Raw genomic sequence first — 72,089 nt, 5'->3', positions numbered from 1 at the left:
ATACAAGCTCAATAAAAAGAATACAACAAAGGAATATAAGAGAGGTAAAAGTGACAGCTTTTATCAATCAATGATATATTTAAAATATGTTTTATTTCAGTTTATTGTCATGAAATAAATATTTCTAAGTCAAAAGGACTTTTTTTATGACCACTTACTGCACATTATGTATTTAAATCGTTAAACAAAAACACAAACGTCTCTTAAACAGAGGAATTTTTAAAAATATTTAGAATAAAGTTGCAAAAGGCATTTTTTCGCTTTGTAAGCGCAACTTCAGAAAAAAATGTGGACTATTCGAGTAAAAGTAGTTTTAAGAAAAAGGGCACTGATTATAAATGGTTACAAAATGTTTTCAGTAAAGAAAGGACAAAGATACATTCGGAAAACCTCAACCATTTTCCTTCTTAATGACTTAACTCTTGGAAATTATTTATGCAATAAAACACTTAACTGGTAATAAATCTAAACTTAGTAATACCAAATACACATACAAAACAATACAATTAATTGATAATATTTTTCAATTTTTACGAACTACTTCTACTGATGTTCGGCATACATACGAGGTTGTTTTTGTTGGCAAATGGCCGAGGAGTTCCGAGTGGAAACAGATGTTGACCTTAAAACTGCCGGCAAAGTTTGCAAAAGAATGTAGACCGCGAGATTGACCTTGAATCTTTTACTTCAAGTCATACAACTGAGGTTTCATTGTCCTCAGTCAAACCGCTCTGGCGGAGAAAGTTTTCATAAGCCTGTTGATCATAGCCTTGGTCATTAGAAATGGATAACTGTAAATTGAGTCCAGTTAGTATCGGACATCTCTTTCACTTATGTAAAAACTTTACAATGTTTTCTAGATAAAAAATGATCAAGTATTATAATGGAATAAAATGGCTTATTTTTGGGACACTTATTCGTTCGGAATTTACTTGCAGCAAAGAATTCATTACGCAGTAGTCATAGCAGTCATAGCATAAACTCTCGCAAGGACTTCTTTATAATATATTCGTGCAGTTGGTCAAAAAGAAGTTAATAATCCAATCATTCTGAAAGTATTGTAAAACTATGGTATAATGGTAGAGAAAACAATATTAAGGAAACAATATTCAAAGAACATAAAAAATAACGGAAACAATTTTTCATATCTTAATTTTAAACCTTTCGTTGCGCATGTGGTTGTGTTTTTGTCGCAAGTTTGTCGCAAGGAACAAGTCACAGACCCCTCTGATCCACATGGTAAGGTGTTCTGAAAATAATAAAATACATACAAGCATCTTTGAAAGAAACTTTTCTTTTATTTTTTGCTAAAATGTGTGTTAAATGCGTTTTTGTGGGAAAAAGAAAGTTTTTGGTTGGTTTCTGTGTGTTTTTATAGCAAATGTGAGTTTGAGGCAAATAAGTGGGCTAAAGTTGGTCTTTTTCTTCACAAGAGTGCCAGAAGCTGGTCCTTTACAAAGTAGCAGTCTTTATTTCTTTGAAGCAAGTCTTCATTCTCTGGAAGTAAGTTTCTAGACACAAAACTAAATATTTTGGATAGAAAAGTGACTGAAAGAAGTGGGTCTTTTCATTATAAGGGAATTTGTCACAGAAGGAAAATACTATAAAATGAATTAAACTAGCTTCTTCGTGTTATGTAATGCTTCCATTAAGCTTATTCAAAGATAACTATGTACTGCTGTTTAATGCATTGTAAAACAAGCTTGAGTGGTGATTTCTTTTTTTCTTAGTGTTTTAATAATAAGGAAACAAAATCAGAATAGCATATGGGTCCAGATTCTTGATAAGTCTTGAGTTCATTATTTAAGTCCTTATTTTGAATATAAAAGTCATAACAAATATGTCTGCTTATTCTAATTTCTGATTGCGTTAACACCTCTTGTTACAATTTATTTTTCATTTTGCATGTAATAGATTCAAAACATATTTGGATCAATGCCAGTAGATATGTTGTTAAATGTGTAGAACGAATACTGTAGTAAATTTTGAATTTGTATCCCGAGAAACTGCGACCAGGATTTTAATCGCATAACGAACTAAGCAAATAATTTTCGTCCAACTGATTTTACTGTGATCATTTCTTTTAAATGTATTACGTCATTTTGTTTAGAGTATTAGTTTTGTTGGTAAAAAGCACGGGTTTTCCACCAGTTCATAAATAACCACGATAAGTTCTTTTATACGCAACAAAAGCAACGACCATGCAGTTGATAAATTGATAAATCTGAGAGGTTGGCAGCTTCGTAGCCAATTAAAGATGCATCCTATCAATCTAAAGGTGTCCGCTATTTAGCCTGGCAGCATGATCGATGATGCAGACTTTCATTATGAAGATGTCCGCGATATAGCCTGGCAGCATACACGATGCAGCCGATCAGTATGAAGGTGTATGCGATATATCTTCGCAGTATACACGATGCAGCCTATCAGTATGAAGGTGTCAGCAATATAGCCTGGCAGCATACACGATGCAGCCTATCAGTATGAAGGTGTCCACGACATAGTTTGGCAGCATAAACGCTCTAGCCTATCAATATTAAGATGTCCGCGATATAGCTTGGCAGCATAAACGATTCAGCCGATCGGTATGAAGGTGTCCGCGATATAGCTTGGCGGCATAAACGATGCAGCCGATCAGTATGAAGGTGTCCGCGATATAGACTGGCAGCATAAATGATGCAGCCTATCAATATTAATGTGTCCGCGATGTAGTCTGGCAACAGGAACGATGCAGCCTATCAGTATGAAAGTGGCCGCGAAATAGCCTTGCAGCGTAAACGAAGCAGCCTATCAGTATGAAGGTGTCCGCGATATAGCTTGGTAGCATGAACGATGCAGCCTATCAGTATGAAAGTGTCCGCGAAATATCCTGTCAGTATAAATGATACAGCCTATCAGTACGAAGGTGTCCGCGATATAGCCTGGAAGCATGAAAGATGCAGCCTATCAGTATGACGGTGTCCGCGATGTAGCCTGGCAGCATACACGATGCAGCCTATCAGTATGAAGTTGGCTGCGAAATAGCCCGGCAGCATAAACGAAGCAGCCTATCAGTATTAAGATGTCCGCGATATAGCCTGGCAGCATACACGATGTAGCCTATCAGTATGAAGGTCTCCGCAATATAGCCTGGCAGCATAAACGATGAAGCCTATCAGTATGAAGTTGTCCGCGATATAGCCTGGCAGCATACACGATACAGCCTATCAGTATCAAGGTGTCCATGATATATCCTGACAGCATAAACGCTCTAGCCTATCAGTATGAAGGTGTCCGCGATATAGCTTGGCAGCATATACGATGCAGCCTATCAGTTTGAAGGTGTCCGCGATATAGACTGGCAGCATAAATGATGCAGACTATCAGTATTAATGTGTCCGCGGTATAGTCTGACAGCATACACGGTGCAGCCTATCAGTATGAAGGTGTCGATATAGCTTGGCAGTTTAAATGATGCAGCCTAACAGTATAAAGGTGTCGGTGATATAGTTTGGCATCATACATGTTGCAGCCTATCAGTAAGAAGGTGTCTGCGATATAGCTTGGCAACATGAACGATGCAGCCTATCAGTATGAAGGTGTCCGCGATAAAGCTTCGTAGAATACACGATGCAGCCTATCAGTATGGAGGTGTAAGCGATTTAGCCTGGCAGCATACACGATGCAGCCTATCAGTTTGAAGGTGTCCGCGATATAGCTTGGTAGCATGAACGATGCAGCCTATCAGTATGAAAGTGTCCGCGAAATATCCTGTCAGTATAAATGATACAGCATATCAGTACAAAGGTGTCCGCGATATAGCCTGGCAGCATGAAAGATGCAGCCTATCTGTATGACGGTGTCCGCGATGTAGCCTGGCAGCATGACAGATGCAGCCTATCTGTATGACTGTGTCCGCGATGTAGCCTGGCAGCATGACAGATGCAGCCTATTTGTATGACGGTGTCCGCGATATAGCTTGGCAGCATGACAGATGCAGCCTATCTGTATGACGGTGTCCGCGATGTAGCCTGGCAGCATACACGATGTAGCCTATCAGTATGAAGTTGTCCGCGATATAGCCTGGCAGCATAAACGATACAGCGTATCAGTATGAAGGGATCCACGATATATCCTGACAGCATAAACGCTCTAGCCTATCACTATGAAGGTGTCCCCGATATAGCTTGGCAGCATATACGATGTGCACAGCATATTAGTATGAAGGTGTCGATATAGCTTGGCAGTATAAATGATGCAGCCTATCAGTACAAAGGTGTCGGTGATATAGCTTGGCATCATTAATGTTGCAGCCTATCAATAAGGTGTCCGCGATATAGCTTGGCAACATGAACGATGCAGCCTATCAGTATGAAGGTGTCTGCGATATATCCTGGCAGCATGAAAGTTGCAGCCTATCAGTAAGAAGGTGTCCGCGATATATCCTGGCAGCATGAACGTTGCAGTCTATCAGTTTGAAGGTGTCCGCGATATAGCCTGGCAGCATGAACGAAAGTATAAAGGTGTTGGCTATATAGCTTGGCAGTCTAAAGGTGGCATGTATATAGCTTGGCAACATATTGACGTAAACAGAGCAGCGTGGCGTTAAACGGCCTGCTTTTGGTAGAAAATTGACCTTATGTCGTTAGTTTAAAAAGCTAACTCAAATAAGGCAACAAGGGGTGCAAACTAACACCGGTATGTAGTTAATCGTATTTTCCAGTCGAAAGCGGGCATAACTCAATAATTATGATATGGGTCCCTGTTTTATAAGTATACTAAGTTCCAGTTGAAGCTCTTGGACGACTTTTGATTCAAAGCAAAGGATGCGCACCGACGAAGCGATCAATGGAGGCTGAGACATCCGCGGAATTATGAAATGATCTTTTATAGTCAGGCCCCTATACCAACGATGTTAGGCTCCTAACTTTAGGACACCAACCTATTAGGCTGCTAAATACACGACACATGTCCGTTAGGCTACAAACTTTAAAACACCTTGTCTGTTATGCTACCAATTACACGACACCAGTTTGTCAGGCGTTGCTAACTACACGACATCAGTTTCTTAGGCTGCTAATTACACGACACCGGTCTGTAAGTTTGCTACCACAAGATTGTTAGGCTCCCAAATTTTAAACATAATTCTGTTAGGCTGCTACTTACACGACAACATTCTATTAGGATGCTAACTGTTCACCGCCAATCTGTTAGGCTGCTAACTTCACACTGTCAGTCTGTTAGGCTGCTTACTTCACGACACCACTCTGTAAGGCTGCTAACTTTACCTCGCCTGCCTGTTAGGCTGCTAACAACTACACGACACCAGTCTGTTAGGCTGCTTACTACAGGACACCAGTCTATTTGATTGTTTAAACTACACGACATCAGTCCGTTAGGCTGTTAACTTCACGCCGACAGTCGGTAAGGCTGCTAACTTTATGCCACAATTCTGTTATGGTGCCTAGCTGTATATTAGCCTTAAATTGCACACACCAGTCACCACGCTACGAGTTTGTTAAGTTTATTTTCAGGTCACCAGTCTGTGAGTCCACTATTTTCGCACCGCCATGTTGCCAATTGCAAGATACCTTATTGCAAACTTTCCAAACGAACAGGCGCATGTGCCACACATGTTTCACACCAACGTCCAACTAATGTCAGAGGTTACTGAAGAAGTTGCCTATGCATTTTCGATAAACATGCACAATGTGTGACCTTGTTACACGGATTGTTGTGTATTCGTTAGTTGTATAATGTGCGATGGCGCATCAGTCAACGCGATATGGTTTCGAGTTTACGTATGCAACTCAAAGTGATATAATCAAGGATATCAATTGACAAGACTGATCTTATCATACCCCATGTATAACTATTAATAATTGATTACATATTTCATTCGTCAACTTGACTTACCGGAAACTCTGTCTTGGCCCAGTGTACAACGCCGCTTTCAACAAATGGATCACTGGTAAATACATCTGTCAAATTCCCAAGAATGTCCAGCTCACAGAGTTTATAAAGATTGTAATAGTTAAATGCCCGACAAGCCACTCTTGCTGTACACTCTTCCCAACAGTGTTCGAGACTGAGCAGGGTAAAGAACACTGTCGGCTTGGTTACGTTAGATTTTGTACTTAACTGCAGTTCTGATGTTGGAAACCGTGTTGTCCCAACGTTTGAATTAATAAATAAAACAAACACTACCAAAAGTAAAATACCTTCCATCTTTCTGTTGCAGTTGAGATATGATAATGGTCAGTCAAAGTCAACGACAAATCACGAAGTGTCTGTTAATTTCCGAACACTGACAGAACAATATTTTGACGGAGACTATTACATTGCCGACAACCGCGCAACTGCTGTATTCCGTTTGGTTTCTGTATCTCGGAAATTATTATGTAAATAATCAATAATTAATCATTCGAAATGTGCTTTGTGCACGCATAACTATAGAGTAAGTCGTAATTGAGAAATGGCTTTTAAAAAATAGCTTCAAAATGTATGTATTCTATTCATTGCATTCGGAGTAGTGATTAGCTATGTTATTTTGAAATGAATAATTCGAATATCTTGCATAAAATATTTTTGTGACGGCAAACTTATATATTTTCTGTAGCTTTTCGCATAAATAATATAACCATTAGCGCAATGATGTATGAGTTTGCGATGAAACCATACATTAAATATTAATCTGCAACACAAGCCATTCCTGGCGTACACTGCCGTGCAAGAGAAGCCTCTTGTCAACCATTTTTTTCGAATCTAGCTGCGACGGCGGTATATGTTTTGTGTTTATTAACTGCTTTGTTTATTCAAGTGAACACATTCAATGATATAGGTCTGAGACTACTATATAAACTTCCTACGTATTCTATTTTCCAATTGACCAATAAGAACGCGAAATAACACTGATTTTCAGTGTTTCACGACCCCAACCCTATATAATGGAGGACAATAACACTTGTGCACAAAGCATTAAGGCCACAACAAATTGATCATTTATTCGTCGGACTTGCCGCGCCTAAAATTCGAAAAACGAAAAACAAAAACAAAAAAAAAACTTTTTTTGTTCCCGCACATACTATTTGGCCGTTCATATTGTTTTTTTGTTTACTTCTGAATTACCTCTATTTTCTGAAGTTCTTTTACTTAAAAATAAACCTGCAACTTCGTCTTCGCCTTTTTTGAAGGTATTTCCATGCTTTACATTTTTCGCGAGCAAACTTTCCTCGTGTCAGGACAAAATCAGGTCCGGGTAACCGCAAAACAGCCGATATTTGTTGGCAGCCTTTTTTGTCGGGAATATTTTGCAGGACGCCCGTTGTTATTTATTTCCGGTATTAATTTTCAGGTTACTTTCAGTTTTCGTAAATGTAAAATACACGTTTTAAATGAAAATCAGTGTCATAGTCAATGGAGTATAGTCTTCAGTAAACAACAACAGTTTCACCACGTTGAAGGCAATAATTATGTATTTGTGTAAGTAATTCATTGTTTTGTACTCAAAATTTAGTGTTAAATAATATAAACTAAATCAGATTTTGAGTGCAAAACTAATATTAAAATACACGGACACTCGACTTACAACAAATGGACATGTTTTCGTGAATTATTTTTTAAATTCTAAAATGCATTTCTCAGTTTTCATATACTCATAATCACAGTGATTTGGTGGAAATGAGCTGAATTTTGACCTTTACAAAATTTAGTGACATTTAACCTAAAATAACCTAAAATATATAGTTTTTTTCTTCAGATCCATCGAAGGGGTCACTCCTACCAACGATCTAGCATAAAATCACTATGAATTACTGCACTTTTACAAAATCAAAAAATCTCGAATTGTCTAAATAGAGTACTTTGTCAAAACTCTGAAGAAAACATATATATATTAGGTTGTTTAAGGTTAAATGTCACTAAATTTTCTAACATTTTTTTATTACATTTTCGATCTTTTGCAATGTCAAAGTCACTACAGTTTTATCATTTGCTTCAAGAGGTTCAAATATAGACCTGACCCAATATTTGGAAATGCTCAAATGATGAATTAGTCTTACTAGTCTAAAATGTTTTTTTGTGATAGTAAGTTAAGGAATGAATACAATAGTTTTCTTTTTGGTCTTCGAATAATTGCATGTTATTATGAGGAATGTTGTCTTTACAATATATCCACGTTTAAAATGAAGTTAATAGTAAAGCACTGGATCTTATTGCCATTTGTTAAATATTGAGACATATTTTCATATGATACAATCAAAACCTTTTCATTCATATCTAAACTAAGAACCTATGTTTAAAAAAGCATTTCTTGACATATTGCATGATGAATTTGGTAAGAAATTAATTAAATTTAATTTAATTTAATTCTTCGCCTTGCGCTGGCCTCTGAATTGCCTTAAATTTAAAAAAAGTATTTTTCTTTTTTTACGCTCGCTCGCTCCTACTTCTTTTGGGCAAAATCCGTAGAACAAATGATCAATTTGCTGCGGCCTAAACAACGTTAGAAATAATAACATTTCTTATAAGAAAAATAAAATGTGTTGAACGTAATCGCTGTGACCAGTCTGACATAGTAAACCATGTTTTGATTCAAAAACATAAAAAGGCATATAACTCGAAGTAGTCACTTTCTTAATTGGTGTATTATCTTCTATATAACTTTATATAGCATGAATCTAGAGTCAGTATCTGACTCCTAGTAATCTCTACATTTTTCATGCTGAATGAAATAAGGAGTTTTTTTCAGTGAAATAACAACATCGAAAATTCTTGATATTTTCACTGCAAAATAAAGGTAAATTTAGAACTACTTTAAAATTGCATTGTAGTCAAGTCCCATTGATTATAAAATAACACTTCACTTTGAACAAGAAAATGTTGCCAACAAAAACTTTTTTCTGAACTTTGAAGCTAAATGTTCGAACATTGTTTTCATTCCAAACAGATTACAGACGAAAGCAACTGCTGGAACATAAATAGAATGTTATATTATCGTTAAAATATATTTTGAACGGTATGTCGTTACTACATGTAATACAATTTCCCCGAAAAATTAACACACCCCACGGCTCAAAAAGTTGTCAACAACCTAGCGTGGTGTTCACTCCCTTTACCAAGAAAATAACCTTTCTTCAAGCGAAACAGACTGGTATCTGACAATGATATGACTGAATTCTCATGTATCATGAAAAACACTCTCAATCTAAGAAAAATGTATTATATTCAATGATTATCCGCAATTGTTTTGCCAACACGTTCGACCTTTCAAATGTTTACTCAATATATGGCGGTTTAGAAGTTTGGTTATGTATTCTTGCCTCCAAATGAGCAACTTAGAAATATGTACTTAAACAATTATTGTTGTTTGTGTTGAATTAAACGTCAGATATTATAAAGCAATATTCAAATATTAGGAGCGATTTATCATCAGACTATTTATTCTGTTTGACATTTTTTAGGCTGAAGAGTGTCCAATAATCGCAACTTTTTCGCCCGTGTGATTGTGAATTGTAAGTATTTAAACCTTACTGAACTCACAGTTTGTTTTAGTGCCATTTTATTGATTTTGCTTCATTTATTTAGGCTGTAAATTGTCCCTTGTGTAATTGTCTTTGTGATGTTTAGCGGCCCTGGCGAAAACTAAATAATTTGTAAGTGATTTGTTTTGGAATACGATGTTAAATTATTAATTTTGTCAAGTAGATTTCAGATGATATATATTGCGCTTTATTTACATATTTTAACTATAATTTACTACATAGCAGTTTATCATTGTTTATGTATAGTGAAGCCATGAATGATGAAATAATTTGTGATTTACATAGCTGTGTACTTCGTCAATAGCCGTGACCTTATGAGCACTTACAATAGAAACTTGCTTTTAAGTTAACATTGATCTAACGTGCACATACTAAAGTGTTGTTGGGAGTCCCCAGTTACCATATGTAAGAATGGAATGTGTTTGTTATTTGACAAGTATGTGGTTCATCCGGGGGTCACCCCTCACTTAGATGGAACCGGTCCAGGGTCTTCAATGAGAGCGTACGTGCAGAAAAGAGCGCATGAAAATGCCTTGCTGGGGTCAAGTTGCGCTTGGTAGCAATATATTCACTGGGTGTGTCTACTGACCACCAATGGTAGTTACAGTTGCCAATATCACAACATTTCTGCAGAGTCTTACTGCCGTTGTATCAAAAACGGCCAAGGAAGTATCAAAATAAACCTGGGAGGAAAAGTGACACCGGTGTTAATTAATGCAATGATAAATTATAATGGACATGTAATGAGTTAAAATTATCATAAATTATCAACATTATCATAAGAGTTGGTTTTCCCATTATCATTAGAGAGGGTTTCTTAACATTATCGTAAGAGTGTTTTTTCACATTATCATTACAGTGGGTTTAGTCACATTTTCATAAGGGTGGTATTCTTCACATTATGATAAGTGTAGGATTCTTCAAATTATCATAAAAGTGGGATTCCTCACGAAATCATACGATTGGGATTTTCCCATTTTCATTAGAGTGGGTTTCTTCACATTATAAGAATCGGATCCTTCTCATTATCATAAGAGTGGGATTCTTCGCATAATCATTATATTGGGATTCTTCACCTCGTCATCAGGTAGAGTTCCTTCACATTACCAGCAGATTGAGTATTTCCACATTATTATAATAGTGGAATTCTTTCCTTTTTGTTTACATTTCCGTAAGAGTGAAATCTTTCACATTAACATAAGAGTGAAATTCTTGACATAAACATACCAGTGATATTATTCGCATTAACATACGAGTGGGATTCTTCACAATTTCATTTAATTGGGATTACATAATCATCAGAGTGACGTTTTTCACTTGATTATAAGAGTGAAGTTTTTATTATACAAGATCATCAAAATTGGATACTTTGCATTCCGTTAATCGAACATTCATTCAACCATTCAATGCAGAGGTATATTTTTGATAGTTTACATGGCGTAAAACTAAGCTGCCTTTTTATTATAAATAGAACACTATAGAACAAGGAACAGACTATTTATTCACACTAAAGCAACATCTGTGGAAAAAAGTACAAAACTGTATAAAATCATGCAATATTAACATCTATCAATGATCTCCTTTATTATAAGGGAGTGGGGTAAGGGTGGTGATGCACCGTGTGCCCACTCCCGGATTCGCTAGTGATAATACAGTTTTTTTATTTAAATACACATAACGAATAAAGTTTACTGAAATATGTATCAAATGTTATAACATGTTAATTTAAGATTTAAAATTACTTAGTGTTGTAGATAATTACAAAATGCATTATTTTAAAGTCATGAACTATTTTAAGACAATTAAAAATATCAACTCGCATTTATGGCATGTGGAATAAGCGAGGCAAACAAACGTGTTCAAAAGAGCGAAAACTATACATATATATTCACCCATGAATTGAATATATTAAATAAAGGTAATCCATCCATCATTAAAATTATGCAATATCCTGATAATGGTAAAGTTTAATCTTAAAATTAAAAAATGTTATGTTTGAATATTTTGTTCAAGTTTTCAATTAGAGCTTTTTGATATAGACATTATATTATTCAAGAAACAACTTGATAATTCCTAAATACTCATGGTATTTTTTTAATTATTTTCCTTTAATATATCATATCATAATATTAGCGTCATTATGGTGCTATTCAAAAATATTTTCATTGCAAAATTAATATAATGGTCAATCAATATAAATAAGACATTGAAATAATTTCCAGGTTAATGTCTAAAATACACCAACAACTCTTTGCATCCTTATTATGGATGGTTTACCTTAAGAAGATATTTAAAGTATATAATGCGATGATCGGAATAACTCGTTATGCATACACAATTATTAAATAACGAATATAAATCACACGATAGCATTAACTGTTCCGCGACCCTGCAAATATGCTGTACATTCATACATTAGCAGATGAATAAACAAGTAACAGAACACGGTTTAGACAATAATTACGTCGCCACTGTTTTCGAAAACGTTCGTCTATTTTGTAATGCATTATAAATAACCAACACAAACACTTAAGCAAGGAATCCAACATTTAATCGATATTTAATTTCATTGAGCGGATACGACATGCCAGCCTCAAAGGGTTGATAGTTGTCTTTGTATACTCATACTACACACATGGCAGACGGCCATGATAAGGGACAGTCAAGAGTCTGAGATCAGAATCATGTGGCAGAACTGTTATATTTTGATGATTAAGTTTGCTGCATTTTATTCCTATCCGAAATTGAACGGTTATTCAGATTTTCTTATGTATAACGAATGGAAAAAGACGATTCTTTGTAGTTTTATAAAGCTATTTTTCTGGGTCTGAGTCTCGAAATATTGTAATAATGGCCCCTTCCTCTGACCAAATGCTGTCAACAATCGATAACTTGAAATGCTAATAAAATAATCATTAAAGTAATTGAATAAACAAGTATTCTATAAACTGTTTTACAAATTAATCATGTCGCTAACATTCACACTTTGAATCAGTTTAAGCTATACAGATGATTTAATTATAAACACAAGAAAAGCAAGTGATTGAAAATTATATCGATATCCGTCTGTGAATGTAACATATATAGAGTCTCAACCCTTTAACCCGAATGGGTGAGAATTGTCCGGTGGAATATGTGTCCTTGTGTTCGAGTCTTACTAAGGCGCGCGCAATAGTCTTTATAACGCTATTTAAACGCAGTATTTTGATTTAAGATTAAGATAGAATATCAAAATGATCAGAAGTATAAATATAGATTTTGATTATTTTAGAATTGCTGCTCATTTGTGTATGAAAACATTTGGTCAGTGCACGTAAAATCGTGAAGTGCTTTGAACCGCAATATTTCAACGTACAAAGTTTATTGGCAAATCGGGACACTGCCTTTGGTCATAGACACTGCAACCATATTACCATGATGATCAAAATATGAACTTATATCTTATTAGATGCATATTATACACACAAAACATATTTCAGAGAGTACAACATGTACGTGCTATAATATAAAACGACACAATATTATTTACATTCGAAATGATAAAAAACAATGCTGTTAAGAATCAGCTAAAATATGAGTTGTTTAACAATAATATCGTTTGATTATTATTTTTTCTACTATGATAAAAACATGAACAAATACAAAATGGAATTCGTCGTCTACTGGTACAGTAGTGTTGTTTTGTACATACTAATAAAAGATTGTACCAGTACAGTAGTGTAGTTTTGTACATACCAGAACGATAGTGTTTTGTTTGTATATACCATTTCAATAGTGTTTTTTGTACATTACAGTATAATTGTGTTGTTTGGTTTATACCAGCACAATAGTGTTGTTTTTTGTTTATACAATTACAACAGTGTTGTTTTGTTTATGCCAGTATAATGGTGTTGTTTAGTATTACCAGTACAAAAGTGTAGTTTTGTACATACCAGTACAATAGTGTTGCTTTATATACATATATACCAGTACAATAGTGTTGTTTTGTACGTACCCGTACAAAAGTGTTGTTTTGTATATATCAGTACCATAGTGTTGTTTAGTATATACCGGTGCAATATTGTTTTTTGTATACTGGTACACTTCTGGTTAAAAGCAGTCCCCTACAATTTGCTTATTCGCGCACTTTCTTCAGATCTTCTTAAAGAAGGTACTGCAGTTCAATAATATTTTACTAGTCAGTCAAAATTTGAAGTTTATACCGGACAAGTAAGTAATTAGTTTAACTATATTGTTTTACATGTTACTAGTGGGGAATCGTAACGTTAACCGAATTGCGCATGCGTGTGATCTAATTTGTATATCTTATACTAGCTACAAAGTTTTCCTAAAATGACTTTTACAAACGATGCTTATTGTGTACATATTTGCGAACAGTATTGTATTGATAGTTTCACGTCCACATTCACTAAAATGTATTCAAACGCAGATAAGTAAGTGTATAATAGTAGGCAAATGGCCTGAGAAGTTATGTTGAGATAAGTTCTTGCAAAACAGTAGGCCAAAAGCCTGATGAGATCAGGTTAGATAAGTAAACTTTTGAGCATATTCTAAGAAACGGGATATTTTATGTTGTAAAACTTTGAACAATAGAACCAATCAATGATGGGTTATAAATGAAAAATTAAAGCATTAGTTTTAGTGAATAAACAGAAATCAGGACTACAATTCAATTATTTGAGGCACAATTATATCTGACTGTAGTATACTATAGTGAAAACGAGAATCTTGAGATATAGTTTCAAATTGATGTATTACCATATCTGACTGTTGTATAATAGCGAGAAAAAAGGGAGTGTTGAGATATTGTTTGAATCCTAAGAATATCTGACTGTAGTAAACTAGAGTGGAAACGGGAGTGTTAAGATATTGTTTGATGCATATCATATCTGTTTCTCACATAGATAACCATTTTTATTATCGTTGCAAGGCAAAGCATACCACCAATTGTCATCTCCAACACAAAGGCAATTTTCTGTATCACTGCCTCTTGCCTCTCCTGTTACAAAACGCTCATACGCCCAGTCTTCTCCCGATATACATTTCCATGTCCCTTCATTTTCTATATCGCTTGCTCCAATCCAGACATTCACTTTGCCTGTTTCAAGCAATAATTTTGCATAAATGAAGTCGGTCTCCTCTTGACTTGTGATTGAAGCCAGGACGGCATTTGCCAGCTCACATCTGGTTTTTGCTTCGTCCCAGGAGACTCTTTGACGGAACAGCTTATAGCAAGAAGAATGAAACATTGTCCAACCCGTATCGCATATCTAAAAGCGAGAACATCAAATGTTTATATGAGTAAAATTGTTGGGGACAAACCTTACAGTTACAGTTTAAAATTCATGAAGATTTTACTCCCATGAAATGCGCGCAGTGCTTATTTAAGATATGATAATCTGTCCGAAGACCTCGGAAACAATGCAAAGGTTGATGACGTACTTCATTGTTTACACTCGGAGAAATTTGTGTATCATTATAAATCTGTAAATCAACATCTTGGGGTTTGCATTTGTGTATGAGTCAATGACGATCAATGTTTTTTTGTGTTTTTTTTCTGTTAATTAATTTTACGTAATTCGATTCCTCTCATTTAAATTGATAGATTTAGCGTTTTAGCTAAGGAGTAACTGATGGCTGGGAGATGGATCACATATGTATTATTGGTCCCAGTGTATTATTGGTTCCAGTTGATGATCCTGCACCCTTAAATTTTCGTAGCACCTTTCTTCCCTCCTGCTGATCAGTATGGTGCACCCTCCTGCCTTCATAAAATTCAAGGCTCAAAGCAAATATTTCTTAAGCCTTGATTTAATCTTCAAATATGATTAAAAATTCATAAAAAATATTTGACATTTGAAACCTTCAATTAAGTATAATTCATAATATTCCTTTTATTTTCTGTAAAATTTTCACAGCCTGACACAATGCGCCTCTTTCTTTCTAAGAAGCCCGTTACTTTTTCTGCAGCACCCTGCCCTTTTTAAACCTCGCTAAAACTTTAAGATGGAAATAAATCAAATATCAATCAAATTCAAGTTATTGGAACTTCAGAACCTTTTAGAAACTGTTAGTTCAAAGGTTTTTTTACCTTGCGGACGTTTTCAAACATCAAAGTCAACGAGGATCAGAAATTTGACTGTGTACAATTAAGTTGATGAATAATTTTCATTTCGATCACTTATGGCCGTAATATAAAGTATTGTGAATAATCATAACATACAAGATATAATCAGAGAATACATGTACCGTGCAAGTAACGTCGTTTACGGTCCACTGACCGTCAACGCCGCATTCGACAATGTTCGTTGTGAACGACGGCACGTAGCCTTCTTTACAGTCAAGACGAACCTTGCTGCCTATCCTGTTCATATTTCCACGAACGACAACCCCATCCGATACAATGAGCGGTCCACATTCTGAAATTCACATTTGGTCTATGTTTGTTGAATATTTCAGTTTTTATTACCAGTGTTACGTATAACTGTCAATTACGTTCGAAAATTAATTATTCAATTGTTTCACATTATTTTTCACTACATGATAAACAATTATACTAATGAAATCTTAATTGCATTGCAACTTTATGTTCTGATCAAACAAACGCGGTGGATGCGTTGATTAGATAGTCAAACCCCGTTTTTAGCTCCGTTTTTAATTTAAGTTCAGAATGGAAAATTAAGGTTTAATATCATTATGCATTCATAATGTATGTGGCAAAAGATATTATTTCACTCTGTATTTAATGAAATGTCATCGCTGCACTAAATGAAACAATAGATTATTGTACTAAGCACAGCTTTGTCCAAAACAGGTGGAATAATAGATAGAGGTTATTTAACGAAATGCTTTAATTATAAATGGTTGCACGAAGTTTTCAGGAAATTGAAGACACTGATTTTGATCTATGAACTGTGGAAAACGAATTCGTAAAAATGTTGACCGTGAGCTTGACCTATGTTATACATACATCAACCCAACCCAAAACACGAAACTACTGGTCATTAATTGGTAATTTATTTGACAACGGTCACTTGCCACTGACGTTTAATGGCCCTCAGTCATATCGTTCAGTAAAACAATTAAATTACATAAAACTGTACTTTATAACATTGAGCAATCAATATTTAATATTTCATTCATTATAGAAAGACCATTATAGAAAGACCTGCACAATGTTCTCTAAAACCAGTTACAATATTTTCTAGCAATAATTAGGTATAAATGATCGTTTAAAGTACTTTTTGTCCTGGATTTAGTAATAAAACGTTTAACAATTGATGGCTGTTTGTCCCAACACGAACTCTTATTAAAAGAGTTATGTGCATGTATTGTATGAAAGTATTGTACAAATTAGTTTATTTTGTATAAGAAAACATGATTAAGGACACAATATATATTGCACACCTTTCGTTTCGCACGTGCCTGAATTCTTGTCACAAGTTTGTCCATAAAGACAATGCTCATATATAGCAGGTCCACATGGTATGATCATCTGAAAACAATTTATATATAGAACAAAAATAAATGCATTAAAACATCTTTGGAACAAAAAAAATGTGAATTTCATAGTTAGTTCGGTATAACACTAATAGCAATACTTAGTTTACACAAAAGATATGGCTGGGATAGATACAAACTTATTGTTACTAAAATATACTGCCAGAAAAAGAAACTGTGCATTCAAAAAGTACACCAGTTCTAAAATAATCTCACAAAAATGACTTATTGCCGAAATTTGATTCAAGCTCTTTGGAAATATCTCCCTGCACCACAATTACATGTATGTTTCAAACTGTCTAATTTGTGTTTCCACGTTTAAAAAAAGTGTAAAATGGTCTCCCAGTTTTAATAATAAAAGTGTTTGAGTACAGATTAATATACCGACGCTTTTTAAAACTTACTTGGATTAACGAAATAGACAACACCAAGATGCCTATGTCGAAAGCGATGTGATATATCAGTAAATAAGATATCATGCATTGTACACAACGATGTCAATTTTATGTAATTAAGCAGTTATATTATCTGGTCCCTTTGAGTAAATGCATTGTAATTATCGCAAAAAAAAAGTTTTATATCATGATTAGGTCTTTATGTGATGAGTTTATTTATAATGGTATCTGATAATGTTATCAAGTAATTTAGCCTCAAAACAGATAGGGACTGAAAAGTATTTTTTTAAATGTACTTTATTGCCATAGGGATAACAGCGAGAGAGAAAAAGTTTTAATTGCTTATTAATTTATTATTCAGTTAAAAATAATGCGCTTTCAAATCTCGATATATTTGTAAAAGTGACTGTAAGAAACGGAGAACAATACTTTAAAATATGTTTAGCAGTCGTTTGTAATAATCACAAACATGATATATGAAGGAATTGAAGTCGTCTCAATATTGGTCTTAACTTAATCTTAGAACGATGTAGCTTATCGGATTACGTGATACAAATAACCGACCAATTTAGTGAGTGAAATCAACAATGTATGACAAAAAGATGGGCATAAGTTGTAAGAACGGCATGGGTACAAACCGAAACCAGTCTAACCTAATACGGCTGCTAACTACACGACACCAGTCTGTAAGGCTGCTTACTCCACACAGACAGTCTGTTAGACTGCCAACATCACGCCGCCAGTCTGTTTGGCTGCTAACATTACGCCGCCAGTCTGTTTAGCTGCTTACATCACATCGCCAGTCTGCTTGGCTGCTAACATCACGCCACCAGTCTGTTTGGCTGCTTACATCACATCGCCAGTCTGTTTAGCTGCTTACATCACATCGCCAGTCTGCTTGACTGCCAACATCACGCCGCCAGTCTGTTTAGCTGCTTACATCACATCGCCAGTCTGTTTGACAGCCAACATCACGCCGCCAGTCTGTTTAGCTGCTTACATCACATCGCCAGTCTGTTTGGCTGCTAACATCACGCCGCCAGTCTGTTTAGCTGCTTACATCACATCGCCAGTCTGTTTGACTGCCAACATCACGCCGCCAGTCTGTTTGGCTGCCAACATCACGCCGCCGGTCTGTTTGCCTGCTAACATTATACCGCCAGTCTGTTTGGCTGCTAACATTACGCCGCCAGTCTGTTTAGCTGCTTACATCACATCGCCAGTCTGCTTGGCTGCTAACATCACGCCGCAAGTCTGTTAGATTGCCATCATCACGCCGCCAATCTGTTTGGCTTTTAACATCACAACGCCAGTCTGATTGACTGCAATCACCACGCTGTCAGTCTGGTAAGCTGCTAATATCACATCGCCAGTCTGTTTGTCTGCCAACATCACGCCGCCACTCTGTTTGATTGCTTACATCACGCCGCCAGTCTGTTTGGCTGTTAACATCACGACTTCAGTCTGTTTGACTGTTAACATCACGCCGCCATTCTGTTTGACTGCAATCATCATACCGCCAGTCTGTTTGGCTGCTTACATCATGCCGCCAGTCTGTTTGACTGCTAACATCATGCCGCCAGTCTGTTTGACTGCAATCATCACACTGCCAGTCTGTTTGGCTGCTTACATCACACCGCCAGTCTGTTTGACTGCTTATATCACACCGCCAATCTGTTTGACTGATAATATCACACCGCCAATCTGTTTGACTGCTTACATCACACCGCCAGTCTGTTTGGCTGCTATCATCACGCCGCCAGTCTGTTTGACTGCTTACATCACACCGCCAGACTGTTTAGATGCCATCATCACGCCGCCAGTCTGTTTAGCTGCCAAATTCACGCTGCCAGTCTGTTTGACTGCCAACATCATACCGCCAGACTGTTTGGCTTCCAACATCACGCCGCCAGTCTATTTGGCTGCTTACCTCATATTGCCAGTCTGTTTGGCTGTCATCATCACGCCGCCAGTCTGTTTAGCTGCCAAAATCACGCTGCCAGTCTGTTTGACTGCCAACATCACACCGCCTGCCAACATCAAACCACCAGTCTGTTTGGCTGCCATCATATCACCGCCAGTCTGTTTGACTGCTAACATCAGGCCACCAGTCTTTTTGACTGCAGTCACCACACCGCCAGTCTCTTTGGCTACTTACATCACACCGCCAGTCTGTTTGACTGCTTATATTACACCGAAAGTATGTTTGACTGCTAACATCACACCGCCAGTCTGTTTTACTGCTAACATCACGCCGCCAGTCTGTTTGACTGCTTATATCACACTGCATGTCTGTTTTGCTGCTAACATCACGCCGCCAGTCTGTTTGACTGCTTACATCACACTGCCAGTCTGTTTAGCTGCCAACATCTCGCCGCCAGTCCGTTTGGCTGCTTACATCACACCGCCAGTCTGTTTGACTGCTAACATATCAACACCGCCAGTCTGTTTGGCTGTCATCATCATTCCGCCAGTCTGTTTAGCTGCCAATATCACGCTGCCTGTCTGTTTGACTGCCAACATCACACCGCCAGTCTGTTTGACTGCCAACATCACGCCGCCAGTCTGTTTGCCTGCTTACATCACACCGCCAGTCTATTTGGCTGCTTACATCACGCCGCCAGTCTGTTTGCCTGCCAACATAAAACCGCCAGTCTGTTTGTCTGCCAACATCACGCCGCCAGTCTGTTTGTGTGCCATAATCACGCCGCCAGTCTGTTTAGCTGCCAACATCACACTGACAGTCTGTTTGACTGCTAACATCACGACGCAAGTCTGTTTGGCTGCCAACATCACACCGCCATATATGTTATGCTGTTCACTTCAAGATAACAGTTTGAAAGTCTGCTTACTACACGACATCAGTCTGCTAGGCTGCTATTTATACGACACCAGTCCTTTAGGCTGCTCACATCACGCCGCAAGTCTGATAGGCTGCTTTCTTCTCGACAACAGTCTGTTAGACTGCTTACATCACGCCGCCAGTCTGTTATGCTACTTACTTCACGAAACCAGTCTGTTAGGCTGCTTCCTTTACGATACCAGGCTGTTAGACTGCTACCTTCACGACACCAGTCAGATAGCTAACTTTACGCCGATAGTCTTTGAGAAAGTCTGTTAGGCGGCTTACTACAGGACACCAATCCGTTAGGCTGCTAACGGCATTATACCAGTCTATTTTGCTTTTTACCGACACCAGTATCTAAGGCTCTTTACTTCAGGACAAGATTCTTGTAAATTGCTTACATACGACATTTGTCTCGTTGGCAGCTAACTTCAAGTTTCGAGTAAGAAACTTACTCTACGGTACGAGTTTGTTTAGCTGCCATTCTCGGGTCGTCAGTTTTAAAGTCCGCTTTTTTTAACCTCCATGATGCCAACTGCACATTGCCTTATTGCAAAAGTCAGAGGATACATTGAAGAGAATGCATATGCATTTTACTCATGCAAAATGTGTGGCCTTGAAGGATGGCATGTTGTTGTTTGTGTTAAGAAAATGACGAACGTTGATAATGTTAAACGCAGTTTTTTAAGGTTTTTATGATGTTTAATCAAACTATAAATAACAAATATATCAGATGCAATTCGTTAGTTGTATAATGTGCGATTGCGTATCAGTCTACACTGCTACATTATGGTTTCGAGTTTACGTAAGCAACTAAAAGTGATACAATCAAGCGTACCAATTGACTAGCATGGTCATAGCATACCACATGTACATAAATAATTCAATTATCTTAAGATTTCATTCTTCGACGAGACTTACCGGAAACTCTGTCTTGGCCCAATGCACAACGCCGCTTTCGACAAATGTGTCAGTCCAATCCCAAAGAATGTCAAGCTCACAGAGTTTCTTGAGATTGTAAAAGTTAAAGGCCCGACATGCCATCCTTGCTGTACACTCTTCCCAACACTGTTCTGGAGTGCTCTGGGTAAAGAACACTGTCGGCATGGTGACGTTAGATTTCGTACTGAACTGCAGTTCCGATGTTTGAAACCCAGTTGTCTCTGCGCTTGACTTAATAAATAAAACAAAAACAAATAGCACCACAAATTGCAGCCGTCTTGTTTTAGTTGCGTGTTCACCAACTTCGAAAATAGCTTCCATTTTTCTGTTGCAGTTTAGATACAACAAGGGTCAGTCAACGTCAAAGTCAAACACGAAGCGTCTGATAATTTTCGAAAACTGAAATAGCGATAGAATGACGGAGACTATTACCGCGCAACTGTTGCATCCTCTTTTGTTTCTGTATATTAGGTGATGTTATGTAAATATAAACATCATTATTAATTAGAAATGTGTTTTGTGCACGCTCAGCTACGTTCAGCTATCAAGTTAGTTGTAAATTAGAAGTGGCTTTTGAACTTTCTGCTTCAAAATTTATGTATTCCATGCATTTTGTTTGGTGTAATTAGCTATGTCATTTAGAAATGAGTAATTCGAAAACGTTATTTAAAATATTTTTGCGGCGGCAAGTGTAAAACCATTACTGCAATGATGTACGAGTTTCGATGAAAACCAAACCTAAAATATTAATTTGCCACAATAACCATTCCCTGCGTGCAATGCCATTCGTTGCTGAGCGAAGTAGATACTCGGAGCCCCTTGTCAATGATCGGTTTTTCCAATCTGTCTGCGGAGGCACTAAAATATGGTAAGTGTTGTTAACTGCTTTCTATATTCAAAGTTGGATGCAATACTTTAGGTCTGTGACTAATAAATACACTTCCTATTTATTCTATCCTCCAATTAGGCAATTGGCATGCGAAATAACAATGATTCGAGTGCTTCATGGCCACAAACCCAAATATGGAAAGAATGTTACACTTGTGCAAAGGTATAAAACAACGTTTGGTAAGTACAATTTCTCAAACACGGTAGATCAATCAGATCCAGCATTCCAGCATTTTCATTCGAAATCACGAACCATTCAGTTTCAAAACCTTTATAAGATGGAAGGTAGCGAATGGCCTGCGATGGTAAAACCATGTTTTGATTCAAAAATAAAAGGCATATTACACAAAGTAGTCGCTTCTGAATTGGTGTAAATTACCCTATATAACTGTATATAGAATGAATCATGACACCATTCTGTTATGTTGCTTACCCGACGACTCCAGTATCTTCAATCGTAACAACTCGGCCATATCCGGCAAGCTTCGAGATAGACCTCGTAAATAGTAGTAGGGATATACGAAAGTGTGATGGGGCCGCCGGCGATTAACATCATTTTCAATCCGAGTAAAGAAGGCTCATTGTAACAACAATCGTTAAATTAAATTGTTAAATTAAATGTGCTTGCTTAAGAGAAAATATTTATTGAAACATCAAACTTAAGAATGATCGCATTTGAATATTTAGATGTTGTTTATACCTGAAGTACACTGTTTCCTCTAGAAAAATCGTGAGCACACAGAAAATGTAGTTGACAGTAATCGAAATGGTCGTAGTTCATTGCATGCATGAACCAATATATCGGATTAAATACATGCGAGGACTAAATGACATCATTTTCTCAACCAACGTACGATTATCCTATGAAAAGTAAGTTTTAAGTCATAGTTTGCGTGAGTTTTATTTTCAGCTTTCCTTGCCATTAAAACAGCATTAATATTCTGTAAAAACACATTGATTGCATTGCGCATAAATCTGTTGGTAAAGGGGGCCCCCCCTCCCACCCACCCCAGTCAGCTTTATCAGTTGATAGCCATACATGCCTTTGATTTAGCATTTTTGGGTTTGAGCTGAAAACTGAACATTCTTTTTGTGGAGTAGGGTGATGACTAGCCACTCAGTTAGTTCAATGGGTAATATTCCTTATACAAGTGCGAAGGAGTGCTCTGTGTTAGTTAAGTTTGCAGAACTTGACATGTCTTCAAATTGTATTTGATCACGGCAGATCATGCTTCACATAGAGCTCACTTTTTCTCTTAGGCTTAGGCTTTTTATTAAAAAACAACAAAAAAGTTACTGATAAGATACTCAAATGAACATTTTGTTTTGGTAAGTAAAAGCCTTAAACAAAATATTTAGCCAGGTTACTAAGCTTTTCAGCAATGTATACCAGACCTTTTTCAATACTACTTAGCCTTTTTGAATAATTATCCTTTAGATCACTGTTCCCATAATGACTCCTTTTAATGTCCGACTCCATAAAATGCAAACAAGTATAATTCCAGTAACTTTCAGTTTTGATTAACATGCCCCTTATTTTTATTTTAAATATTAGTCAAGCAATAACGGAGCCATCTGTATGCAATCCAATGTAATATTGATTATAATTTAGGTTTTGCTCCCATTTTTACTTTCATTTCTGTGCAAATCCCTTTTAAGTGCATTGGGTATTTTGCGAGACTTCACATTTTTTCTGGCGTTTAACCCCCATTCATGGCTTTAAGTTGCCATACAAAATTAAATCAGCATTATCAAAAATACTGTATGTCTCAGTCTTAACCGTAAACACACAATATGAGGACTAAAGCATAACCATGCGTCAGAGTTATAGATCTTTCTATGCATTTTATTTGTCTAAATATATTAACGGTCTCTTTAGCAATATCCTTGTGCCTCTTTGAGTACTTGGCTTGACCGTGTGTGTTTTTTATTACATTGTTGTGAATGTTTTATTTGCACACACATGATGATGATGACACTATGTTATGCCAAAACCTCAACACATGTTCTTCAAATAAAAACAGGGAAATTCAGAATAACTTTATAACATCATTTTAGAAAATAAACCCATACAATCAATGAAATACAAATGTATCTGTAAAATCACATGTCATGTTATGTGTTTGCTTGCAGTAAGCAATGCTCATCACTTCTAATAAACATTCCAACAGACTGAAAAACAAATCAACACAAATGGAAAAACTGTTTGCAAATCAGTTAGTATCTTATTTTATGCCTAATCAGATTGCTACGCAAGCTGAAAGCTGACAGAATCACCCTTAAGTATATTGCCTTTGTAGAAACTAGTACGGACATCCTTTTGCTGAGACCATGAGAAAATATCTTGGTGGGGCTTGAACACACAACCTTGGATTTGAGGTAGACACCTAGGCTTATCCTTTAGACCACGTTCACCTTTTCACATTTTAAAGAGCCCAATTTACAATATGGCATTTGCAAGGATGTGCCCTATTAAAAGATTTTCTGAATTCTTAAAAATTGAACTGAACAAAAAAGTTCTCCTTTATTTAGTCTGCCAATGCCATCTGTTTCTGTTGCTGTTTTTGTAGCTATCTACCCTCTTTTATAGGAGAACCGCTTTAAGCGTAGATAAATCCTTTACCACACAGTTGAATAAATATATATATGCACTTTCCTTGTTAAAAAATGTTCGACAACGATCAAATATGTGTCCGAATTCAATGTAAAGTTCACTTAAATACTCTGAGAAATATATTTAAAAAAAGTTGACTGCAAGAGGGTTACCACTGAGTAGCACTACCAAGCATAAGGACTCTGGCTCTATCTGGGTTGTAAAGTAAACCTCCAGCTTCGGATTCAAACGTGTGTATTGTTTCAGGCATGGATGGTTTAATTTACCTAATAATCACGGGCCAACAGCTGACTTTTATCTGCAACTTCACATCAGTATGTAAGTCATCAAATATTTGAGAAGACAAGTTGTTCCACTTAAGACGTTGTTTCCATCTTGCACTCATTTTCCCAAGGTTGGCTTTGCAGTTGTGTTACATATTTTCCATGTATTGGTCAATCCTCAGAACAATGGCATTTGTAATTACATTCCAGTGCCTGAACTAAAATACAACAGAAATAATAGAAATTATATTTTCAGATCAATTATTTTAAAAGCCTGTACAAGAATATAGAAAAGTATTCACAACATATTAAGTGCCACACCAATTTAAAGCTGCTTCCTCACAGATTTACTGTTTCGACACCTTTTTACTTTTGTCTTTTAATGAGCCAATTGGCAATCAGTGTGCAAATGTCTAGAAACCATTGCTGTTAGACTGCTGACTTACTATCAGATCACGGTTTTTCATATTCAAGTTTAAAAATTGGTATAAATTCCTTGTATTTAGTCACATAAGGTCAGGCAGCTATTGCATTAAGCCATATGTTTGTGTACATTTAATTTAATTACTCCTTTGATATCAATGAAAGGCTTTTGAGAAATGACCAAGAAGAACTGTCAATCTGTGAGATGGCAGCTTTAGGCATTGTACTAAATTTAAGAATTTATTTAAGTTTATATGAAAATGTTCTCATATTGAAATTCCACTACAATGTTGATCTTTAAATACCGTCATTATTTGTTGATTAATTGTACAAACATGCAGGTACATTTGGGCTAAAACTAGTAGAGTTGAGTTATTGTCCGAGTTTTGAAAATAGCACAACCATTACCTCATCTGCCATTTTTCATTAGAACAAGCCAGGAACTCAGAGCCGGCCGCACCACTGGTACCATATTGCCCTCTTAAAATGACAATAATATTAAAATTTAAATGTCTGCAATTCAATTTCCTTTATCGAGAACCGTGACTCTGTGCCAAATCCCAGGACCAATATCGGGATATATATCACTATTGTAGAAAATTTTAAATATAAAAAAGTTAAATAATAACATGCTCATGCCGATAAGTTCCTTTATTTAGGATATCACTCAAGATATCCACATGTCGACCAAAATAACATGATGTTAGGTGGGGAGAACAAAAAGACTCGGTCTGGTAAGTGGAAACAAAAATTTATTTTTCGCCTCAGATTGTCCCGGTAAGGGAAAATACTCTGCGCAGCTCATTGTCGACCTTTGCAAGAGTTCTTGTTCATGAAGTTACTTACAGTGTTTTAAATGGTCTGAAACTGTTGTTAAATTGTATTAAAAGCAACTAGCCTTGTGCTAATAAACTTTTAGTTTAATAAGGTAGGTCCTCACGCGCTTGATTTACATGTTACTTACAGTCTGTTATACTGTTAAATATGTTTGGATTTTATAAACTGTTGTCGTTATTCACACGTGTACGTCAATTAGTTAAATATAAGGGAATCTAACATGGAATCCAAGCATGTATGGACCTGATTAAAGTATTTCTCAATTAGCATATTTGCTATATTTATCAAATTAAACTACATTTCATATATATCATTTAAGAAACTAGGTAAACTCTTGCCTTGGTCAACACTACACTGTCTCGAGTTATGTCCCCTGCCGAGACAATCTTTTTAACGAGTGTCCGATCATACATCTTAAGATCGAGACTTCCAGTTGAGTATATAAGGGTAACTTTGGAATTCGAACTGGTTCAGTCGTACGTAACTATACATACAATTCGTTTCTTAATAAGAATAATAATGATACTACATGGAGTTGGGTACACGCTCGATTTACATGTTACATACAGATATCTCTCACTTTATAACGTACTAATGTGAGTCGTCGCAGCAGTTAATAATGTAAAACATGTTAGAGTTTACGCGATGGAATCCGCAGCTAGATTTGCAACATATCGTTGACAGGAGGCTTCAAATATCCATTTCTCTCAGCAAACTCGGCAATTTGAGCCAGGAATGATTTTTTGTTTTGCAAATCGTTAAAAAAAGGCTCCGATTATCCATTTCTCTCAGCAAAAATACGGCAATTTGAGCCAATAATGGGTTTTTGTGGCAAATCGTTCACAAGAGGCTCCAAGTATCCATTTCTCTCAGCAACGCACGGCATTGAACGTAATTTTTTTATGGCAAATTGACATTTCATGTTAGATTTTTATCAGAAACTCTAACCGTATTGCGCATATGGTTTAAAGTTTGCCATCGCAAAAGTAATTTGAATAAAATCTTTGAATTATTTAGATTAAAATGATGAACCTAATCACTCCGAATAAAATTGATACAACACATTAATTATGTAGCTGGAAATGCAAAGCCACTTCTCATTTATAATTTTTTTAAGTGCGTCTAAAACACATTTCCAATGCACAATCACATTTAAATGCATGATATCACCAAGACCACAGAAACAAAATAGAGTACGGCAGTTGCGCAGTTGCGGTCAAAGCAATAGATTGTCTTTCGATTGTTCTTTCCGTTTTCGAAAATAAACAGACACTGTGTGTTTTGTCGGTGACTTTACGTGAAGAAGTTAAGTATTACATTCCTAGCGCAACGGAAAAATGGAACATATTTTTGAATTTAGTGAACTTACAACTCAACGGAGATGGCTGCAGTTATTGGTGGTGTTTGTTTTATTTAATTCAACTGTAGCGACAATCGGGTTTCAAACATCAGGACTGCAGTTCAGTACGAAGTCCAACGTAACTGTGCCGACAGTAATCTTTACCCAGATCAGTCTAGAAAAGTGTTGGGAAGAGTGTACAGCAAGGGTGGCATGTCCGGCCTTTAACTATTACAATCTTTATAAACTCTGTGAGCTAGACATTCTTGGGAATTTGGCTGATGTATCTACCAGTAAAACATTTGATCAAAGCGGAGTTGTATATTGGTCAAAGACAGAGTTTCCGGTAAGTACCATTTGGAAATGAAATGTTAATATAATTTTTATATATGATGTATAATATTATCATGTCAGTCAATTGATATGCTTGGTCATATCAACTTTTGTTACTTACGTATAGGCGAAGCCATATCGCTGCAGCGTTAAATAATACGTCACCGCACTTTATACAGCTAACGAAATGTAACTTTTACCTTTTGTCTTTTTTTAAATAACATTAGTTTCATTAAAAAAACTTAAACATGAGCAACATTCATCCTTTCATTCAAAGAACAAAAACATGTCGTGTATCAATGCCTCACATTTTGCATGTTTATCGAGAATGCGTGTGCATTTTCTTTAGAGGATCTTCTGACCTTAGCAAGACGTTTGTTAGAAACGTGTTTGGCACATGCGCATGTGTATGTCTGGAAAACACAGCAATAAGGCATCGTGCAGCTTGCACCATGGCGGCGCAATATTAGCGGCATAACAAACTTGTGGCGTTAAGATAGCAGCTTCACAAACTCGCGACGACTTCAGTTTAGCACCTTGGTAGCCTGGAGCCTGGGGATTTACAGCCTTTCAGCCCGAAAGCATGAGCTTGATCTTGGCATCGTTGGCAAAGGGACCTAACTATAAACGATCCTATCATAAGTGTGTGCGTACGTCGGAACGTGACTATGCAATAGCCATAACTCTTGTGACAATTTTTAGAATTAAGCTCATTATGGAACTGGTATATTTTTGGCATACACCTGTTCTTTATTAATTTAATTTATGTTCTATTAACATACTGAAGTTTGTAAAAGTGTGTACCTTTCCCAAACATTTTTTAAGGGTAACTTATTATTCTAATTTCGTACTGCTTATGAGTAATACCCGATTAATTATGAAAAAAACAACATTGTTTTTTTCCGAATATGTTACAATCTTAGTATATATATATTATATGTATTTATTGTTTTCAGACCACCATACCTTGTGGACCTGCTGGATCTGTGAACTGCTCCTTGGGACAAACTTGCGACAAGAATTCAGGCACATGTAAAATAAAAGGTGTAGAATGGTTTCTCTTCTTATCGTTCGATTGGTATATTTTTGTATAGGTAGAACCTATTTTGTACTGGAGATCTCATACACTATTTTTTAAGAAAGTTTCTTAGGCTTTAAATTCCCTTTTTAAAGCAGCACTCTCACAGATTTATCGTTTTTTCCAACTTTTTATTTTTTGTTTCGGAGTTAGCAATTTTTGCGTAAATATCTGCAAACCAGTGATGAAAGACTGTTGACAAAATATCAGATCGCAGATGTTCATATTTCCATTCCAAATTTAATGTTTTATGGCTTAAACCGTTACTAACGGTTTAAGAAAAATGCAAAGAAACAACACCAATTTCGGAGAGGAAATATGAAAATCTGTGATCAGATATTTTGTCATCAGTCTTTTCACTGGGTTTCAGATATTTACCCAAAAACTGCTCGTTCCAAAACAAAAAAAGTAAAAAGTTGTCAAAACGTTCAATCTGTGAGAGTGCAGCTTTAAGAGACGTTTGTGTGTTTGTTTCAATGGTTTTAGTATAGCTATCGAAAAGCCGTTCCATAACAAATAATGTGCAATTGGTGTTCACATAACAATTCCTTTAGTTTAAACATGATGTATTTCATTGAAATACATTCAACAACACGTATTGTACATACATAACAAAAACTCGCGATGACGAAGTACCTCGAGAAAAACGAAAATTCAGTAAAAACGAAATACTAAAGGTGTATTACTTAACCCAACAGATTCGAAAAAATGTTCGACATAACAAGAACATCGAAATAACAGAGTTTGAAATAGCGAGTTTTAACTACATCATTGTTAAGATTGTCGAGATGGATGTAGGTTAATATTATTACCTCTCTCAGGATCCAATGTTGAATTGCTTATAGTTATATTTAGTTTATATGTTGTGTTTCGTAATATCAGGATATAACGATGTAAAGCAATTCGATTAAAATTGCATTAGTCTTCGTGTTTATCATTTTATGATAGATAACTTGATACAAATGGATAATATTACTTTGCACGTATCCGACAGAAGAACGTTATACTGGTACAGTAGAACCCCATTGGCTCGAACTCGCTTGGCTCGATTTCTTCGTTGGCTCGACTTGGATATAAACGACGCTTTGTTTCTTATGAATATAGCAATTACCGCTAGGCTCGAATTTTGCGAGGCTCGAGTATTTTTCAACGGTCCATTGGAATTCGAGACAACAAGGTTCGACTGTAATTAAAACCACTTGTAACAACTATCGACCAAATGCGCCTTTCAGAATGCGGACCGCTCAATGTATCGGATGGGATTCTTGTTCGTGGGAATGTGAACAGGGTCGGCAGCTTTATTCGTCTTGGCTGTAAAGAAGGCTACGTCCCGTCTTACACCAGGGACATTGTCGAATGTGGCGTTGACGGTCAGTGGACCGAATACGACATAACTTGCAAGGTACATATTAGTAATTTGTTGGTGCAATTAACTGCCTTCTATGGGCTGTTTTCCCTTATGAAAAATGTCCATTTTCCCCCAAAATGTTATATTTTTCCCAATTTGATAAATGCAGATTATGTTATGAATAAAAAGGCAGTGATTTTCCTTAAAAATAAAAAAAGTCTTAATGTATGCATAAGAAGGTGAAAACATGTATATTTGCAATTATATTTGCTATTTTGTTCTGATTTTGTATTTTTCCCAATCTGGACTATTTTTTTCCAATTTGAAAGGCACAATATAATATATCCAAATAAATCACTGCATGTTTGATCTGTATCACAAATGATATCTCTTCGGTTAAAATTATTCACAATTCTTTAAAATTTGGCCATTAATTATCCTCCCTTCTTTATATGCATGTACAAATGAAATTTTTTTTTTGTAAAAGTTGTTTTTCTTCCCCGATACGGTAACATTTGCTTTTGGAGTTTTGTAACAATGGTCGCAAGGTTGACGCTTTGAATTACCATTTTCTTAAATAACAAAAGTTGGAATTTGATTGACATTTGATTCAATTGGATTTATCAATTTAAGTCAGTGGAAATGTCTGTTAAAGCTGTCGACAGACAGCACGCAGAAAATCATGCAGAAACATGAGTTAGATTAGCTTAGCACTCAATGGAAATATTAGAACACAGAAATACCAGCCGCATCGCGCGATGTGTTGGCCTTCGTTTGCCGTTACTGTTTAATTGGGTATTTCAATAAGGTTACATATCAGGAAGTTAAACTAAAATATGATGACATATAAGTTTTAACAAGTTAGTCCATACATTGCACATTTCGAGGACTTAGTTGGAACAAAAGTAAATATTTGAAAGAGCATTCAAAAAATTAACGTATCAACATTCTTACTAGCTTCGAATCTTTCTGCAGATATAGCTTGGATCCCTATTCATTTAAGTACTTGGGGTTTACCTATTAGTTTATTATTATTTGTTTTATTCTTAAGTTTTCTCAAGTTTATGCATACTTTGATAAGACTTACCTTTAAAGTTTTTACTTTATTCAAGATTGTTGGGATATGAGTGAGGTTTGTGCACGTAAACTGGTTTAAACTCCCAGTAAATTTACATTTTACTCAACGTTCCAAGGCGGTACCTAATAATCCTTATTAAACACACCTGGTTTTTTATATAGTGTATATGCAGTGTGTTTTAGTGGAGTTTTGTGCTATTGTTCCATGTTTCTTGTTTGTGATTATTTTTGTTTTTGTGTTCTATGTCTTTGGAGTTTACCCATTGCCATTAAACGGAGGTTATGTTTAAACTTTTGACTACAATACTTGTTTCTGTAGTTTTCCATATAAATATACTTATTATAAGAAGACTCTTTATGGAACACAAATATAGAAACGTTTAATGCTCCATTTTAGTAGTATTTAAACAGACATTATCTATACAGTCGAAATAAGTCGGGAGGAAACCCTTGATTGATATGCAAACATGAGTCAAGTTATAAAACTGTCAAGAAAATGATGCGTCAATGACAATCCATTTAAAGAAAGAAATTCGGAAGAAATTAAAGCACAGTGAAAATTTCACTTTTTTATTTTTTTTATTATTAAAGTTATATCGGATATCTCCTATAGCATCTGTCACGAGTTGTCATATAATACAAACTTTTAGTCAACAAATTTATTGCTTGTACAGTTAAAAATATAGAACAACTTATCTGGTTTCACCTGCTCTAGTGATGAGCCTTATTTCATAAAGCAATGCCATTTCCCGCGCTACATGCATTGCCTACATGCATTGTCGGAATTACATAAAACCACAGATACCTCGTTCCTTTTAATTATGTTAATAAGTAGTATGCATACTATATGAATAGAAATGAGGTGATATCCAATTAGAAAAACAACAAAACACTAAACTTGCTTACATTTGCTTTCTTTTGAATTTTGACGTCATGTCTGGTAAGATGAAGACATGCTCTGTGATATGTTCATGACGTAATTTCAAGTTTCAATGCATTGAATATTGGCCATCTTTAAAAAATGTTTATGAAATCAAGACGAAATACCACGCTTGCGATTTAGATGAAAAATGGACAACTGTATTCAAAAGCATCTTCATTATAAATACAAAGTGAAAAATAAGCACATGACTTGATAGAATATTCTAATTAGTAAAAAAATGCCAAGTTATTTGTTTACAAACATGTTGATTGATATATTTTCTAACCAATAGAAATAAAGCAATGCTATATATCACATGTGTAATACAGAAAAAAACGTGCTAGCTATAATAAACCGGCAACAATGCATAGCATGTGATAATAACTTATTTGTGATAATTACACATGAAGGCCAAAATCGTGCGATGTGACTCATATAGCATATAACTCAAATAGCCGGTACAGCTTTTGTTGTTTATTCCACTGTCATAACAGATTTCAATTTCGTGTGTTGCTATTGGTCTTTAGGATGTTAATTTCCGCATCTTTTTACGAAAGCATCTTTTGTCGAATGAAAATATTGACAAAATCCATTAAACAATGATAGAAGGCATCAGCCTTAGTTTGTAAACAGTGTGCGCATTTCATTGGTGTAAACACTTCATTAATGTTAAATTAAATTAATCTTAAAATGAAACTGATAGGTTAGATCCAAACAAAACCAATCATATGAACATTTGCTATTCTCGTTTCTAGAGATGCGATGAGGGCTGGACCATGTTTCATTCTTCTTGCTATAAGCTGTTCCATCACAACGTTACCTGGGACGATGCAAAGACAAGGTGCGGGCAGGCAAATGCCTCCCTGGCTTCAATCACAAGTCGAGAGGAAAACGACTTCATTAATTCGAATTTGATAAATGAAACAACTGTGGATGACATCTGGATTGGAGCAAGCTCTAGAGAAGCCGAAAGGACGTGGACATGGACATCGGGAGAAATATGGGCGTATACAAATTTTGCTAAGGGATTCACAACCTATCAACCTAATGTTTGCCTTATAGTAAATGTTGATATTTGGTATTATTCTCCTTGCGACTTTCCATTTTCTTATCTATGCGAGAAGCAGATATAATAATGCACCAAACTACATCTTATTATTCCCGTTTTGACTCTAGTGAACTACAGTCAAATATGGCAATGCATCAAACTATTCAACAGTTATCCTGATTTCCGCTTGTTCTGTAAAGAAAGAAGTGTCTCCTTTTCAGTTATAACCATTCAATACTTTTGGATCTACTAATCAAAATCATACACCAAAAAATGTTCCTGTTGTTAAGAATATTGGTCTAGTAGTATTCAATAACTAATCTGAACAGAAATCCTCATGTTTTTGGCCTACTATTATACACTAGCTCATCTAAACAGAACTTCTCAGGCCTTTGGCCCATTATTATAAATTAACTTATCTCAACAGAACTTCTCAGGCCTGTGGCCTACTATTATACATTAACTTATCTCAACAGAACTGCTCACGCCTTTGGCCTGCTAATATACATTAACTTATCTCAACAGAACTGCTCACGCCTTTGGCCTACTAATATACATTAACTTATCTCAATAGAACTACTCACGCCTTTGGCCTACTAATATACATTAACTTATCCCAACAGAACTGCTCACGCCTTTGGCCTACTAATATACATTAACTTATCCCAACAGAACTGCTCACGCCTTTGGCCTACAATTATACACTCACTTATATCAAAAGAACTTCTCTGACCTTTGGCCTACTATTATACACAAACTTATATCAACAGATTTTCTCACGCCTTTGGCCTACAATTGTACACTCACTTATCTAAACAGAACTTCTCAGGCCTTTGGCCTACTATTAACTTATCTCAACAGAACTCCCCACGCCTTTGGCCAACTTTAATACGCTAAATTATCTTAACAGAACTTCTCACGCCTTTGGCCTACTATAATACACTAACTTATCTCAACAGAACTTCGCAGGCTTTTGACCTACTATTATACATAAACTTATCCCAACAGAACTTTTCAAGCTGTGGGCCTACTATTATACATAAACTTATCTCAACAGAACTTTACAAGCTCTGGGCCTACTATTATATTTAAACTTACCTCAACATAATTTCTCACGTCGTTGGCCTACGATTATATACTAACCTATATCAACAGAACTTTTCAAGCCTTTGGCCTACTATTATACACTAAATTATGTTCAAAAGGGCGATATTAAGTATCAGGGGTTGTTTTATCGAGAATCCTAGGGGTCTTCTATTAATTGCTAACTAACGGAAAACATGCAGTATATTATATAAATGTTATATGGCACTCGTATAGATAAAACATCACTGTCGTACTGGTAACTGTACAAAACAATACTAGTTTACTAGCAAACTAACCCTATTGTGCAAGTATATACTAAACAACACAATTGTACTGGTATATACTAAACAACACTATTGTACCGGTATATACTAAACAACACTATTGTGCATATATATACAAAACAACACTATTGTGCAAGTATATACTAAACAACACTATTGTGCCGGTAAATACTAAACAACACTTTTGTGCTAGTATATACAAAATAACACTATTGTACCGGTATATACAAAACAACACTATTGTACTTGTATATACAAAATTGTACCGGTTTATACAAAATTACACTATTGTACCGGTATATACAAAACCACACTATTTGCACTGGTATATACTAAACAACACTATTGTGCTAGTATATACTAAACAACACAATTTTACCGGTATATACTAAACAACAATATTGTACTGGTATATACAAAACAACACTATTGTACTGGTATATACAAAATAACACTATTGTACTGGTATATACAATACAACACTATTGTACTGGTATATGCATAACAACACTTTTGTACTGTTATATGCATAACAACACTTTTGTACTGTTATATACAAAACAACACTATTGTACTGGTATATACAAAATAACACTATTGTACTGGTATATACAATACAACACTATTGTACTGGTATATGCAAAACAACACTTTTGTACTGGTATATGCATAACAACACTTTTGTACTGTTATATACAAAACAACTCTATTGTACTGGTATATGCATAACAACACTTTTGTACTGTTATATACAAAACAACTCTATTGTACTGGTATATACATAACAACACTTTTGTACTGTTATATACAAAACAACACTTTAGTACTGGTATATACATAACAACACTTTTGTACTGGTATATGCATAACAACACTTTTGTACTGTTATATACAAAACAACTCTATTGTACTGGTATATACATAACAACACTTTTGTACTGTTATATACAAAACAACACTTTAGTACTGGTATATACATAACAACACTTTTGTACTGTTATATACATAACAACACTTTTGTACTGTTATATACAAAACAACACTATTGTACTGGTATATGCATAACAACACTTTTGTACTGTTATATACAAAACAACACTTTTGTACTGGTATATACATAACAACACTTTTGTACTGTTATATACAAAACAACACTATTGTACTGTTATATACAAAACAACACTATTGTACTGGTATATGCATAACAACACTTTTGTACTGTTATATACAAAACAACTCTATTGTACTGGTATATGCATAACAACACTTTTGTACTGTTATATACAAAACAACTCTATTGTACTGGTATATACATAACAACACTTTTGTACTGTTATATACAAAACAACACTTTAGTACTGGTATATACATAACAACACTTTTGTACTGTTATATACAAAACAACACTTTTGTACTGGTATATACATAACAACACTTTTGTACTGTTATATACATAACAACACTTTTGTACTGTTATATACAAAACAACACTATTGTACTGGTATATGCATAACAACACTTTTGTACTGTTATATACAAAACAACACTTTTGTACTGGTATATACATAACAACACTTTTGTACTGTTATATACAAAACAACACTATTGTACTGTTATATACAAAACAACACTATTGTACTGGTATATGCATAACAACACTTTTGTACTGTTATATACAAAACAACACTTTTGTACTGGTATATACATAACAACACTTTTGTACTGTTATATACATAACAACACTTTTGTACTGGTATATACAAAATAACACTATTGTACTGGTATATACAAAACAACATTTTTGTACTGGTATATACAAAACAACACTATTGTACTGGAAATACAAAGCAACACTATTGTACTGGTATATACAAAATAACACTATTGTACTGGTATATACAAAATAACACTATTGTACCGGTATATACAAAATAACACTATGGTGCTAGTATATACAAAACAACACTTTTGTATTTTATAAACAAAATAACACGATTGAACTGGTATACACAAAACAACACAATTGTGTTAGGATTTACTGAACAATACGATTGAACTGGTATAAACAAAACAACACTATTGTACTGGTATACACTAAACTACACTATTGTACTGGTATATACAATAAAAAGCACTATTGTACTTGTATATACAAACCAACACTATTGTACAGGTATATACAAAACAGCACTATTGTACTGGTATATATAAAACAACACTATTGTACTGGTATATACAAAACAACACGATTGAACTGGCATACACAAAACAACACAATTGTGTTAGGATTTACTGAACAATACGATTGAACTGGTATAAACAAAACAACACTATTGTACTGGTATACACTAAACTACACTATTGTACTGGTATATACAATAAAAAGCACTATTGTACTTGTATATACAAACCAACACTATTGTACAGGTATATACAAAACAGCACTATTGTACTGGTATATATAAAACAACACTATTGTACTGGTATATACAAAACAACACTATTGTACTGGTATATACAATAAAAAGCACTATTGTACTTGTATATACAAAACAACACTATTGTACAGGTATATACAAAACAGCACTATTGTACTGGTATATATAAAACAACACTATTGTACTGGTATATACAAAACAACACTATTGTACTGGTATATACAAAACAGCACTTTTGTACTGATATATGCTAAACAACACTATTGTACTGGTATATACAAAACAACACTATTGTACTGGTATATACAAAACAGCACTTTTGTACTGATATATGCTAAACAACACTATTGTACTGGTATATACAAAACAGCACTATTGTACTGGTATATACAAAACAGCACTTTTGTACTGATATATGCTAAACAACACTATTGTACTGGTATATACAAAACAGCACTATTGTACTGGTATATACAAAACAGCACTTTTGTACTGATATATGCTAAACAACACTATTGTACTGGTATATACAAAACAACACTATTGTACTGGTATATACAAAACAGCACTTTTGTACTGATATATGCTAAACAACACTATTGTACTGGTATATACAAAACAGCACTATTGTACTGGTATATACAAAAAAGCACTATTGTACCGGTAAATACAAAACTACACTATTGTAACGGTATATACAAAACAACACTATTGTGCTGATATATACAAAACTACACCATTTTACCGGTATATACAAAACAACACTTTTGTACTGGTATATACAAAAAAGCACTATTGTACTTGAATATACAAAACAGCATTATTGTACTGGTATATTCAAAACAACACTATTGTATTTGAATATACAAATCAACACTATTGTACTGGATTATACAAAACAACACTATAATACTGGTCTATACAAAACAACACTATTGTACTGTTATATACAAAGTAACACAATTGTATCGGTTTATACAAAGCAACACTATTGTACCGGTATATACAAAACAACACTATTGTACCGGTATATACAAAACAACACTATTGTACCGGTGTATTCAAAACAACACTATTGTACTGGTATACACAAAGGAACATTTTTGTACATTTGCGCTTAAATGTACAAAACAACATTATTGTGCTCTTATGCACAACACATTACTATTGTTCTTGTATATATAAAAAGTAAAACGACACCAGTATTTACACTCGTGTAAATTGACTTTGTATGTAAAATGGAAAATATTGGAAAAAAGGTATACGATTCATAAAACTGGTGATATGATACATATATTTAAAATATTGAATGATGAAACCTTAATACCAATTGCCAATTGTTATTCATATTTATTTAATCGAGTAAAAATAGATGTTAAAATACCATATCACTATTTGACTCTTTAGTTACACCACAAGTTATTATTATAAATGGCTTTGAATAACGGACTATTATTGTAAACGTATGTAAACGTTAAGACAAATACATGCACAGTAAGTGTTTACGGGAGAGGGGGAGGGGGGGTAGGGGGAGTTTAATGTCCATGAATAGAGTAGAATTGTCAATAGGGATTGTATTATTGTATTATAATACGCACTGTATGTGGGCAGGAATTATTATCATTTGTTAGATATAGTTCGTGATAATGCTAATGTATTGAATGTATAGTCTTGCCTGTGTCACTGAGAGTTCCATCATGTAACAATAAAGCAATTTTGATGAGGATATATTTTGTTGGTGGTGTTTGTATTTGTGTATGTGGTGTAGGTTTGTTTGTGGTGTTTGTATTTGTGTATGTGATGTTTGTATTTGTGTATGTGATGTTTGTATTTGTGTATGTGATGTTTGTGTTCATTGCCATTTTGGCCCTTGCCTTGTGTCCCTAAACACGGTTTATTTTGAAGTCTTCGACTACTGGGCTTGTCCCTGCATTTTTCATTGTATTATTGGTTAGTTAATTTAAAACTAGAATAAATGATTTTTAAGCAATAGTTGTATAGATATCTTGATAAATCAGTCTTGTTTTTGTGTGTATAGATTTCTTGATAAACCAGTCTTGTTTTTGTGTGTATAGATTTCTTGATAAACCAGTCTTGTTTTTGTGTGTATAGATTTCTTGAGAAACCAGTCTTGTTTTGTGTGTATAGATTTCTTAACAAACCAGTCTTGTTTTTGTGTGTATAGATTTCTTGATAAACCAGTCTTGTTTTTGTGTGTATAAATTTCTTGATAAATCAGTCTTCTTTGTGTGTATATAGATTTCCTGATAAACCAGTCTTTTTTGTGTGTATAGATTTTTTGATAAACCAGTCTTGTTTTTGTGTGTATAGATTTCTTGATAAACCAGGCTTGTTTTTGTGTGTATAGATTTCTTGATAAACCAGTCTTGTTTTGTGTGTATAGATTTCTTGATAAACCAGTCTTGTTTTGTGTGTATAGATTTCTTAATAAACCAGTCTTGTTTTTGTGTGTATAGATTTTTTGATAAACCAGTCTTGTTTTTGTGTGTATAGATTTCTTGATAAACCAGTCTTGTTTTTGTGTGTATAGATTTCTTGATAAACCAGTCTTGTTTTTGTGTGTATAGATTTCTTGATAAACCAGTCTTGTTTTTGTGTGTATAGATTTCTTGATAAACCAGTCTTGTTTTTGTGTGTATTGATTTCTTGATAAATCAGTCTTCTTTGTGTGTGTATAGATTTCTTGATAAACCAGTCTTGTTTTTGTGTGTATATATTTCTTGTTAAATCAGTCTTGTTTTTGTGTGTATAGATTTCTTGATAAACCAGTCTTGTTTTTGTGTGTATAGATTTTTTGATAAATCAGTCTTGTTTTTGTGTGTATACAGATCTTGATAAACTAAGAATTTGTTAAAAAAATTAAACGAAATTTGAATTCGAACTTTACTTAAACACTATACTTTTGTTGATTAATCTTATGCTTATAGTTCAAGAATTAAAACGGTCGATATAACCGTAATCGTTTTTTATGTGAGCAACTATTAGATCTATGTTGATACTTAAGACGACGAATTCCATTTTGTATTTGTTCATATTTCAAACTTATTAGAAGGAAATAAATCAAACGATATTATTGTTTAACAAAAAATCTTTTAGAATTGTTTTTTTATTATTTATAATGCAAATTATATTGCGTCATACTACAGTCGAACCCCGTTCGCTCGAACTCACAGGGACCGGCGAAAATACCTCGAGCCTCGGAAAATTCGAGCCAAGCGGAAATGCTTACCTTTAGTATAAAGAAATCGGTCCTTTACATTAGGATCGAGCCTGCGATTAATTCGAGCCAAGCGAGGTCGAACCAACGGGTTTCAACTGTACATTATAATTCGTGTATGTTGTGCTCTGTTGGAAATATGTATTCGTATGTACACTACCCATTTTATATCTAGACCGTCATGCTTGCAATGTTAATGACGAAAGGCAGTATTCCGATTTGCTAATCAATTTTGTTCAAATGTATTCATACACAAATGAACCACAATTCTAAAATGTTCAATATTTATATTTACACTAATGATTATTTGAATATCTTTTTCTAGCTTAATCAAAATACTGCGCTAAAATAGCGCTTCAAATACTAATAACACGCGCCCCTGTTGAGACTCGAACACTCGGACACATATACCACAACTCTTACGCCTTCGGGTTAGGGGTTGAGACTGGCATTTCGTCTCCTCTCAATGTCTCCTACATCCATCGACGGTAATCGATATAAGTTTTGATCACTTGCTTTTCTTCCTTTATAATCATTGGTGTTGCTTACATAAATACAAAATGAGATTGAAAGCATCGTGTTTTGTAAAATGTTTATTGCATTAATTGTTTATTCATTTGCTTATTTAAGCATTATGTTGTAAGTATTGCGATTTATCGATGTTTCGCAACATTTGGTCAGAGCTAGGGGCAATGATTATGAACAGTCTTCAGTCCAAGTCTAGTCTAAGACTCAGAAAAGCAATGTTTCAAACAACAGATAATCATCTTTATTCCATTCATTTTATAAAAAAATCGAATAATTACATAATTTCGAATAGTTATAAAATGCAGCAAATTAAATTTCATCATCAAAACTCAACAAGAAAGAAAGTTACAATGAAATGAAGATGTGCAGTTTTGCCACTTGAGTCTGAACTCAGACTTGAGACTGTTCGTGATCATTAATCCATGCCCTTATCTCGTCTCACGACCTTGACCGTAATGTATGGATGATATGCAGTGGCCAACTAGCACGTGTTTATTATTATGCACAGACAACTATCACCCTTTTGAGGCTGGCATGTCGTGTCCGCTCAATGATTCTATTATCGATGAAATTATGGATCACATGCTTGTCTGATTGTGTTGGTCATTAATAATGTATTACAAAGTAGACGAACGTATTTAAACTGAGAACAAGGACGAGATTATTCTTTTGTAAACCATGCTCTGTAACTTGTTTTTCATCTGCTTTTGTATGGATTAAATAGAATGTTTGCAGGATAGCGGAAAAGTTATTCAAAGTGTGTGTTTCCCGGCCATTCTTAAATAATTGAGTATGCAAACGAGTGATGACGATCATCGTATTATATAGTTGGAATATTGTATTTCATGGATGAATATTAAAATCTCAACTTCCATTCCATAACGGACTTCCACGGTGAAAAGGTGGATGGGTAAAGCCAATAATTAAAACGTTTCAAAAGTTAATGTTTTATTTAGTTTGAGGAACAATCTTTTTCATGAATAAAGGATATATCCTTTGCAATATGGTGCGGGAATTTAAGGAGTTCACCAACTTTCACGAAATAAAATTTTATCATTTTTTGGATAAAAAAACATTTGCATTTTTTTAGAAAAAGTCTGTGAACAATAACAACAATAACTTTATTTTGGTGTCATAATACGTCCGACATCCCAATCAACACTGTATTGTAGGTTCTTGCTGATATTTGTTCAAACAAGAAAGATATTCAGTAAAATAATAAAAACTATAAGATAAAATTCACTTCCCGGTTTCAAAAATGCAAATGTCTTTCTAAATATAGCTGCAACCACCACACAGCATTAAGACATTGTTGATTGGGTAGTATTTACTATTTGGACGCAAAAGCATATTCGTTTTGTGAAAAAAACATTGTCTTATGAATGCCATTTATTTGTTTTGAAAATCTGATGAAATCTTCTTTCGTAAAATTTGCTCAACTCCTTCTTACACCTACACATATTGCAATGGTTGCATTTATTATGTTTGCTAGATGTTGAATCTGAAAACTAAATAAGAACTGAAGTTTTGAAACAGTTTTTGTTAAGTCCTCCAAACGAATTTTGCACTGTGGAAGGCCCATAAATGAACGACCTTAATACAACCCGTCATACAAATACAAAATTGTATTTAACTCGCCTAGGAAATATGTTAATACTAACATATATCCTGAACCCTTTGAATAAAATTGTGAATTATAGGACCAGGGGCGAGGCCAGGATACGACGATAGAGGGTGTGTAACTCAGGGGCGTAACCTTTTGACAAGCGTCCCTCCCTCAGAACCGAATTCTTTTTGTTTTTGGAGGGACTTAAATTGTTTCATGATTTTAAAATTCTAGTATATACTTTTTTTTAATAGATACAGCGCCAAAGTTATTTTTAGTATTCAAGTAACATGAAAACAAATGTAACTATTTCAGAAAACATATATCGTTTTGTGTGTTTTTTAATAAAAAAATGTATTTATGAATATATATCTATGAACTGAAAATTTAACGATGCTTCATAGATGTTTACATTGCGTGCTCTTATATAGTTTGAATAGTATTTGTCTCCAAATATGTTGCTTTTTGGTGAATAAAAGTTCTATTCCGTGTTCTATTTTGTTCTATTAATGATATGAGGCAGCAGTCTTATCAATAAGTCTAATGCCATAAAGACTAGATAAAAAATAGCTCTGCATTGATTGGTTGAAGGATGTTCGATTAACGAACTGCAAACCATACGGATGAATTGTGGTGACAGTGAAACCCTGAACTAATTATGATTGATCACATGTGGATCATTGTAAACTCTAAAACAACAACAACAACAACAGCAACAACCATAACCGAAATATCGGGCTTGTCATTGGCCAAATGCAGCCGAGGGGCGAGGGGAGACCGTTATAAACTCTATAACAAGAACAACAACAACCGAAATACAAGACTAATGGTATTGCCTTAATGCAGCCGATGGTTTAGGGAAGACTGTTATAAACTCTAAAACAAGAACAACAACACCGTAAGCATAAGGCTTGGTGTTGCCGTAATGCAGCCGAGGGGCGAGGGAAGACCGTTATAAACTCTAAAACAAGAACAACAACACCGTAAGCATAAGGCTTGGTGTTGCCTTAATGCAGCCGAGGGGCGAGGGAAGACCGTTATAAACTCTAAAACAAGAACAACAACAACCGAAACACAATTCTTGGTATTGCCTTAATGTAGCCGATGGTTGAGGGAAGACCGTAATAAACTCTAAAAAAAGAACAACACCTTAAGGCTTGGTATTGCCTTAATGCAGCCAATGGTTAAAGGAATACCATTATAAACTCTATAAGAATAACAACAACAGCCGACACACAATGCTTGGTATTGCCTTAATGCAGCCAATGGTTAAAGGAATACCGTTATAAACTCTATAAGAATAACAACAACAGCCGACACACAATGCTTGGTATTGCCTTAATGCAGCCAATGGTTAAAGGAATACCGTTATAAACTCTATAAGAATAACAACAACAGCCGAAACACAATGCTTGGTATTGCCTTAATGTAGCCAATGATTTAGGGAAGACCGTTATAAACTCTATAACAAGAACAACATTTTAATGTGTGATAGATAATATGTTTTCTGAGAAATGAATTGAAGTTTTTGTTGATAATAAACTAGTTACAATTCTATTTCGGTTTTATTTACTGTGCGTTCCTTGTTACAGTTTCAAATATAAAGTAAACAATTTTTATCAAGAACACCGAAGCTGGGTTTGAAACTATCGAAGCTCTCTTAGGAGGCGGTTTCGTCGATTCGTTCCATCCGAAAACTCGGTCGCTTTGAAAAACAACATGGCGGACAGTGATCCAACACTTATTCTTTATGATTCCAAGGGGTGTTATTCAATACTGGTCTTAATTGAACATAAGAACGATACGTAGATAATTGGTATAAATAATGTACCTATACAGTGAATGAAGTTTACACTGTATAGACATAAGATTGTCTTAAGTTGTATATTGAGTACCACCCGGCCTTATCATGGGCAAATGAGTTAAATGAATGAGGTAGTATGAATAATTGTGTCTTATTATGTGAGTTGAAATAAGTCTGCAATAAATGATTTACAGGGGCGGTTCCAGATATTGACGTTAGAGGGGGTGTTTCATAGGGTCGAAACCTTTTTTTCTTTAGCTCCTCCCTCAGCACCCAAATCTAAAAAGATTAAATTGTTGGCTCGGGGGTTGGTGGGTACTGGGGTACTCCCTCAAGAACTTTGAACAATTTCTAGAGAGATGGTGGGCGTGTGCGCCCCTCAACCTTTTACCAAAGAGTTCACTTAATTTCTCATTTTTAAATTATTATCACAGAGCATAAGAAAGACAATAAGATAGTTAATCAAATGAAGTTCCATACGTATAAATATATATGATACAAACGTGGATGCCTGTCTTACCTATACGCATTACGGAAGTCATTCCAATGAGTTTACAACAAAGACATTTGATGCATCAAAGGGCGCCATGAATTAGTTTAAACTGTTTTTGTTTTTGTTTTTTAACGATTGTGAAACAAGTTATGATAACATTATATTAATCACTATCGTTGTCAAGATATTACGCGAGATAGTGGGCTTGTGTGTTGTGAGGGAAACCGGAGAAAACCCACTTTTCCGGCTTGGTGACCATAAACCAAACTCACGTGCGTCCAGGTCAAAATGCATTATTTCCTTTTCTCCATACCTCTTACTTTCTCTTTTTCTTATCATCCTTCTCCACTCATCTTTTTCTCTCAACCTAAATCTGCTTATCTTGGTATCCGTCTTTTCTTGATGGTCTTCCCGAATCTTTCATCCTTTCTTCCTCTTCTATCGTTTTCGCTCCTATATCCTCCTTTCTTTCCTATATCCTTCCTCCTTGCTCTTTTCTATCCTCCTTCCTCTCCTCCTATTCTTTCCTTCATTTCCCCATTCCCTTCTCCGCATCTCCTTTCCTTCTCCTCCTATTCTTTCCTTCATTTCCCCTCATCTCCTTCCACTCCCTTTCTTCCCACTTTTTTAGTGTTTTGCTCTTCTCTTCTTCCTCCTCATCTTCTCTCAGTACTTCCCCATCGTAGACTGGATTGAGATTTGTTTTCTTACGTTTGAGAATTTCAGGTGAAAATTCTGGTTGTTATTTTAAGATTTGAGTGTTATCTGCATGTTTTTGTTGAATCTTTTCGTTTAGTTAGTTTTCCTGGCATATGTTTCGTACTCATCACTCTCTCCAATGGCGGAGTTGTTTTAATTTCGGTTATTTGGCCGTTTAAGATTTTCTGACATTATTAAATGAACTGCAGTCATTCATAATAGGTTTATGCTAAATCTTTGACTTTCAAGTGTCACTATTTTAACAGGTCATATGACACCAATGCAGGAGTTCATTACCTTTATATTGATTGAGTTTACAAATGGGACAGTCGTCTGTCAATTATCACATAAACTGTGACTTTGGATACTCAGCATAATTTTCACTTCCAACTTAACGGAACAAAAAAAAAATGATCTAAACGTATTTTTAACAAATCGATATGCATCGTGGCTTACGCTCAACAGCAGACTGATGATTTAAAAAAGAGTATAATTTGATATTGATTAGATTAATATTCAGATATACGCGGTAAACACCTATGAGGTACACATGTATATCGCATTCTTCTACAGATTGCACTGAACGGTTTAATTAACAAATGTCGATTCAATGTTAAACTTTTGTTATACCTAGATTGGCATTGCAGTGCCACGACAAGCAGCCAGACAGAGAAACAGGGCGAATTATTAAGTACAGGACCCGAGTCGGTATTGCAAGATTTCCGTCTTCTACGTTTTTGTTGACTATCTCCTTCAAAACATTGATACTCCTATCCTGAATGATGAAGAGCACTTTAAGGTTAATTGGATGATTCCGACCAAATTTGAATGTCTCCAGTCGGCCAATGTGGACAGGACCTACGACGCCTATGAACAAGACATATTGTTTTTTTTTTCGATCTAGAGTAAAGAGAAATCTCCCCTGCACCCCCTACCATGTGGGAATAAACCACTTAATAGACAAGCTACGCCCCTGATAACAATATATTGACTTTTAACTAGCTGGAATTATTTATTTTTTTATTTGTTATAATTAATTTATTATTATTATTATTATTATTATTATTATTATTATTATTATTATTATAGTTCATTATTTATTATTAAAATGTATATTGTATCACAAACAAAACTGTTTAATTGCAATAAAAAAAATAAACGGAACTGACATGTGTCATATTTATTCAGCAAAAAATCGTGTACACAGAGCTGACAGCAGTCAATTTTGTAATGTATTGAAGCGTTTAAACAAAGTTGACAGCATTCACATTTTATTCATATTATATAAAGCTGATTATTGTATCGATAGCCTTTTGAAAAGGCAACTCCGAGCCTTTGAAACAATCCATTCGATAATCTTAATCCGTTGATCTATGGGCGCTTAACCCGATCTTGTTAATCTCTATTATGGGTCAATGCTAATCCTTTATAACATTTGTAGGTGGAAATAACTTTGTTGAAAATACTAGGCATTAAGCCAAATTATAAACTCGTTCTTAAAAGTCAAATGTCATATATTGTGATATTTTCAGCTGTTGGTTGTGCAAGATTTCGTGATTTGAGGTTAATCGCAAATCCATGAATGATTTATAAATACATGTTTGTTCAATAAACTTATATTATCAGAGTTTGTCGGTTTGTCAGATTGTATTAGGCAGGGCAGGATGAACGATTATATGCTTGAATAACAGTCAGTTGTCGGGCAGAATGATCGATTGTAGGTTTGTATAACAGTCAATTGTCTGACAGTATGATCGATTGTAGGTTTGTATAACAGTCAATTGTCTGACAGTATGATCGATTGTAGGTTTGTATAACAGTCAATTGTCTGACAGTATGATCGATTGTAGGTTTGTATAACAGTCAATTGTCGGGCAAGATAAACGTTTAAAGGTTCTATAACAGTCAATTGTCGGGCAGGATGAACGAGTATATGTTTGCATAAATGTCAATTGTCGGGCAGGATGAACGATTATACGTTTGCATAAATGTCAATTGCCGGACAGGATGAACGAGTATACGTTTGCATAAATATCAATTGTCGGGCAGGATGAACGATTATACGTTTGCATAAATGCCAATCGTCGGGCAGGATGAACGAGTATACGTTTGCATAAATGCCAATTGTCGGGCAGGATGAACGATTATACGTTTGCATAAATGTCAATTTTCGGTCAGGATGAACGATTATACGTTTGTATAAATGTCAATTGTCGGGCAGGATGAACGATTATACGTTCGTATAAATGTCAATTGTCGGGCAGGATGAACGATTATACGTTCGTATAAATGTCAATTGTCGGGCAGGATGAACGATTATACGTTCGTATAAACGTCAATTGTCGGGCAGAATGAACGATGATACGTTCGTATAAATGTCAATTTTCGGTCAGGATGAACGATTATACGTTTGTATAAACATAAATTGTCGGGCAGGATGAAGGATTATACGTTTGCATAAATGTCAATTGTCGGGCAGGATGAACGATTATACGTTCGTATAAATGTCAATTGTCGGGCAGGATGAACGATGATACGTTTATATAAGTGTCAATTGTCGGGCAGGATGAACGATTATACGTTCGAATAAACGTCAATTGTCGGGCAGGATGAACGATGATACGTTTATATAAATGTCAATTGTCGGGCAGGATGAACGATTATACGTTCGTATAAATGTCAATTGTCGGGCAGGATGAACGATTAAAGGTTTGCATAACTGTCATTTGTCGGGCAGGATAAACGATTATAGGTTTGCATATCAGTCAATTGTCGGGCAGGATAAACGATTACATGTTTGTATATTCGACATGTCTGTTAGATAATAGACAATTTTCGAACTATGCTCGACATGTTTATAAGATAAGAGATCAATCAGTCAGACAATTTTCGAACTATCCTCGACATGTCTATTAGATAATAGATCAACCTGTCAGACAGTTTTCAAACTATGCTCGACAAGTCTATCAGATAAAAGATCAACCTGTCAGACAGTTTTCAAATTATTTTCGACATATCTGTTAGATGGAAGATCAACCTGTCTGACAGCTTACTAACTGTATTCGACATGTCTTTAAGATAAAAGATCAACCTGTCAGACATTTTTAACTGTTTTTTTACATGCCTAATAGATAATAGATATCTGTTAGATAATAGATCAACCTGTCAGACAGTTTACTAGCTATATTCGACATGTCTATTAGATAATAGATCAACCTGTCAGACTGATTCTATCTGTATCCGACATGCCTATTAGATAATAGATCAATCTGTCAACAAGTTTTCAAACTATCTTCGACATATATGATAATTAATAGGTCGACCTGTCAGACAGTTTTCTAATTATATTCTACATATCAGATTTCTAACTATGTTTGCTATGTCTGTTAGATAAAAGGTCGACCTGTTCGACAGATATGATAGATAATTGGTCGACCTGTTCGACATATATGATAGATAATAGGTCGACCTGTTCGACAGATATGCTGGATAATAGGTCGACCTGTTCGACAGATATGATAGATAATAGGTCGACCTGTTCGTCATATATGATAGATAATAGGTCGACCTGTTCGACAGATATGATAGATAATAGGTCGACCTGTTCGACAGATATGATAGATAAAAGGTCGACCTGTTCGACAGATATGATAGATAAAAGGTCGACCTGTTCGACAGATATGATAGATAATAGGTCGACCAGTTCGACAAATATGATAGATAATAGGTCGACCTGTTCGTCAGATATGCTGGATAATTGGTCGACCTGTTCGACAGATATGATAGATAATTGGTTGACCTGTTCGACATATATGATAGATAATAGGTCGACCTGTTCGTCAGATATGCGAGATAATAGGTCGACCAGTTCGACAAATATGATAGATAATTGGCCGACCTGTTCGACATATATGCTAGATAATAGGTCGACCAGTTCGACATATATGATAGGTAATAGATGGACCTGTTAGACCGTCTTCTTACAGCTTATTGCCTATCATACTTTATACATGTACATTCTCAAGCATTCGTTTTTGTATACCACTATTCTGACAACTTGAACGTGGGGACAGTGGTATTAGTTAGTGTTTATTTACGAAGCCATGGGGAAGTGCCACCCAACGCCTTCTTGAGTTGGGCTTAATCAACACAAAGTGTCGTGCACACTTTCAGTTAATACAACAGCCTTTGTTTCCTTCTTCAGACAACTTTTAACAGCTTAAAATATTAATTAAAAATGTTTTCTTCAAGTTATAGACCAAATTCTGCAGACTATTGAAAGTTGTCGCTTAAAGCTGCACTCTCACAAATTAACCGATTTGACAGCTTTTGTTATTGTTTTGTCTTGGAATGAGCCAACTTTCACGTAAATAACTAGAAACCAGCGATATAAGGAGGCTGACTTAATAAAGATAAGAACGCATTGTTCAAATTTATAGTCGAAAATTGATGTTTTACAGCTCAAAGCGTTTCTACAGCTTTAAGAAAAATGCGCTCTTCGGATGTTTTATTGGAAGTTATCTTATGTGACTTAATTGAATGTATTTACGCCAAAATCAGCTGATTCGGAGACAAAATATTTAAAAAAATATCAAAACTGTCAATCTGTGAGAGCGCAGCTTTAAGTATGCGCCTTATGTGGACATATCCAATTGTTTAACTGACATCTGTTTAGATATCTGAGATATAATAACATTCATGGGGTCTATCAATAACTAATAACATGTCAACTCCACTTTATAGACCACCATTACCGAATATAATTTATATTTTCAGCCACATTATCACGCGAATAAAAAAGCTTTATTTCGACTAATGGGTAATAAAGATATAACCCTAAAATTTGTTTCAATATTTTTGTTCGTATTGGCCATTTATTCAAACTTATCTAAAGAAGGCGTCCTGTCACCTATTCATCTGTAATACCTACATTGGCCTGTTTTTCAATGCGATTGAAAGATTTGAGATTTGTTTACTAAACTTTAAGCGTATTGTGATTTCAAATTTGTTGAGCGTTATGAATAAAACGCGTAATTAAATCAGGGCATACAAACTACAGCCCTGTTCAGAATGGCTTGCATTTTCATAATTTATTTAATCGCAAAATTTCAATCATATTTTGCCGTTTTTTTAAGTAAGACTTTTTTCAAAATTGGATTATTTAAAATTATTTTAATATATTTAAAAGGAATGCAATAATCAAATGTGATAGTTCATTCAATCGTTAAATTAAAATCCTATGTTGTTGTTTTTTTTCTAAATATTAAGTAGTTTTCATTCTTTCATTACTGTCTTATTTCAAATTGTTGTCGATTTGAAAGGAAAATTAGAATAAAACGATAAAGTTTATCTAATCTTTTTATTCAAATCGTATTTCGCCATTTTTTGGCTTACTCCAAATTCTTCTTAGTCTATTTAAAAGGAAAATGAGTATCAAACGACACTGTTTATTAAAAAGTATAATTTAAATAATATTTCGGCATTTTTTTCTTAATAAGGAATTTTTTATTTTTTTTCAAACTTGTTTATTTCTATTTCTTTGTTATCTATTGGAGATGAATATAAGTATCACATGTATAGTTTATTAAAACGTATTATTAAAAGGATTAATTTGTATTTTTTTCTAAATAAGCAATTTCCACTATTATTTTTTCTAAACTGTCTGAGCTCAATTCATTCTTAATATAATTGAAATGAAAATTAGAATGAAACACAGCTAACAGAGAAACTTGTTGATACACCAGAATTCAATAAAAATACTTCAAGTACATTATCAGTAAAATAAATGAATATTTATTTGCTTTATTTTCTAACGCTATTGAACCATTTACTGATTCAACAAAACCCTTATGAATTAATAGCTATCATAATTGGCTGTATTGATTTAAAATTTCTGCTTATGTCAAGGGCGTAGCTAGCCCTCTATTCATGTGGATTCATAATTGTGCGTGGGGCCCCGGGGGCATGCCCCCTCTGAATATATTTTGAAAACCATGGTGCAATCTGGTGCATTCTGGGCGTTCTGAGGCGCTTTATTTAATACTGGAAAATGGACAGTTTTAGGATCATGTAGTCAAGTACACATACTGCAACATTGACTGACATTTTCAGTCAGTAAATCAATCATACAGTCAATCAATTAATCAATCAATAATCATTCATTAAATCAATCACAGTCAATCAACATATCACTGAAGTAGACAAGTAATATAAAAATAGAGATCAGTAAAATTCGTTCCTCTAGGTTGCTGTTCAGGGGTGAAATGTTTGACAGAAAAAAACACATACAAATAACAACAGGCAAAACTACTAGAACATTCAGCCGCCTACTCGCGTATAGGCAGCTACGCGCCTGTATATGTCTGCACTGGGATGTAACTCCAAACACAATTAACACTGCGATAAAGGCCTAAAACTTTTTGTTACAAATTCCGAATTATTCATTTGTCCACTCTGGGTACAAAATCTGGCGATCAATGGCTTATTATTTTTCTAAAGAGTCCAAATATTTTAAGTGTTTAAAATCCATGCCACAATATGGGTACTTTAAAGTCTGGGATTAAAAGATTTTAAAAACTTATCACTTCTATTCATATATATTTTCAATTGCAGTTTTAATAAATTTTCGAATGTCCGAGATTTAAAATTGAATGCTCATGCAGGAACAAATTAAACATGCAAGTGAGTTATTGTTTATCTGTTATTCATTTTCGATGTTTATTTTTTCCGAATCTGCAAAATGCTTTGCTAGTAGGCTGGACCTTATCGGACTTTTACTGCTAACATAACGTAAGATTTGTCGGATACAGTTTAATGATGATAATAATAATAATAATAATAATAATAATAATAATAATAATAATAATAATAATAATAATAATAATAGACAGACGGACGGACGGACGGACGGACAAGACAGACAGACAGACAGACAGACAGACAGACAGACAAACAGACGGACATCAAATAGAGAGACAGACAAACATATATAATAAAGTTGATTACTATAAATAAATGTGAAGTCTGTGTTTTGAATGTTAAATAGTGTTTCGCCTGATATGATATCATGCGATTGTTTTCTTATCAATCATCTGAATATTTGCATTTGTGATTTTTCTTTTTAAGTCCAAAAGAGAAGGAACTCAAGAGTACACGTTAACACAGCTACTCGAAGAATTTATGAATTCCAGATGACAAACAAAGATGAGAAACGGACCGAAATATTTTGATATAAGTAAGAACAATTAATCAGTAATCAACATGCGTGGAAACGAAAGCGCAGAGGAACTTGACGATATTCTTCAAACACTGAACGATGAAAAAGCTATTGTTCTCATACCTGCTATGGTGTATTGCGGATTTCTCATGATTCTTGGAACTACAGGAAATCTTATGGTAGTGTATTTTTACGGGTTCCATTCCAAAACCACTTCAGCGACGTGTTTCATCCTAGCTCTGGCAATATTCGACCTTATAGCCTGCCTGTTCGGGGTTCCTATAGAAATCTCGGATCTACGATTGTTTTATTTGTTTAAAAGCGTTCCAGCATGTAGGTTACTCGTGTTTGTAAACCATTTCGCAGTGATTGCTTCAGCGTTCACGTTATGTTTTATAGCGATAGACAGATACAAGCGGATTTGCAAACCGTTTGAACGTCAGATGACTGTCAGAACGGCGCGTACAATCATAGGCATCAGCGCCATGTTTGGCGTCATTCTTGGCTGGCCGTCGATCGCGCTTTACACGGTTGAAATTGTGAATATCAATACAACATACAAAGGAGAACCTATAACAATTGCTGGATATGATTGTACGTCAGTGAAAGACGAAGCGTACGGACCGTACAATATGACGTTTAGTGCTATACAGTTTCTTGGATTTTTCGGTATAACCACTGCTTTGATAGTGTGCTACTTTCTCGTTGGACGTCAGTTGTATAAGCATAAGAAATTTAGATTTTACGTTGCACAGAAAGGATTACGCCGGACGGCAAGTGGAAACGTCACAACGATGACAACGTCAAATACGGAGTATGAGTCATCGGACCCCGCAGCGACGTCAATACCGATTGCGTCCATACCGGAAGAGGACGAGGAGGAGGAATTAGAGGAAGTTGAATACGATGGACCAGACGACGACCCGCCACCGATGCAAGAATCTATTCCGGACCTACGCGAACTTCTTGAGCTTGACGCCAATGGTCTGCCAACCGTCGATAACGACCGACCGCCGTCAGCGTGGCATGATATATTAGGACCTGGACGTCCTCTGTCGAACTGCAGTCGTCCGAACTCCATCCTTACCGATCTCAGTGGACGATCGAGGGGAGGGAGCATTATGACAGTGAAGAGCGTTGTCATTTGTGACGCCAGCGAGAACGAAGTGTTCAGCATAGAACCACGTGACAAATCTCAGATGCCAGTGTGGCGTCCACGTAGCGCCATGAGCGATTCCACATGGTCCAACAGTATCACGCGGCCGGGGAGCGCGAGCAGCATAAACGAGTTTTTACGACCGTCAAGCGTTTCGTCGATTCGAAGCATTCCGGACGAGAGTGATCATAAGAAACGTGAAAATGAGAATAATCAAGTGAATAACGTGATACCAATACCTAACGTAACGTCAAAACTAAAGCGTACACGAAGTGACGGTGTGGTAGACAGCAAGCGTTTACGTCGAAATAACAGTAGTAAAAGCATCACGGGGAGCAAGATAACGTCTGGCTTACGTAGAACGGCGAGCGAAGGCAACGCGACAGTTAAACGCACTAGCTCAACCGGAAGTTTATCACCACGCAAGGGTCTGCGCAGAACCGGAAGTACCGAAAGCAACAAGTTAAACACTGATACGGATAATCTAAAGGATATGAGAATGAAGTTGTTGGACATAAACACGATCAAGTATACCATAATCATGATTATCATCGCCTCTGTGTTCATACTGAGTTGCGTCCCTTATTTAATCCTCGCCGTTTGGCGCGTTTATTCTCATGAAAATTTGGTATACGAGTTTTCTAACACTCACTTAGTATTGTTCCAGATAGGAATAAGATCGTATTTTCTAAACTGTGCTATTAATCCATTTATCTACGGGTTTTTCAATTCTCAATTTAGGGCTCATTTTTATAAAGCGTGGTGTTGGTGCTGTGAGTCAAAGACAACCGAGGACAATGATGAAAATGACACTCACAGACATAAAAGTCCTCGCAGAAATAACTATACATAGTTCTGCGATGTACAAGTGAACAACAAATCGTTAACAATCGTGCTAACAATACATCTAATGCATTTGGGTGAGCTATAATATTGGCAAAATCGTACGTGTAAATGTAACCATTGTCGGATACCCACGATATAATCTCTGCACTATGCTATCACCAGACACCCCAGACACTACTGCGCTACACTGACGTAGAATACCCCGATACTCTGGCAAAGGTCAAATAGAACTAGGTTGCCCAGATCACTACACTTTTAAAAAGCCACTTTAGACCACTCGCCTGTGGAGTATTTAATTGTAACATGCGATTTCAAAGAATAGTCTCCCCTGCTTCATGTAAATGCACGTAAACGAGATTTTCGAACGGCTTGTATGAAGTTGAACACAAGATAATTTCGTGGTTGCCGATGATGAAATGTAACATGACGAGCTTAATTCTATGAACAAGTGATTATATACATATTTATTCATATACTTATTATTTTCAACATAATATATTCTACCAACTGTGTTTCCCAGTTTTCTATAACCAAAGGATATCGTAAAATTAGAAGCATTTTGACTATCAAAACTAATATACACATAAGAACCTGTAGATGTTATGTTCACATACAGGCACACATTAACTCGCGCCATACCCAGCCGAGGCCAGTCACTAAACACTACATTAATTTTTTTTTGCTGAATTTAATTAAATTTAGGTGAATGGCCAATGCACTTACCGCTTAAAGGTGGTGACAGTTTTGAATATAAAATCAACCACATATCTTTTTTAGGTAACCTTGCATGCATATGAAGTTAATGTGTTGACGCACCATACATTAATGACGTTAATAACATCACATTATGGTGACGTCACTCAGTATAACATAAAAGTGACGACACACAGCCACATTCATCAGAGGGACGTAGCTTCGCAAAACACATTTATAAGTGACGTCACTGATAACACATTCACCAAACTTTAGTGAGGTAATTTGTTTCGTGACCCGCGTGTCGGTTGGTCCACGGATCACTGAAATGCTGCGGATTCACCCTATACCAGCGAGGGTAAGGCGGCTCAGCCTCTCCCAGCTTCTTACCCCCATACTTGGCCATGTCCACCGGCTGACGGCGACGAAAGAAATCGTCAAACTCTAATGCTGGAATAATACAGTACAATTTTGCAAACTACAGTCGAACCTCGTTGGCTCGAACTCGCTTGGCTCGAATTCCTCGTTGGCTCGAATTGAAAGTTAAGGACTAATTTTTTTACACTGAACGTGAGATTTTCCGCTTGGCTCGAATTTTCGAGGCTCGAGGTATTTTCGGCGGTCCCTAGGAGTTTCGAGCCATCGGGGTTTGACTGCAGTAATACACGAATCGTTTTGCCTAGGCCCGTTCAACTTTTGTCGTAATAAGAGTGCAATGTTTTGAAAGCATGAACTCCCTTCAAGGCCATATTTTCAGCAAAATCATCTTATGAACGTAGAATTAAAGCAATTACAGTCGAAACCCGTTGGCTCGAGCTCGCTTGGTTCGATCTCCTCGTTGGCTCAAACTGAATGTAAAGGACCGATTTGTTTCTAATGTTTGTAACAATATCCACTTGGCTTGTATTTTTCGAGGCTCGAGGTATTTTCGCCGGTCCCTGTGAGTTCGAGCCAACGGAGTTACACTGTAAATACGTATACATTTTTTTATGTTTTCTTAATCGTCTTTTATTCTTGAACGCTTTTTAACGAAACGGATTTCCCTTGAAAAATGTGTGAAAGGTTTTATTACCAAGGACATCTGTTTGTACTTCTTTGTCTGCGAAATAATCTTCAGTCTGTGGTATTCTATCCGTCCGCCATTTTCCGCGTTCTGGGTCATGGCTGTAATTATGAAAAAACAACTTAAAACGATGAGTGATAAAAATTAATCATTATAAAACTTATATTTATCAATATTGCAAGTTTAGTTTAGAAGTTTAAAAGTTAAAGGAAGTGGGATTTGAGAGTGTATTAGTGGTATTGGCTCGGTTTAACAAAGAACCTTTGGTTCTTAAATTGCTAACAGAAATGACGACCATTTGGGAATATGACTCTTTAAAATTGAAATGAGCACAAGCAGCACAAGACGAAAATCGTTTTATTTCTCCAACAGCTCGTGTTACATCGTGCTGACGAGGGTGATATATATACATTTGTATTAACTTGTTTCACAATCGTTGTAAACTAAAGAAGTTTTAACTATGTTTTTTCTGCGCCAGAGTCACCATTTGAAAAGAAGCGATGTGTATCTGTCGTTTATGTACCGCGTGAGTGTTATTTTCATTCAGAATGAGTTATAAACATTAGATCGAATGAAGAGAATTGTTATGCATATTATTTACATTAACACAATGCGAAAAGTCGTTTCTACCAAGTGATACTCACATCATAACCCAACAGTATTTCTTCCACAGTATATAAGACACAAATGGTATAACAACAACCAGCACCATTAGAATCAGTATAATTGCTAACAGGACCCGTCCATCTGATGTGCTGAAGATTCCTGGTACGGGAGGAACGGTATTTACCGGGGTTGGAACGGTGTTGGTCGTGTTTGGGGTGCTTCCGTTATAACTTACGGTCGTGAAAATTGCGCTCTGAAAATCAAAACAATAAAGTTATGTGTTATGCACCAGTCAATTGTAACCACGCCCCCTCCCCCCCCCCTGGTGCGGTGAATAGCGTGGACTTTCACTTTCGGTCCAGCCAGTTTCAGGTAAAATCCCCACAAAATGCCCCTGCATCCGGGGGCATCGAGGTAAGGCCCAATCCCCGCTTTTTCCGAAGCTTTTTTCGGCGCGAAAACAAAACAACCGCATTCAATAGGCACTGCGGAGCCACCTGGAAGATAAATACACGGCCCACTTCCCCGGTATACCTCCGGACCTGGAGGGGTCGTGGTTACAATTGACTGGTGCATTACTTACTCTTCTATGTTTGTTTCTTTTCAAGTACATGTTCTGTCAGACCAATTCACTTCTACTCAACTTAAAGAGGTGTTTTAGTCATAATGTGCCATGCAAGAGAGAATAATTTAAATTCGACTAAAATAACTGTTTGTTTTACAATTGAAATGTTACACTAGGCTTTTGCTTAAGTAGTGTCGGAAGTGAGCGCATAAATACATGTTTGGTTGTCCGTAATTGGGATGCACCGACCACATACCTTCATGAGATGGGAAGAAAAATTAAAAAGATAATAATAAAAGAAACACGATTGAGAATCGAGCCGAAGTATTTACGAATAAAAAGGAGCACTGATTCGCTCAGTTTCGAGGAAAAATGTATGCAATTTAAAATATATGTATTTTTTTCTAAAAAAACATGACTTGCATAGAACGTGAGTTAATTTAACCATTTGATCAGAACATAATTTTGTTTGAAAGGCGTCGTCAGGTCCTCAAAGAAAACAAAAATCAGTACAATTCAAGATTATTCAAGTAACGTTTTTTCCGACTTTCAGTAAAATTCACAGCAACAAAATTTTACCGATTGATTTAATAAAGCGCTTGAAAAGCACAGCATTTTTGTTAAAATAATTTAAGAATATCTTTTAAAATCCACATTTTTTATCTCGAATTTTAACCCATCTGCTCAATTATATTCGTAAATACAAAGGCTTGATTCTTCAGATTCGGAACTCCTCGGCCATTTCTATCAAGTACAACATCGGATGTAAATGGACGGTTTACAATGTCAGAAATCGGCACCCTTTAATTACGCTGCAAGAAGATCGTGTAGTAATTTCAATTTAGCAGTTAAACTGAATGACTTTACTCTTGGGAATCGTAATTATGTATGCAATAATACACTTCACTGGCAATCAATTTAAACTTAGATCTATAAATACAAGCTAAAACCTAACATTTAATTAATAATATCATTCAAAAGTTTACGAACTACTTATATTGATGTATCGGCATACATCCGAGGTTGTTTTCGATAAAAATGGCCGAGGAGCTCCGAATGGATTCTCCATCGTAAGTAAACTTACCGCCATTTATAAATATTGATCATATCCGATTCTTATGTTGGTTTCAGCTCATCCTCCAAAACTGCACTTGCAAGTCAAAGAACCGTGATTCACGCTTACACAAACCTTCAAGTATCTGAACAACTACTATTTAGAATAAATTCTTTGGTATAGAATTCAATAAAACATAAATATTCAACTCTTATTTGTTTAGATTTATGGACGAGGTTTTCATTAGTTCACATATGAACTATCACAATTTTAAGGTGCTTAATTAAAGTTGACTGATATAGAGTGCAGATAAACTCCAATTCATTAAAGCTGTTACCTGGTATTTCTGAATAGCGAACGTGATAACAAACACCTCCGTTATAGACAAGTAATTGACACTGAAGAATCTTAATTTCAAAATTGGTTCAACTTTATGCAGTATGTTAGTGAGTATTTTCAATAACATCTACTTTCTTCTTTCCTTCTAACACACTTAGAATACAACCTACATTTTAGCCAACGAAATCCAAGATAGGCAATCATTAAACTCTAGACTTAAATCATTTAGAATCTCACCTCTCGCGCGTGTTTAAAGGACCGCCTACTGCGACTCATCCGATACACACATTCCTTGCGTCAGAAGTTGCGTTGTCAATGTTTCAGCCAATGAGGTTGTATTCTAAGTCAGTTAGATGACCTGAAGTAATTTCTTAATGAATAATAGGGGCTCGTTCGCTACGTATACTCCGCCAAATATTATTCATGAAGACTTTACTTCATGCCATCTAGCAATTACTTGACGTCAGTTACGCCGTACCGTTACCCTACAGCCACCGTATATCATCTGCGGTCGCCGCATGTATCCCTCGACTTCGGTGGGTTACTTATATCGTTTCTTCAATGATAAATTATATAGAGGAAAATTGTCTGTTTCAGTGTAATATAGTAAAGCATTTCACCGAGTGAGTATGACATCACTTACCCTCGTAATATCGTGAAATCGGTATTAAATTATATAAAGAACAATTTGCTTGTTTCAGTGTAAGATAGTAACGCATTTCACCGAGTGAGTATGACATCACTTACCCTCGTAATATCGTGAAATCGGTATTAAATTATATAGAGGACAATTTGCTTGTTTCAGTGTAAGATAGTAAAGCATTTCACTGAGTGAGTATGACATCACTTACCCTCGTGATATCGTGAAATCGGTATTAAATTATATAGAGGACAATTTGCTTGTTTCAGTGTAAGATAGTAAAGCATTTCACTGAGTGAGTATGACATCACTTACCCTCGTAATATCGTGAAATCGGTATTAAATTATATAGAGGACAATTTGCTTGTTTCAGTGTAGGATATTAAAGCATTTCACTGAGTGAGTATGACATCACTTACCCTCGTAATATCGTGAATTCGATATTAAATTATATAGAGGACAATTTGCTTGTTTCAGTGTAAGATAGTAAAGCATTTCACTGAGTGAGTATGACATCACTTACCCTCGTAATATCGTGAAATCGATATTAAATTATATAGAGGACAATTTGCTTGTTTCAGTGTAATATAGTAAAGCATTTCACTGAGTGAGTATGACATCACTTACCCTCGTAATATCGTGAAATCGATATTAAATTATATAGAGGAAAATTTGCTTGTTTCAGAGTAATATAGTAAAGCATTTCACTGAGTGAGTATGACATCACTTACCCTCGTAATATCGTGAAATCGATATTAGATTATACAGAGGATAATTGCTTGTTTGTTTAGAGTTAAGATAGTTATATATTTCATCCAGTGGGCGAGACATAACTTATCCAGTTTACATCGTGCCAGCGATAATAAAGTATTCAGAGGATTACTGTTTGTTTCAGTGTACGATAGTAATATATTTCACCAAAAGAGCAAGACATCACTTACTCGCTTAATATCGTGCCAACGATGATAAATCATATAGAGGAAAATTGTTTGTTTCAATGTAAATCGATAGCTTCACTATTTCAACGGTGAAATGTCATATTTATTTCACTGATAAAGATTGTAGTATAATACTCTCTTATAGATTGGCCTTGCTCTTGGCATTGTTTACATTTGAACAGTCAGTATTTGAAATATGTTATCGGTTGATTTCTTATATGAATGTTGCACTCTTACAGATTGACTATTTTTTTTACATTTTTTTGTCTTTGAATGAGCAAAATTGTTTGTAAATGTCTTAAAACCAGTGATATAAGACTGCTGATAAAAGGTCAGATCGAAATTTTTAATATTCGTTCAAAAATAAATGTTGTATGTTTAAAAACGTTACAAACGCTTTAAGATAGAATGATTTTCCAATCGATTGATTTCTGTTACTTTTTGAGTTATCTTATTTGACTGCATGACTGAATTGAAAGTATTGTTGCCTAAATCAGCTCAGATTTGGAGATAAAAAGAGAAGAAAAAAAGATGCCAAGTCGGTCAATCTGTGAAAGTGCAGCTTTAATCTGGAACTAATCCAACAAAGTGTTTTTTGCCAGCTTAATAACGAATAGAACAAAAAAGTAAATCTTTTATTTCATTTGTTGATATACGCTAGTATACACGTCGTTTATTTAAATCTTACATTCATTCTTTCTGATGTTTACATCTTTTTCGTCTTTAAATACAAATTAAAATACAGATAAAATGATATAATTACACTTAAAAATAAAACGTATAATACATGCTTCAATTGAGAAATGGTAAATATGTGAAACAGCGCTTCTGGTATCTTTTGCCCAAATACTCGATGGTTAGAACTGAGATAATTCAATAAAACATTCACAGCTGAAACTATTGACACAATATTTGTGAAAAGTACCATATCTCACATGTGTGTCCGTGAGACTTTAAGAGTATAAAGATTTGAAAGTAAACAATTATCCAGTTATAGCAACGTTGTTAACTTTAACAATGAACAATCAGCCCATTGTAAGATAAATAAAGTTAATCTATCCGTCGATGAAAAATATTTTTTCTTAAAAGTTGAAGGTCCTTAAAGCTACACTTTCACAGATTGACAGTTTTTACATTTTCATTTAGCTTTTGACTCTGAATCAACTGATTTTGGTATGAAGGTCTTCAATTCAGTCATATATTAAGATGACTCACAATAGACGAGATCTCAATTGTTTGGGGAAACTGATGGATTTTTAAAAAAATAAAACAACGTAAGTCTTTAAGCCATAAAAATAGTGACCAAACATAACTATGAAAAGCTACGATCTGATCTTTTGTCAGTAGTCTTATACCAGTCGTTTGCGCAAAAAATGGTTCATTTCAATACTAGAATTCAAAGAAAAGTTGTCAAATTGTCAATCTGTAAGAGTACAGCTTGAAGTCGTTTACGTGATGTTAAAACCTTTGCCCTTCCAAGGTCTCGCTTTATTTTTTTCACGGGAAATTGATATCAGTTCTATAGCCAAGAACGACAACCCTGCTGCTAATATTAACACAACGGAAACGAATGACAGCGCAATAGACCACGCCCACTGTTTAGTTGTAGCTCCTGTGATGTCACTGTATGCGCATGCGCCTGACCTCCAGAATAAGGAAGATTCTATTTGAATGGCCAGAGCTGAAAAAAGATATGACACTCAAAATAATATCCTATAGACCGTTGTTTGTGGTTATTTGTACGATCGGTCTGTCGCTAATGCATTATTCTGATTTTTGGACTAGGGCACTTGTGTTTATACATGTAGCTATGCAGCAGAGAAGGCCTCAACTATACTTCACTTACGTCATGTATCACTACGCTCTTTAGTTTGATTGGATGTCCGTTAGCAAATTTGATTATCAAATGATATCAATGTGTATGTATGTTTATACGTATGTACTTACACAAATAAATGGTTTCATACGGCACAGTCACATCACCATTGATTTTTTGTACATGTAAACAACTATTAACGTTTTAGTGGTTTACATTATATGGCGTGAACTACTCATTAAACCTGTTTAGACAACTTCACCTGTTTTCAACCTAATAATTTGTCCAATGAGAAGACAGTATACTACAAAATTGTTAATACATTAATTCATTAAATCAGCAGTCAGTCGTTATTGATTTCTATCAGGTAAAGCGGTAGATATAAACAGTGTAAATGAAAAATTTACACAATATTATGTAGACCACTAAAGCAGCTAGACTGCTGATTTACTGAAATAAATATATGGTAATAGTATTATGACTAATAACGACTAATGGTGACCATCTTTCAAATATGCATCGAACATTCGCAAAATCTCTTGAAAACAAATGAATGCCAAAAAACTAGCGATTTTTAATATAAAACTGACCTGCTACAAAGCAGTTAGCGACAACCCCTCTGCTTATGCCCCGCCTTCCCGCCTCGTTTCGGATGTAGCAGACAAGCAGCACAAGAACAACTAGACAGCAGACGACACCTAAGCCGCCAAACGTACGTACCGCATTAAGGCAAGCTACGGAGAAGGGAAACATATGCGTGAAATACTGTATGTTCTTGTATACAACAGTCGGTTAAAAAAATACTGGATACTGAGGAATGATTTCATTATGCACCAGTCAATTGTAACCTTTGGTCCGGGGACTTTGGCTTTCGGTCCAGTCAAGCCTGGGTAAAATCCGCGCTCTGCAGGGACAAACTGATGGGAAATTCCCCGCAAAATGCCCCCGCACCTCAGGTATATCCTAGGTTAGGCCCATTCCCCGCTATTTTTTGGGCGAAGACGAAACCACCGCATTCACGGGGCCACCTAGCCCTGGAAGGTAAAAACACGGCCCATTTCCCCAGCTATCCCCGGTATGCCCACGGACCTGGGGGCGTCTTTACAATTGACTGGTGCATTAAGATGAAACGTTGAAAAAAAGAAAAAAGCATCGTAATCATACAGACGTCAAGCTGATTATAGATAAATGTAATTATGAACTATATGCATGCTCTCTTACAAACGGCCATCAAATTCATTTTGATCCACTATAAGTTAGTATATGAGGTCTACTTTGAAGACGTTAAACTGCTATGAATTACTCCTGATTTGAAACCAGTACTGTCTCATCAGATAGATCAAGATAATGTGCCCCTCAAACCTACAACCTCTTCAGACCTTTGTACAAGTAAATCATCGAAGTGGTCAATCTACTGTCAGTATATACACTACTTCGATGCTTTACTTGTACAAAGTGTGTTTTAAATTTGTTAGCAATAGCAGCAAAAACAGGCTAAGATTATAATGAAACTTATGGAACAAGCATAGAAGTCAAACAATCAATAATAGAATCTGATTAAGAAAATGGATAACACACAAAGCGATTTCAAAATAAATTTCTATCAATGGTTGGAATATTTTGTATCCATATTATGTTTAGATACATTTATAGTATCATAAGAATAAGAAAGGGAAAATAGCAGTTTATTTATTAAATCTAAAAAGACATGTACTTACTTGATGTCTCCGATCGGAAAGTGCAATTGCTAATAAGCACACACGCGCTCCATATTCCTACATGCATGACGTCATTTCCGCTTGCGTCAAAAGTGTTCAACCAATCAGGAGTTCCAAACGCGATCACGTGAAACAACAAACCAATCAGAAACACCGTACCAGAAATTTTCCATGGCCAACCAATCAATTCAAGGTTTCTAATGAACTCACTTTTCTGTTTGGGCTCTTCCTTTTCGTTTTCCACATTGATAAACTTGATGTCATTTTTATCGTCAATTGTGACTCTTTTCTTTACCTTTTCATCATTTTCACCCGCACCAACCACCTCCGGGGTGTCGTCGTACAAATCCATATTTTTTAAACGTTTAAACCCAATCCACAATTTATAAAATTGACGTTAAAACTCAAATGCATATCAAAATAATTTGAGTGTTCGTAACTGCACATTTACCTCTTCAACACTTCTGTTTATTTTTATTGATCGTTATCAAAATTGTCAACAAATGCTTTAAGTATCGTTTAAACAAAATTGGGAAAGCGATAACGGCCAGCCAAGGAGAGATTTAAATTCTATTCACTGTGAAAACCCCTCGATTACCGATCTAATCGTTCAAACTAAACGGTCGTCAAAGAGCCTAAAATTTGTCGCTAAATTAAATTTTCTTCTACAGTCTGATGGCATTTTGCTCATGATAATATATCAGACTGTTTATGAGATTTGGTGTCTAAGGTAAATTTAAAACTTTTAAGACAATTTGAAATGAAATACAGTCGAACCCCGTTGGCTCGAACTCCCAAGGACCGGCGAAAAAAACATCGAACCTCGGAAGATTCGAGCCAAGATGCTGACATTCATTTAAAAAAAAATGTCCTTAACATACATTTCGAGTCATCAAGGAATTCGAGCCAAGCAGGATCGAATCAACGGGATTCGACTGTACTGATAAAAATATTAAATTATATCTAAAATTTCTAGTAAAGCATATTTATTTATACATAAGATATATATCATATCGTTTGAATTCCGTCTATCAGTACAACTAATACTTAGATAATTTACTCTAAAAATTAAAACATAAATAATTCACTTTTTACTATATCGAAATTTAAAGACACTTAGTCGAAATTTAGAAACCACTTAAGTCGAAAACGCGCGAAAGTAAGTAGAAATTTCGAGTTCGTTAGTGAAAATTCCGAGATACTTGGTTACAATTTCGAGTTTACACGCATTCATTTTGTTTTTCGAATGGCACAAATGGGTCTCCGTCTTTATAAACAAAATTTATGAAACCTACTCAGCTGTTGTTGTTGTTGTTGTTGTGGTTTTTGTTGTTGTTGTTGTTGCTGTCACTGTTGTTTGTTTGCCGTTTTTGAATTATAATCACAACGCGTAAAAGAAAAATGTCAATCGACCCATAAAATGAAAGTTTCGATATTGTAACCCTTTCTAAAGTATGGTTACACAAGTTACAATCAAGTGTTCATAAAACATAAGTTACAATGAGTTACATGTGAGTTTTGAACCGCAGTTTCATTTGATATTAAATTCATCGGTAACATCAAAAAATAAAGCGACACATCTGTCTTGAAATTTGATAAGAAGCTGTCGCCTGAAGCATTTTAACGTCACATATATCAATAAACTTTTTTTTTTAAATTGAGTTAAGGACATTATAATTGAAGTTTAAGATGAAGTTTTCTGAGGTATTAAAACTACATCCTAACTAATAACAAGTGCGTTTAATGAGCCTCTGAAGCAAGAGCTGTTAGATGTACTGAAGTTGTTCAAACTTAGTACGATATTCGTTAATGAATCAAAATTCTCAACTTATTTATCAAGCAATTCGAACACAAAGTGTTCCTCATAACAGGATAGATATAATACGTTCAATAAAAGCATGCGTGTATAAACAACGATAACATGATAGATTTGATCTTAGACATGAAAAAAGAACTAATAATCAATAATTTTAACATACAACTTAGTATTTGATACTTCCACATTACACTAACATTTCACTTACACCTCACAGTGAGAACAGACTAACAACTGATAAGTAAATATTCATATCACATTAGTCATGATGAAAGCTAGATTTCTTTTTAAGAAATGTTATGTTAATGGGCCGATTATTCAGTCATTGTTGAAGTTAAGCAAGGTGTTTATTCGGTCGTTGTTAACTTTTATTTTTTTAATATTCTGAAAGATTCATGGATACACGTGAAATCTGGGGTATTTTTCACAAATATTGAGACAACTGATTCAGCCATGCCTGTTTTATTGAAAAATATTAGCATACAACAAAATAGTTTACCTTTAACCATGCCGTTAACAACGTTGTCAATGTTAACAAAGTTCTGAACAATTGATCCAATATTTGTGAAGCAGATACGAAAGCCTATTATATATTGTTTTAATGTTATCAAATTCAAAACGTGCCTGGTAATTTAATAAACAATCATATCAATGCGATTAACACAGCCATTAACTTAATTCTATAAAGATAATGATTAAAAAGAAAAATGGAACATTATTGTTTTAAAGCTTACATCTGATAGCGTACCAGTGGTAAGCATATCGACTTACCATCTTCAGAGGCGTATCTATAGCATTTTGAATTGTACGCCTGTACACTTGAGTGAAATGTTAAAGCTGCACTCTCACAGATATACCGTTTTTACAACTTTTTTTTTTGTCTTGGAAAGAGCAATTTTTTGCGGAATTATCTGCAAACCAATGATATCAGATTGCTGACAAAAATTTAGATCGTAGACTTTCATATTAATGTTCGAAAATTAATGTTTTATGGTTTAAAACGTTACTAACGGTTTAAGAAAAATGCATAAAACATCAACTTTTTAACCTAAATATAAAAATCTGCGATCTAATTTTAGTCAACAGTCTTATATAACTATTTTCCATGGAAGTTCGCCAAAAAATTCTGGTTCCAAGACAAAAAAATAAAAAAAATGCCAAAACGTTCAATCTCGTGCACCAGTGCGATGACGCTATATGTACCATATGATTTAATAATATTTTATTGCATGAGATCACCTTTGACAATGAGAATATCAATGCAAATTTTAACACAATATTTAAACCGACATTATATAATCAAGCATGCAAAGGGATTGGGCCACGAGTGTTGCCAACATCAGTAACGGCCCTCTCCCGAGGACGTACCATATACGTTAGATTTAGTACTGCCTAACCTTTTATGAATGAGAATGACATGTAAAAGTCAATCTTTATTTTGGTCTGAATATGTAATACTGTATGGAGGCGATAGGAGTGTCCCCTGTCGTAGGAATGATTTGAATGAAAAATCTTTATGGGAACTACTTTCAAATATCCATTCTCTCACTGTCAAATAACGAACAACCTTAACAAGTGGAAACAGTTACATCTTATGACAAAACAATGACTTAAGTGAATGATTGTCTGTTTAAATTGTTTGTTTAAATGCAATTGTTTTTGTCTTTCGTAATTTTGAACATTGTATATGTTGTGTTTGAATTGTGTCTTGTTTGTTATTGTTTCAATGAGAAATGTATACTAATACGTTTGTAGAATCCATTGAGGATCACATTGCAAACAAGATACTTATGTAACTTAATGTGTTATCTTTATGAAATAAAGTTGTTGTTATTATTATTATAATCATTATTATTACTATTATTACTGTTATTACTATTATTACTATTATTATTATTATTATTATTATTATTATTATTATTATTATTATTATAATTATTATTATTATTATTATTATTATTATTATTAGTAGTAGTAGTAGTAGTAGTAGTAGTAGTAGTAGTAGTAGTAGTAGTAGTAGTAGTAGTAGTAGTAGTAGTAGTAGTAGTAGTAGTAGTAGTAGTAGTAGTAGTAGTATTATATACAGTTTAAACCCATAGTCTTCAATTGTTCCTGATTTCGACTTTAAAGCTCTATGCAATTTTGCGGAAATAGAAGTTTATTTGTATGCCAGGGGGTGCTCATGGAGTAAGCATAGGTACATCCCTGATCTTGATGTGTGATCTTTTTATCACAACATTATTTACAATGTTTTGATTGTTCTTGTTATATGCTCCTTGCCGAGATAAATCTATGTATCCTAAATATAATCGAAAAGAAACACAATATGCATATAAACTTTTTAATGTCAACGAAATACCAAAATATGCTCATAAATTAAATATAATAAATATTTTTATTTTACAACCGGTTGGCTTCCATGAGTATACATTTACATGTTATACTGTTTACTCGCAATATTGCACCAGTCCATTGTTACACCGTTTTACCAGGGATTGGCTAGACCGAAAGTCAAAGTCCCCGCTATTTCTCGGACCTGAGGAGGAGGCGGGGCGGTAACTATTGACTGGTGCATAAGGCGCAACGTAGTTTTTCTTAGTTTACACTGTTAAGGTAATCCATCCATCATTATTACAAAAATACAAAAATGCTACTGGTAAAGTTTCATTTTAAAGTTAAATAAAATCCGAGTTTGAAGTTATCACCGAGAGCAGAATGTTATTTAAGAAACGAATTAATACAAATGCTGTATAATCATTGTTCAATTATGTTTGATTACCTCCCTTTAATACAATCGAAACTCGTTTTCTCAAACTCCCAGGGACCGGCGAAAATACCTCGAGCCTCAAAATATTCGAGCCAAGCCGGAATTTTAAATTTATGGTTAAATAAATTGATCCTTTATATCCAGTTCGAGCCTTCGGGGAATTCGAGCCAAGCGAGTTCGAGCCAACGGGGTTCGACTGTATATCATATCACAATAGAAGCGTCATTATGGTTTTAAAAAATGTAATCCATGTAAAACATGTTATGGTTAATCAATATAAATTAAACATAGCAATACTATCGATGCTGCCTTCTTACATACACTTACACATCTTTGCATGCTAATGACGGATGGATTACCTTAAATAATATTAATTTAATTCATTTCATGAAAAAGTACAAACTACAACAAAAACTCAATATAAGCAAAACTTGCTGAATTATCAGAAGTTCAACGCTTATAAAGAACATGTTCTTTGGTATCATACAGTTTATTCCGTGGTTGTAAAAGCTGTACTTTCACAGATTTGCCGTTTTGATAACTTTTTACTTTTTGTCTTGGAATAAGTCAATTTTTGCGTAAATATCTGCAAGCAAGTAATAAAAGACTGCTGAAAAAAGATCAGATCGCAGATTTAGATATTTCCGTTTGATATTAATGTTTTATGGTAAAAAGCGTTACTAACAGTTTAAGAAAAATGCATAAAACATCATTTTTTTTTTAATTTTAAATATGAAAATCTGTGATCTTTTTTTGTCAGCAGTCTTGTATCATTGGTTTCCATGCATGTTCGCAAAAATTGACTCGTTCCTTAAACAATTGTCAAAACGTTTAATCTGTGAGAGTGCAGCTTTAAATTGATTTCGATTAAACATAAATCTGTATGTGTAAAGGTACATTACAGTTTCACCCACAGAATGTCGCCTGGCCAATTTGTGAATGCGTCTTTTATTTGTAGCTCTGTCATATCAAATACTTTGTGCGGCCTGAACGACCGCTCATAAAGATAATATAAAATGTATTTTCCTGATTCATTTGTATGGTGCATCCATTCCATCAAAATATAGCGGACGTCGACCTCTTTGAAGAAAGAAAAGGCTCCCTTCAGGGCCAAACCTTCATATCCTTCGATGTCAATTTTCATGAATACAGGATTATCACCAAACATGTTCACAATTTCATCTAGCTTAATGGTTATAATACTGTTTTCTGTATCTTTTGGTTCGCCTTTGGATGACTTTATGATTCTTGTCCCTCCAACATTGTCATCTACTTGCTTCAGGTTAACATACGACGTTTCATTCGAGATTCCGTTCCAGATCAGCGTAACATTATCTCCTAGTCTACCATATCGCAATGACGTTGATAGCATCTGTAGATTGACTTTGTTCGCATCTACGGAGGTTACTCGTCTTCCTAGTTTAGCTATTGGAATCGTAAACACACCTATGTTACAACCAAGGTCTAAAAACTCCATCGAAGCGTTATCCTCCATCAGCATCCACACGCGCTGCACATTGGCCTTCTCCCAGAATCCATCCGTAAGGATTGAATGAGAGATTACCGTGTCCTCTTTTGAATCGTACACACAGATTGGCGACTGCGATTCGTCCGGATTTCGAAGGTATGCAATATTGCAATCATTTGCAAGAGAAGCTTCTGCACTTGCCATATCAAAAAGTCTGATGTTAGTTTCTTTTCTTACTTTTGCTAACCCAATACTTTGGTTTTCAAATTTGGTGTGTGTTTGGTGTTCTTTGCTTGTATTCCTTTTCCCTTCACTGGCCCTCGTAATTTGGTTTTCAAATTTGGTGTGTGTTTGGTGTTTTTTGCTTGTATTCTTTTCTCCTTCACTGATTGAATCAACTTCTTTAAGCTGCCTTTCTGTTTTTATTTCTGGTATTCGCTCTAATATCTGGTAAGGAATGGCATTCGAACTAGGCGTCAATTGTTGTATTACAAGCACTAAAAATATGCACGATAAAAGTATTCCGAATATTGTCTTTTTAAAAGTGGACATTGTTGGATAATATTCAATCCTGTTTATTTATTTCGATATGTTTCAAATATACAACACTAAATAATAAATGAATGATATTTCAGAGATAAAGTTTAAAGAAAGGTGTACTGAAATCACAAAAATGAATGTGCACGCCTAATGGTCATCATTTATGAATCCGGAAATGAAAAGACAATTTTGACAACCTTGACAGCGTTTATGCCCCATACCCTTATGTAATCTATTGGTCAGCGTATCGATAAGACTTCTAAATTAAAATCGATTTCCACACACATGGATGGCGGGTTAAACAGTATAATTATTTATTGAGTAAATAAATATCATTAAATTTAACTAGTTATTATTTAAGTGACTCTCATATTCAAAATAAATACATACACATGTATAACAAACATAAATGTTGAGTGATAAACTTTAACTATTTACTTAATAATGTATTTATGGAAAATATTAATTACTGATAACAATATTGTAACAGTGTATTTTATAGCTGAAAAAAAAGTAAACGATTGGTACTGTGATGTACTATCGTCTCATAAGGTAGAAATAACGAGTTTTCTTCGCATTTCTTTCAACTCGGAATCCTTCATAAGAACCATTGTTATCGACATTTAGTCATCCTTTCAGGTATACAAATGTATTAATTGTGATAAATCTTATTTGAGTGTAAGAGTGCCTCTTTTATGTACAGGTCCCGTTACAAAATGATTTTGTGGCCACGTAGCTGTTAATTAAAAACATTTATTAAGGGTTTTTTTATCTGTACTTAAATTGTATGCTTTTGTTTTGTTTTGTTTTGATAATTTTAGTTGAATAAGTTAATCATGAAAGTGCATTAAAAGTGAAAATGCATGACCCAGTTCTTTCTTGCGAAACTCAGCCTAAAGATGGAACGAAAGGTCGACTGATTTATTGAAAATGAACGCAAATTTTATCGTACAGATAATCAAGTGCGAATGAAAATATAAAGACTCATGCATGTCAAACAATAACACATTGTTTTTTCCTCCCAACTTAATGGAAAATGACAACAATATGAAACAAACGCATTTACCCAAAAGCTAGATTTCGAAAGCTACAAAGTCGTTTTTCAGTTTTTTTTCCCATATATGGTTAAATGCTACTTTATTTTATCACTATTTTAGAGGCTAAAAAATGGATAGATCCTTCCAAAGTTTGGAAAACAGTTACTTCTCTCATACATAGGGTTAGTGATGATGCTATGGATTGAAACATCTCAATGGCGATACTTTTTTGGTTTTTCAATATGGGTAGATTCATAGTTAA

The 72,089-nt window shown here is 35.0% G+C and overlaps 5 protein-coding genes across 5 annotated transcripts; 2 read left to right on the top strand and 3 right to left on the bottom strand.

Annotated features, from left to right (window-relative positions):
* Nucleotides 1-27,463: 27,463 nt before the first annotated feature.
* On the top strand, nt 27,464-35,046 carry LOC128205754 (aggrecan core protein-like). The gene is made up of 4 exons (XM_052907687.1): nt 27,464-27,913; nt 28,857-28,944; nt 30,211-30,380; nt 33,081-35,046. Exons 1-4 carry the CDS (start codon nt 27,566-27,568, stop codon nt 33,456-33,458), a joined length of 984 nt encoding a protein of 327 aa, XP_052763647.1. The 5' UTR covers nt 27,464-27,565; the 3' UTR covers nt 33,459-35,046.
* A 17,763-nt stretch (nt 35,047-52,809) lies between these two features.
* LOC128205749 (uncharacterized) lies at nt 52,810-54,846 on the top strand. Its single transcript, XM_052907679.1, has one exon. The coding sequence runs from the start codon at nt 52,810-52,812 to the stop codon at nt 54,772-54,774; it is 1,965 nt and encodes a 654-aa protein (XP_052763639.1). The 3' UTR covers nt 54,775-54,846.
* Nucleotides 54,847-55,722: 876 nt separating this feature from the next.
* Nucleotides 55,723-57,277, bottom strand: LOC128204645 (uncharacterized; the record flags this gene model as incomplete). The annotated part of the gene is made up of 3 exons (XM_052906046.1): nt 55,723-55,910; nt 56,533-56,624; nt 57,168-57,277. Coding segments are annotated over 3 exons (390 nt in total), but the record flags the coding sequence as incomplete, so codon positions are not given.
* Nucleotides 57,278-61,792: 4,515 nt separating this feature from the next.
* On the bottom strand, nt 61,793-64,552 carry LOC128205755 (uncharacterized). Its single transcript, XM_052907688.1, has 3 exons — nt 64,200-64,552; nt 63,072-63,215; nt 61,793-62,346 (listed from the first exon to the last, which is right to left on the bottom strand). The coding sequence occupies exons 1-3, from the start codon at nt 64,549-64,551 to the stop codon at nt 62,114-62,116; spliced, it is 729 nt and encodes a 242-aa protein (XP_052763648.1). The 5' UTR covers nt 64,552; the 3' UTR covers nt 61,793-62,113.
* A 5,128-nt stretch (nt 64,553-69,680) lies between these two features.
* Nucleotides 69,681-70,454, bottom strand: LOC128204644 (uncharacterized). The gene has a single exon (XM_052906045.1). The coding sequence runs from the start codon at nt 70,452-70,454 to the stop codon at nt 69,681-69,683; it is 774 nt and encodes a 257-aa protein (XP_052762005.1).
* Nucleotides 70,455-72,089: the final 1,635 nt, after the last annotated feature.

The sequence above is a fragment of the Mya arenaria genome, chromosome 10, assembly GCF_026914265.1.
Source record: "Mya arenaria isolate MELC-2E11 chromosome 10, ASM2691426v1".
NCBI lineage: Eukaryota > Metazoa > Mollusca > Bivalvia > Myida > Myidae > Mya > Mya arenaria.
The sequence above is the reverse complement of the archived record's forward strand: the minus strand, read 5'-3'. Positions and strand labels throughout refer to the sequence as shown.

Bases quoted from the DNA above. Each gene is read 5' to 3' on its own strand.
- LOC128205754 (XM_052907687.1), top strand. From the start codon at position 27,566: ATGGAACATATTTTTGAATTTAGTGAACTTACAACTCAACGGAGATGG. The intron at 27,914-28,856 runs GTAAGTACCATT...TATTGTTTTCAG, and splicing joins GGTCAAAGACAGAGTTTCCG to ACCACCATACCTTGTGGACC. The intron at 30,381-33,080 runs GTACATATTAGT...TCTCGTTTCTAG, and splicing joins AATACGACATAACTTGCAAG to AGATGCGATGAGGGCTGGAC.
- LOC128205749 (XM_052907679.1), top strand. From the start codon at position 52,810: ATGCGTGGAAACGAAAGCGCAGAGGAACTTGACGATATTCTTCAAACA.
- LOC128205755 (XM_052907688.1), bottom strand. From the start codon at position 64,551: ATGGATTTGTACGACGACACCCCGGAGGTGGTTGGTGCGGGTGAAAAT. The intron at 63,216-64,199 runs GTAAGTACATGT...CCTTCTCCGTAG, and splicing joins TTTCCGATCGGAGACATCAA to CTTGCCTTAATGCGGTACGT. The intron at 62,347-63,071 runs GTCAGTTTTATA...ATCTTTTTTCAG, and splicing joins CGCTAACTGCTTTGTAGCAG to CTCTGGCCATTCAAATAGAA.
- LOC128204644 (XM_052906045.1), bottom strand. From the start codon at position 70,454: ATGGCAAGTGCAGAAGCTTCTCTTGCAAATGATTGCAATATTGCATAC.